Source organism: Toxorhynchites rutilus, chromosome 2, assembly GCF_029784135.1.
Source record: "Toxorhynchites rutilus septentrionalis strain SRP chromosome 2, ASM2978413v1, whole genome shotgun sequence".
In the NCBI taxonomy this organism is placed as follows: Eukaryota; Metazoa; Arthropoda; class Insecta; order Diptera; family Culicidae; genus Toxorhynchites; species Toxorhynchites rutilus.
In genome coordinates, this window is record NC_073745.1 from 223201486 (window position 1) to 223272708 (window position 71223).

The following is a 71223-nucleotide window of genomic DNA, read 5'->3' on the forward strand; positions in this document are numbered from 1 at the left end:
TGTACGGCACTTACGTCCATTTTCCGGATACAATTCCGGATTCTTGTAGTCAGTTGCTTCGTGTCCTTGGCCCTCCAATTGTTTTTATACACTAGGGCACTGAGTGAGCCAAAGAAATCCTCTATTGGGCTGCACTGGGGCAAGTTTGTTGGGTTACGATCTTTCGGCACGAACGGTATCTTTTTCTCCTCAAGATACGCCAGCGTCTTCTTGGCGTAATGGGAAGACGCCTTGTCCGGCCAGAAGACGTACTTCCCATCCGCGTGATGCTCGTTCAGGAACGGCAGCAGGATTTTATGGAGGCACTCTTCTCGATAGATTTGTTGGTTGATTGCCAGACCGCACGGCTTAAACCAAGGCTTTGAAATGCCCCGGTCGGAAATGGCGATGTACAACATAACCTTTTTTTCAAACTTGTGCTTGAACTTGTATTTCACTTCAGGCGGTGTGGATGACTTGTCGCTGGAGTAGTAATTATCATTTCCTGGAATATGCGTTTTGGACAGCGGAAAATAGCTTTCGTCGTCCAGAACGAAAGACGTCCCGCGGTATTTTTTGGTCATCCACCGACACTGTGATTTAACCGTCTCAATCTGCTCCTCCGTGTACTCCGGCGACCTCGTCTTCTTCCTGCAGACGATTCCTTCCATCTTGAGGGTCCGATGGATCAATACGTGGGAGCAGCCATATTTCTGACCGGCGTCACGCAGGATGGTTGCGCCCTTGTTGTCAAACAGCTTCTTTAACGATGTCTTCCTCTGCTTCGTCATTATCGTCACCAGACGACCACTTCCGACCTTCTGCTCTACGTTCAGGGAACTCAGGATACGATATACCGTACTGACAGGTACATTTTCTTCCTTAAAATGTGCCACCGTGAACTTTTTTCCTTGCTGGAAATGCGTTTTGTAGCACGTGCTATTTCGACGCCATCTTTGCTTTGACTAAATTCAAACTAGCAAAACCAAACACGCCTACTGTTTCTAGGGAGCCCAAAGAGCAATTTTCTTGGAGAAAGAAAATTTTACGCTCTTTATTTGAGTTACTGAAAGGTATTGAAAAAATTCTCATTTTTTATTTAACACCCGTTAAAAACAACGATTTCATAAACCACTTGATGCATGAATGCCATAAAAAGCAAGTTTTTAAACAGTTCAAGAAAATTTTTCCATGATATCTTTCATGGAGTCGCAAGAAACCTTATTACAATCAAAGGGGATTGAAAAGGTAAAATGGTTAGAAATCGAAGTTTTTTAGTAATGAAACATAGTGTATATGCAGGCTGTAATCTATATCTATAAAAATGGATTTCTGTCTGTCTGTCTGACTGATTCTTATGGACTCGGAAATTGCTGAACGTATCTGGGTTTTTGAGGCCGGGGAATGGTCTTATGATGGTTCAAGACCCATCCCTCCTCTCTAAGGGGGGCTGCCGTACAAATGAAACACAAATTTCTACATTACTCGAGAATTAATCAAGCAAATGAAACGAAATTTGGCATGTGGAGGTTTTAGGGATCGATAAAGCGATCGACACTCTTCCCCTCTGTCTAAGAGGAGGCTGCCATACAAATGAAACACAAATTTCTGCATAACTCGAGAACTAATAAAGCAAATGGAGCCAAATTTGGGATTTGAGGGTTTTTGGTTGCGAGAAATGTTTCTATGATGGTATGACACTCCTCTCTTCTCTGGAATAAAGAGAAAATAATACACATATTCCAACCAAACATTACAATTGAAAATTTTAGGAAAACTCTGAAAGAGAATGGCAAAATTCGAAAAATTCAATTCGCATGTGTTCTACAATTACATATTGACAAGCGTTGTTAGTCCATTTGATGTTTGCGGTAACGAAATTGATCTTCGTTCGAAAGTGGAAATGGATTTTAATGTGATAAAACGCACTCCTATATCGTTTTCTATCTATATAAATAAAAATGGATCGCCGAATATGTTGATAAGAGCAAAACCCGAGAAAGGAATTGTCCGATTTAGGGCTGTCTTCATTCTATCATTTTTTCTGTATCAAACATTTAATCCATGTAACAGAGAAACATGTTATTTGCAAGTGGATGAAAAATCTTGGGCGAGAATTGTGTCTGTAAATAATCTGATATAATAATGTCGAGTTTTGGTAGAAGTACTGAAATTCTATAGTAAAAGTAGAAGGATCTGGGGCACGGACGGAAGTTTGACGCAGGACTGTAATTGTTCAGAACAGTTGTTTTTAAATGTAATTCTTTTCATTGTTCAGAAGTCTGTTAGTTTAACTCTTTTGAAACCCCAAATAGTAGCCCTGAAATGGCCCGTTTGTTACATGTACTCATAGCCGTCTTACGATTTGTAACGAACAAAAAAAGAAAATAGGCTTCTGGTACTAAGTACAATGTCTAACTGAATATGATTAATGAATATCAGTGTTACACATAACAGGGTGGATTGGTAGATGAAGTATATTTGGATTATTAAACAAAAAAATATCGTCATTGATTACTTACATTGAATATGAAGTTTATGGGGATGAAACAAAAAACAAGTTGTTCCAAACAGTTCAAAAAAAAATATTTTTTTTGCATTTCAAATATGACTTATTTCAAAGAAAAAATTAACTTTTCAACGTTAAGGTGACATTTAGGTGACTATTATACGTACAGTGAGATAAAAATCGTGATTTTTGAAGATGTTGTTTCAATTTTCACCAGGAATTGTTTATATCGATATTGCAGCGAAATTAAGATAGATAGAAGTTGGGTGTCGAATTGTAAAGCGGTAAGAGAGCTTTAACTTAATTGATAGAAACAACTCTGTCTAATATGAATTTTTAGGATCAAATTAATAATAACAAATCTAAAATCATTAACTTTGAAGTTTTTCATTTCCAAAATGTTATTGAAATCCACTAATTTAGATGTTTCACAACTATATCCTGTACTAAATTTTCTCATCTCTCTAATGGAAGCTACAAAATCGTCATATGCGTAGAAAGATTTTTTTTCATCCCATATTATCCTCTATCACCTCCCGAATGAATTCGCTTTTTTCATATGAGAAAGGTATGTTATGACTTTAAGGCGATGAAACAAAAAATAAATTATTCTTTTATTTTCAAAATACGAAAAATATATGCATAAAAACGATTAAAAGAAAAGAAATTGTTTGACTCGATTATACAGCGCGGACTCGATTATATATAGTTTTTGATTTCTTTTAACTGTATATAATCGAATCCTGTATATAATCGAGTCAAAAAAAATATTTTTATTCGTTTTTTTTTGCATGTATGTTTCGTTTTTTATAAATATATATAAAAGAGGAATTTGATTTTTGATTCATCCCCTTAAAGTCAGAAAACACCTTTCTCACATGAAAAAAATTAATTTATCAAAATTCTCTCAGGAAGTGATAGACGATAAAATTTGATGAAAAAAATTCTTCTGCGCATATGTTCGAATTTCAACAATGACAGAGTTATTGAACTTTTTTTTTGTTTCAGACTTTGTTTCCTCAAACTGGCCCTACATTGCAATGTACGCTACGGAATGCAATTCTGTTGCTTTCATTTGAAAGACGGTAAAACTTAGTACAGGATATAGTAGTGGAACATCTTAATTAACTCATTTTAATAACATTTTGGAAGTGAAGAACTTAAAAGTTAATAATTTTTAATGTGTTTTTATTAATTTCATCGTAAAAATTTAACCAAAGCTTCAACTTTTGGGTAAACCGATAACTCATGCTATGTCATTCAAGTATCTTGGGGTCTGGTTCGACTCCAAATGTATGGGGGCCCATATTAGGTATCTGAGTAAAAAATGCCAACAAAGAATAAACTTTCTCCGTAAAATTACCGGCATCTGGTGGGGAGCCCATCCCGAAGATCTTATAATGTTGTATCGAACAACTATTCTCTCAGTGATGGAGTATGGCAGTTTCTGTTTTCAATCAGCTGCCAAAACACACCTCATTAAACTCGAGCGAATTCAGTATCTTTGTCTCCGTATCGCGTTGGGATGTATGCCCTCAACGCATACCATGAGTCTCGAGGTTTTGGCAGGCCTACTCCCACTAAAAGATCGCTTCAATTTATTATCTCTTCGGTTCTTCATCCGGTGTAAGGTCATGAACCAATTGGTGATCGGAAATTTTGAGCAGCTGATCGAGCTAAATTTTCACTCCGGATTCATGAGTTCATATCATGAATTCATCTCCATGCAGGTTGATCCTTCTTCGTATATTCCCAACCGTGTTTGTTTCCCTGACTACATCAATTCCTCTGTGCATTTTGATCTGTCCATGAAGCAAGATATCCATGGATATTCAGATTACCAACGATCGAGGATCGCTCTAACGATCTTCGATGAAAAGTATGGGGGTATCAATTGTGATAATATGTACTTTACTGATGGGTCCACTATAAATGAGTCCACAGGATTTGGAGTGTTCAACGAATTTTTTAGCAGCTCACACAGTCTTCAGAATCCTTGCTCAGTGTTTATTGCTGAATTGGCAGCAATACACTGGGCGCTGGACAGCGTCGCCTCACGACCTGTTGAACACTATTACATTGTAACGGATAGTCTTAGCTCTGTCGAAGCTATCCGTTCAGTGAGGCCGGAAAAGCACTCGCCGTACTTCCTTGAGAGAATACGAAAAATTTTGAGTGCTTTATCCAGACGCTGTTATGTCATTACCTTTGTCTGGGTCCCTTCTCATTGCTCAATTCCGGGTAATGAGAGGGCTGACTCATTAGCAAAGGTAGGTGCAATTGAAGGCGATATTTATCAGCGTCAAATCGCCTTCAATGAATTTTATTCTTTAGTCCGCAAACATACCATCGCTAACTGGCAACGCAAGTGGAATGAAGATGAATTGGACCGTTGGTTTCACTCGATTATCCCTAAGGTTAGCCTCAATCCGTGGTTCAAAAGTCTGGAATTGAGTCGGGACTTTATTCGCACCTTCTCCCGACTCATGTCCAATCACTGTTCGTTAGATGCACTACTCTTTCGTTTCAATCTTGCCAGCAGCAATCTCTGTGTTTGTTGCCAAGGTTATCGCGACATCGAGCACGTTGTTTGGTCGTGCGAGGTGTATCTGGTCGTCAGATCGAATTTAGAAAACTCCCTTCGGGCCCGAGGAAGACAGCCCAATGTACCGGTGAGAGATGTGTTGGCTCGGTTAGACCTTGATTACATGTCCCATATATATGTTTTCCTTAAAGCTATCGATCTTCGTGTGTGATTGTCCCTATGTCCTCATACCCTCCTTTCCTTCCTTTGCGGGTAATTCGTCCCCTCGCTATAAATAGTAGAATAAGTTGAAATGTAAAAAAACACTATAGATATACGAACAGATTTAAGAATTGAGTGTTCATCAACATTGTTACAGTTTCCTTATACCCCATCCTTCTCCTAAAAATATGTCACCCTTCTAAACTCGAGTACACCGCGAGTAATCGGTTTTCCACCTTACTAACCATAGATGTAAGAAAATTGTTTATATATATATATATATAGTTTTAAAATTATATTTAAGAATTCGGCTCCTTTAAACTTAAGTTACTGAGCCTGCAAAAATAAACGAATTGATAAAAAAAAATCGTAAAAATTTAAATTGAACTAGATTATTTCTATAAATTAAGTTGAAGCTCTCTAACCGTCCTACAATTTTTTCTTTGACACCCAGCTTCTATCTTCCTTAATTTGGCTGCAATATCGATATGAACAATTCTTGGTGAAAATTCAAGCAAAATCTTCAAAAATCACGATTTTTACCCCACTGTACATGTAACAGCCACTTAAATTACATTTTAACGTTAAAAGGTTACATTTCTTCTTGAAATAAGTCATATTTGAAATAAAAAAAAAAATCCAAACTGTATATAATCGAGTCCAAAATTGTATATAATCGAGTCTGTATATGCCGGACCTGTATACAGAATTCGAGTATAAACAGTGAAAATAAACCCGAGACTATATGATCGAGTCCGCCCTGTATTACTATTTCTAATGCTCGCCCATCACAAACGTCCAAATAGTCAAAATTATAATGACTGGGTAGCTCTGGTAATCGAATAAAGTAAAACAATTCCCCGTATCAGGGGGCATCCACTGCATTAAATTCCCAAAAACATTCGGAACGTGATCCATTTCGAATACAATTCTGAGGAACCAAAATTTATCACCTTTCTCGGATTCCAACTCGAAATACCGACACGCGACACTCAACTCATTCACTCCTCTTCGCTGGAAGCTGTTCCTAGCGGCCGACGCTAGGAATAAGAAAACTTCACGCAGAATCGTGTGTGCGGTATCTTATTGCTCACGTAGCGTTCACAGATCGTAATTCAATACACATTTCACTACTCTTTATATCGTTTTACGATTCGCGACAACAGAACAGCTTGAGTTGAATGGAAAGAAAAAGTTTAACCAGATCCAAACCGAACCGAACTCTGATCCCGCAGTTGATTTGCTGGTTCTAGTATTTCGAAAACATGGCACTTCTGCGACGGTTCCCCACCGGACAACAGTTTGTGTTCACAGCCTTCACAGTACCATTTTCAAATCATGTGCACGAATAACGCACAAAAGGTCAACAACCACCGATTGCCAAAGGTGCGACATCGGGATTCGATATAACCTTGGCCCCCAGAGATTTTAATGGCTTTTTGGAACAATGGAAGCTGTATGGGTTAGCAAACTTGGAATTCCACCAAAAACGGTTTGTGTCTGGGAAACATGATGGGAGGCTGCTTTGTTTTTGGTTATTGATAGACAGATACTCATTCTATGATGCAGGACTCCTTGCACGGGAAGACAAAACACAGTCCAACATTACCTGGAACCAGAGTTTGGAAAAAAAAGAACTATAGAGAAGGGAAACACAAACAAAATCGACCCAAAAAACAACAAATTTTGAGGAGCAAAAACTTGTTTTTGACATTCTTTTTCTCGTCCCTCTTCTTTGGAACAGCATTTTGCTTCTTTCTGTTTTCCTTCATTCCACACAAAACTCCACACTCTGTTTGCTCTTGTGTCGATCATGGCAAGCATCGATGTATGTATATATGTTAAAAGAGTAATAATCATGACACTTACACATTCAGGGCAGTTCCATCGACTTTAATGCTATTTCTCTCCTTGCTGTACGTTCCGCATACCGTGGCTCCTTCGGCTGGATGAGTATTTATCGAGTTCGCCTATAATCACCACTTTTCATCTCGTTTCTCTCCGCGTCTCCACACAATTGCGGCTAATCATTGCTGCCGATGAATGAAGCAGCTCCCAGCGCACATCACCTTACACTTTATACACACACTTGGCTGCTGCTGCTAGTATTGCATGCATACAAAATTACTAATTTTTGCGCACAATTTCATTCATTTACTATTGAAGCTATTTCCATTGCTGCTTGGGCATATCACTTGACACAACCAAACTTTGGTCTGCTGTTGCTGCTGCACCTTATCTATTCCCCCGTCACTCATTCACTCCGAAAATATTTATCCCCCTTTTTCCTTCCTGCTCAGACGCTGTGTTCCAAAGCACTCGTTCTTGCTGCAGCCACCCCTTCTTCTTCGGCCTCAAGCACACTTTTGCTCGCTGGAAGAAGGCTCTTTTCTCTGCTGAATGCTTCTTCTCCGCCGGATCCAGCTCCAACACTTTGCATACTATCAGACTTCACGCCACTCCCTCCACTGCTTCATTCTTCCTTTCTGGATGCAAACTGAAGAAACATTGCCACACACATTTCCAATTTCTACTGCAGCATCATCACACAATTGCTGCTGCTGATGTATACAAACATTGGGCCATTTATACACTATTCTCTGTGGCCCTTGGTGCCTACACTACACTAGCCTTCGCCTCTGAGACACGTTCAATCACACACGAAACAGCAAGTAACGAAAAAAACCATCACACACGGCACAAAAACACTGCAATCTGGTAGGCATTGGCAATTAAACAAAAAATATGGAAATTGCAGTCGGGGATAAAGAAAAGCTGTGGAGCTTTTTTCTGCGATGGCCACACAGCCACACACCACTCGATACCCCTCCCACCACTGCCGATGGTACGACTGTTGTTGCCACTGCTGCTGCTGCTGCTGCTACTGCTTCTACTACTGCTGGTACAGAGGATCCGTCCGACAGAATGTGAGTTGAAATTTATCAAAAAAAAAAATACTGTTCAATACGCTAACAGCAATCACTAACCACACTTCTCCCGCAAATGTACGACGTTCGAGCGACGGCTGACGACTGGCACCACTACAGAGCTAGCAAAGTTTCGTTCCTCTACTCGCTTTTGACAGCTGACTGGCCCACTGCGAAGCAAACGGCGCCCTTTGCATTTGAAGTTTTCCTACTAATAAATATCAAATTGAAGGGGCATTTCGTGTAAAATCATGTATTTTCCGTGTGTTAGGTTGTATATTTTTATAGCATTTTAAACACAAAATGCGCTTTCATATGCTTTACAAATGGTATCAATTTGGTTCGCAATGAAACCGACAACCGTTCAAGCGTGAGGTTCCCATTTTCCCATTATACCCACTGGCGCTTGTATCGCTTGAGGGACAACACATTTAATATGACGGATAATCAAAGTGATGTAACATTCACGAAAGGTATGTTCGATTTTTGGTATCGTACAAAAATATCTCTTCTCGTATTATTAAATACGTCACCCAATTAAGTGATTTCACTACTCTGCTGAGCGTTCTAGCGCCCTATGTTATACAAGTACACCACGAGTGAGGCTCGATGTTGTATGGGAAAGGGTTAATCACTCAGATAAGATAGTATGCCGATTCACAAGGTTTCGTTTTGCATGTCCAATGATCCTGTGGATTTTTTATAAATTTCAATCAGTTTCGAAGTCTTTTTTCCACAATGTTGAACTTATTGAAGAAACAAAATAAATAACTTTTACCGGGTTCGAATTCAGAAAATGGATTTCTCTTTTGAAACGACGAAACGAAATTTTTTTATTTGATTTTTAAGCGAAAATTTTGTGAATCGAATCATGTTCGTGCAAAATACACTCCGGCTACTTTCTAAAACCGAACCCCACTTTTATCTCCAATTTTTAAACTATGTGAGAATGTGCGTCTGTCAAGATTAGAAAAAAACTTGTTTTTGCCAGGCATGTGCCAAAAACATGTTTCCAACTTTTTGAGCCGCATTTCCTGTAGCTGCACAGGATATTCGTTGATTTTGTTGTTTTTTTTGCCGATTTACTCAAGGAAACAACTTCGAAATTCCGAATGGAAGCATTCTTAATGAGAAAAGAAAAAGTTCTGAGAATGTCTATAAGGTTCTAGATGTTTTATTAGAAGAATGCACAAGATCGAACAAGGTGATAACTAATTATTTGAAGGAGTCACAAAAGTATTCAACTGTGAAGCGGGGGCCAGAATAATGAAAGCTGTCTGTGAGGGACAAACGAAGTATCGTGGTACTATCCTCGAATCCCACCATATTTTTGAATGGTACTAACTTTCCAGAGGAAATTTTGCATTCTCAACGTGGGTATTAGTTGCGACATGTACCGATACCGGATACCGGATATCCGGCAAGCAATGCTAACGAAATTGACTGTTATGTGAAATGGTACGATCGCAATCACGATCCTTACATTTGTTGGACATTCTAAAGGTAGCCGTACACTGTATGTCCGGGTGTGAAATTTTTTACACTTTTTAACAGCTAAAGTTTCGTTTGGAATTTGTACAAACACTATTTTGTTTGATACTCTTCAATCATCAACAAATAAGATAGCCTAACCATGTACCGATACTTTAGGCATCTTATAATTTAATATTTGCTTGTCGTGGTTTGTGTCGAATTTATTTGATCAGTACATGTTGAGCAAATTTTATCTGTCAAAAAGAACCAAATATTTGGCTCCGGTCAAACAGTGTATGAGCACCCTAAGGAGTACCGCCTATTAACAAGGTTTGCTAGAATTATTACTAGTTTAATTTTGAAAAAAAAATTCTGGAATTAAAAAATAATGAAACATTATTTTTAATTATGCATTTTGGTATGGTTTATCATGTCTTAATGAGAAATAATTTTTGTAATATTCGGTATCCGGCCGGAAAGTAGGTCTTGGCCGGATAGGCCGGATACCAGATAGTTACCGGATATCCGTCTGATCTTCAGTTAGCACCGACGAATAAGAGCACATATAATTCACAAATAAACCACAATGTATGATATACGCTTACAAAACAGCCTTGTGAACATGTTTCAATGAGCAAATTCACGCCTCGTCTGAATTAAAACCCAAGAATATTTTCCCTATTTAGTTCGTTTCTCCACAGAGTTAAATAATTCGTTAAAAAAAAACAATGGAAAATTGGATTTAATATAACAAAATCGTTACAAATTCTGAACAAAATTACATTATATACATTATCTAATCTGTGTGACTAATTTGGAGTACGATGCAAAAAAAAATCTAGCACAACTCTACTCCCTGAATTCTCCTGAACTCTCTGAAATGTTTTCTGCAGCATTGATAGCTGTATGCGTACTCACCACCCTCACCTTCGCTGCGGGAAGCCGCTGGAGAGCTGCTATCCACAGTTCCACAGAAAGGCTTACTGACGTTGCTGCTCTCACGGTGTGGCGACGAGTATCCTTGATGCTGCAGCTGTAGATGATTTGAAACTTCCGAGTTCGAACCGTTGATGGTGAGTGTAAATAAATCTGATTTTGGCAATAGAGATGCGTCATTTAGATCTGTAAGCAGGATAATTGTTCATTAAATTAATAACTACTCGAACTCAGAAAACACAGGAAAATTTGAGCAAAGAAAATTCTGCGTCACAGCCCCTGTTTACAAAAAAAAAAACTGACAAAGAGTTACGAGTAGCGCAGTGAATCAGGTGAATAAATGATAAAAGACTAGGCCATCCACAGAGTGAATCATCCCCAGAAAACAAGAAATGCACGATTTAATCGAAAATAATAACGGATTTCTCGATATTTGCCCATGCCTCCCAAATTGCGGCCTTGAGTTGATCAATCGTGGTGTACTGCTTTTCCTCATCGTAGATTCTTCGTACTAGGATTCCCCAAAGATTTTCAACAGGATTCAAGTCTGGAAAACGAACCAGCCGGTCCAACAAGTCAAGTTTTTGGTCCTCAATAACATTGTTTAGTTTCCTTGCCGGTATGAATAATGTATGTCTTGCTGGAATATGACTTTTTTGCGACGATATCTACGCAAAAACGGTAGGAGAGAGGATTCCCGAACATATATTTTGAAGGATATAAAAACTATTTTGAGTTTTCCGGTTGCACAGAAATGGCATTTGAATTGTCCGAAAAAACAGGAAGTGGGTTATATCTATGGTATAACCGCAAGGGTGACGTAGGACTATCGTTGATTTAGAGATCATTTGTTTGAAGTTGGATCTAAATCCATCCTGAATGAATGAATAAATAAATATTTGGGTGACTTCAAAAACGAGAGCGTTACGTTGGAGGTTCAAGGTATAATCTTCAGAAGCTTTCCTGCTAACTGCACTTGATTGACAAATCACAAAACCAAATGTATGTGGTCGCAGTATTATATGGATAGAAAACATTAAAATAAACTCGCTTGAATGTAATTTTCAATTCCAAGGGGAACTGGCAGATTATTTTTCAGCAACGATCATTTCTTTCCAGGTTTCTTCTCGATAACCAGCAAACGAAAAGACTTGCGCGTGTATGTGTGTGTGTGTGTGTGTGTGGCGGCTGCTTCGATGTTTTCCCGAGGAACCGTATTTCGATCCTGATACTCTCTTGGTCACCTTCTCTTCTCCTTCTGATCGATCGGCTTTTCTGCGCTCCCTCACAGTTAAATCAAACTGATTGCATTTCAGGTCAGGTCAGGCCAGGTAATGAATCCCTCGATACCTTGCCGTTCAGCTCGTTCAGTAACGATGTTGTCTTGTTGATGTCCTCAGGCGTCGTGCACAAATTACGTAACGCTAAAAATCTGGATTTTGAATCCCTTCCCCCCCTTTCGTAACGCAATTTCCTATCTCTAATAAACAGAAAGTAACGCAACATCTATCCCCCCCCCCTCTTATCGCGTTACGTAATTTGTGCACGACGCCTCACGAAAAATGAATGGGTTTCACCGCCAGAATATCATTTAAGTATGCTTTCGTGCGTGATTGAATCGAGAGAAGGTGTGGTTTACGATGGCAATTTGGAAGGCAAACTAGAGGAGAATGAACTCTCTGAGTATGAAAATTTCGGCGACTGAGCAATAATGGATTGAAAATTATATAATTTTCGCGATACGAAACATTTTCCGTTGCGCGCGCATACAATATTGGATACGAAAATATCCTTCTGATGGGAAAGAATAATCTTCAGAAGCTTTCCAGCTAATTACACTTGATTGAAAAATTACGAAATCAAATGTATTTGGTCGCTGTGTTATATGGTTAGAAAACACTAAAATAAACTCTTTCGCATGCATGTATTTTTCAATTCCCAGGGAACTGGGATTATTTTTCAGCAACGATTAGATCTTTCCGGAATTTTCTCGATGCTGTATGGCATCCAAACGAAAATTCTCGTTTCAGTTTGGCCTGCAAAAAACTTTTCTGAACTCTAATCCATCAAATTTGGAGCCCTGGAAAGGGCCGTTGATTATATGCTAAGCTAATGTAGCACCCTCTCCTTGGATTCGACGGGCCAGTTGAATGTCCTTGGGCATGATGTGACGCGTTTTGCGTGGATAGCACACAAATTTGTATCTTTGAATAAGCCTCCTTCGGCGTCATAACCGCGGAACTTTGGAAGCGCAAGTCGGTTTTGAAGTCATGAGCAATTTCACAAACCAAATGCTGCAAAGGTAGCTTGCGGATCAGCAATTCGGTCGACTTCCAATAGCGATGAATTTCACGCAAAGTTCCCGGTCGATAGCGATGGTGCGCTTATCCGAGCTGCTTTCGTGTGCCTTACCACCGAAAGACTAACTAGCTATCTGCTTGGTCCCAAACAAACGAGTCGTCACGGTGCGAGAGTAGAGTAAGCAATGAACGAAAGCAAAGGAAGGGTCTTTCATAAACCATAAAGGTATAGAATCTAAACCCCACCCTCATTATATTCGTTACTTACCCTGAGAGAGAAACGAATAACATCGAAGTAAGTATACAGTAATGTATTTGAATCCGGACACTTTGCGTTACATTCAATACCATACCGCAGCCACAACATTTTTCACATTCTTTGTGTGGACACCGACTGGACAACATCGTTGCTGGACGAGCTGGACGGCGAGGGATCGAGTGCAATGAGGGCGGAGGTGTAATGGAAGAGTTAGAGTAGAGTTCCAAGGACCTTTCTCAAGGCTAGAGACGAATGAACTGAAAAGTTTAAAGTCTCTATAATACAAAACCACCACCACCACAACATTTTCTGCATGTTGAATTAATGCGATTGATTAGTAATTATCAAGAAACTATCAGTAACTACATTAGTAACTATTAATCGCATAAATTCAACATGAAAAAAATGTTATGGCTGTGGTATGATATTGAATGTAATGCAAAGTGTCCGGATTCAAAAGCATTACTGTAAAAAAAAGTTAACTCGACTGAAAAATTTTCGGTTCGGCCTGCAAAACGAAATTAAGAGCCCTTGCAGACTGCAGACTGACTTGTCGACCGATAGTTCGGTCGGCTTCTTAATCAGTACAGAGAGGTATGCATGTGCGCACATTACACCGATTCAGTTGGGTCGGTTTTTGCACCAGTAGGCCGATCCGACCAAACTGTCAACTGAAAAAAAGTCTACAGACTGTGCGGGGGCTCTAATTGAAGTGTACAGCATAATGCATAGACGTAAGTATGAGCTTCCCCATCTCACATTCCAATAAGATTAATGGGTTTCCAAGTGGGCGCGCTACATACGGATACGAATGATTTCAATAACCTGTTTTCGAATCTATCATTAAGCTATTGAAACAATTTTTCGACTCAATAAATAGCAATCATATAACTCTTGGACATTTTATCTTTTGTATGTAATGATTATCATACTGTTCCGTTGATCTGAAGCAGAATGAATCACGCTTAAAGAAGGAATGGATTTTTTCTTGGAATTTACTCAGGAAAAATAATGCCCTTTCCCAACAATTGAAAACGACAAACGGTAAACAGTTTCATCGAAGTGATTTCTTCGATATGGGGATATATTCACTACATCATGTCATATATATCATATTCTTCATTATGAAATCCATATCCATGGCACCTATCGATATCGAATTATCATCGACACCACGATTTTCGCTAAATGCTCCTTTCAGTTTGGCCTGTAAAAAACTTTTCTGAACTCTAATCCATCAAATTTGGAGCCCTGAAAAGGGCCGTTGATTATATGCTAAGCTAATATAGCACGCTCTCCTCGGATACGATGGGCCAGCTGGATGTTCTCGGGCATGATGTGACGCGTTTTGCATGGATAGCACACAAATTGGTATCTTCGAATAAGCCTCCTGCAGCGTCATAACCGCGGAACTTTGGAAGCGCAAGTCGGTTTTGAAGTCCTGAGCAATTCCACGAACCAAATGCTGCAAAGGTAGCTTGCGGATCGGCAATTCGGTCGACTTCTGATAGCGACGAATTTCATGCGAAGTTCCCGGTCGATAGCGATGTGGCTTCTTCACGCTTCCTGCGGCTGATTTGCTTATCCGAGCTGCTTTCGTGGTGCCTTACCACCGAAAGACTAACGAGCTGTCTGCTTAGTCCCGATGAAACGAGTCCTCACGGTGCGAGAGTAGAGTAAGAAATGAACGAAAGCACTTTTTTTCACTTAAATTCTTTTTATTTCTCAATTTGGTTTACATTATAATATAATACTACATTTCAAGTGATCAACCTAGGGTTCTACATCTTTAAATTAATGAACGAAAGCAAGGGAAGTGTCATTTTATAAAACATAAAAGTATCGAATGTAAACCCCACCCTCTTTATTATATAAGCTTACTGTATACTTACTTCGATGTAATTCGTTTCTTTCTCAGGGTAAGCTACGAATATAATAAGGGTGGGGTTTAGATTCCATACTTTTATGGTTTATAAAATGACGCTTCCTTTCCAGTATATCGATGTTGATCCAGCCATCTGACGCAATCTGGCTACCGAGATATTGGAAACTCTCTAACCTCTCCATTGCTTGCCCAGCTACTGTGGATCTGGTAGGCGTGACCGTGTTGACATCCAAAGCTTTCGTCTTACTGATATTAATTTTCAAGTCAGCCGCGGAAGAGCATGCTGCCAGGTCGTCAAGTTACTCTACATATCAGAGCGCCGCGTCGATACTAATGCAATGTCATCAACAAAAGCAAAGTCGTTGAGGTGCTCCATCCTAATAGGCTCCCAAGGGAGTCCACGGTTTGGTTCACGGTCGATAGTGCCTACCATGATCTCGTCGATGACGATGACAGTGACAGTAAACAGCTTGACCAACACCAGCCGCGACTCAGATTGGGTCAGACAGGACCCCGTTGTCAAGATTCTGCACGTAAAGGCTTCGTACTGCGCTGATACTAGGTTGACTAGTTCATCCGGAACTCCCTTCCGTCTCAGGCCGCTTCAGAAGTCATCGCGATTGCGGCGGTCGAAAGCAGTCTCATAATCTATGAACGCCAGGTAGAGGGATTCCTGAAATTCATTGATCTGCTCGATAATGATGCGCAGCGTAGCAATGTGGTCGTTACAGGCTCTACCAGCTCTAAGTACCACCTGCTCTGCCGTAATATCGCAAAGTGACGCAAGCGCCAGAGGGAAGAATTTTCAGTACGAGACTTTTTGTAAAATCTCATGTATAATCAGCATACGCGTACATTACGAAAATCTGATCTGTACAAAATGTGTATTGTTCATAGAAAAACATTGCCATCGGCTTGGTTTTAGAAGAAATTGAGTTTTATTAAAGCTATGCCACCAACGCCGGTTTGTTGTGGAAACAGCAAATATAAATCACTGTTTCCACAACCGATTGGCGTTCATCCATCAAAGTATGCGAGAGTCTGTTTCCAAATATTTTCTCCAACATGCTGCCGTTGAGCAACGCATCAGAAAGTATCAGGGAGAAGAATTCACACAGTTGAGAACCGGATTGTAATAATTATGGACAGCACCGATTTTTTCGAATTCAAGATGCAATTGAAACCATCCGTGTTGAATAACATAATTCCGTCCGAAATTATCCGAAGTAAAACAGATACAGTTTACGCAAAGATGTTATGAGTTTTGTTACAAGATGCGCTTCGGTGGAGCATTTAGAAGAGTACATCTGTTCACCAAATCAGACATTTACCCTTCAATCAACACTCAGCTTCAATTTATCCGAAAGAGGAATTGAACAGGCGAGGAAAGTAAACATCGTCAAGAATGCCTGAAGAAAAAAGGCACTAAGGTAAATGATTTTGGTTTGTCCAGTCGAAAATATGTTCATGGTTTGCCCACTTTTTTGAATGCTCTAATTCAGCGCTCCTGTATCAAATAAGGTATTCGAATGTTTCAAAACATATAAATAAAATTGTCTTTTTCATGATTTACAGTAGGTTTATAGCATATTTTTACGGGATCACATGTTTTAAAGGATTATAAAATACACCTTCTATTTGTGTCAATGCACCCCTCATTCGAGCTAACTTTTAATCGATCACCAGATAATTATTTGGCACGTATTCAGACCTTTTCTGGATTATAACACTTACAAATATTGTAAACATTATGCTTGCACACCATTTGTATCAGATTTACATAGCTAAACCAATTAACGCATTTTGATGAACTCAATTCTGATCATGAGTTGTCCAATTCAATAATGTTATTTTGTCCACATGATGTCTAGGGCAACCACTTGGCACGCTGCAGTTTTTTTATTGTGTCCTTCGCACATAGCAGAAATAAAGTTTCTCTGTGTTGAGTGTGTTGAGGGTAACACTTTAAAAATGCCCAAGTAAAGGAAATATTCTGAACAAAGCAAAAACATTGAATGGATCAATATGATGACAGTAAACTCAAGCAATGAAAAATGCAACATCTACTTGAGAATTCAAATGTTTTCATTCAAAAATGGTGATTTCTAAAATCACATCGTATCACTATCAAATTGCGTCTCAGCATAGGAAAAATGGCGCTTGCGCCACATCACAGTGGAAATGGCGCTTACGCCACTCCGTTTTCAAGCTTTTACGGGGTCATTTTTTCACATTTCTGTAAATTTTCACAGTTGTTTGGAAGGATTTGGTATTCTTGATCGATCTATAAGAAAAAACGTGAAATGTCAGTGTTGGCGCTTGCGTCACTTTGCGAGATTACGGAAGTGCTGTCGTCGTGCCCTGCATCCAGTCGGCCGGAAATGTTGCAGTTTTCCAGACATTTACGAATAAATGATGCAAGATAGTGCGGTTTCAGCTTTGAGCATTTCGGCTGATATGCGATCAATCTTCGGAGCTTTGTTGAGTTTGGTACTTTTTATTGCTGCATCTATCGATGGGGAAAAAGCGTGCGCTCTGCTTGCCAAGATGCCACAAAACTCGGCAACAGTTCGCCGTTTTCGCTCATCTGTCCTAGACCGTGGCGTTCCATGACGCGCTCGTAGTCCATGTTGTCGGAACCTATCTTCGCGTTGAAGTCGCCCATGAGGATTTTGATGTCACCTTTCGGAATCTTGTCCACGACGGCATTTAGCTGGCTGTAGTAGCTCTCCTTCTCCTGTGGCTCGGCAGCGTTGGTTGGCGCGTAACTCTGTATTATTGTGAAGTTTCGCACCCGCGTTCTGAGTCTGGATACGATCACCCTGCTTATAGCTCCCACTTCAAGAGTGCCCCGTATGCCCGCACGCTGAGCAGAAGACCAATTCTATGATGGTGTGGAGCGTTGTTACCACGAATGCCAGAGTACAGTAGTACCTGTCCCGAAGGTAGCCGGTTGCCCAATGTGTAGATGGCCTTAACATTTTAACAAAAAGTCGCCCGTAACGCCCAAAGGTTCCGCCACCCCTGGTCTAGAATCGGAAAAGATTGTGTCCAGGAATCGACCGTATTGTTTATATAGGACTATGATATCATTACATTCAATCCACCAGGCTTGACACGCAAATTGGCCCTCAGCCTTTGAAAAATGATAGATTTTTTTCCATTCGAGTGGCGAACGAATATAATTAAAAATTTCTTCAGAAAATTGAGTAAAAATAACTTTGTGAGTATTTCTTGTTAACCGTATGTATCCAAGCTGATCTTTGTCTGTTTTCTTTCCCATTTTGTCTATGCTAATTCAATTTTGATCAAACAGTTGTTTTTTTTAGTAATCAAGTAACTTTTCCACGCTTTTGGTGCTGTTCTGCTCACACACACACATTAATGCATGCGGGCAACTGCAGTAACTGCTCCAATATTGGTAATTACGTATTAACGGCTCTGGTGGCATTTTTTATTATGTATTAATTTTTTTGACGTAGGACTACGTCTATCATTTCTATACCGGGGTGTAAAATCAAAGTTTCGAAAACGAAAGCGTTACGCCGGAGACCGAGATTTTGAGCGTTAATAGCTCCTAAACAACTGAACGAAATGGTATGATAAACACTTCATTCGAAAGATAAAATGTCTACGCGTTATATACTTGTTACTTTTTGATCCAAAAACTTGTTTCAATAGTCTTAAAATTGCTTTCAAAACAGGCTATTGAAATCACCAATCGGTATATAAGCGAGCGGCGCTCGGAAATCCACTCACTTCTAATTGAACAGCGATTGGAGCATGTTGTCGCTGTTGCGGTGAAGCTCTTTATTTATCATGAAAGCGCGGATGAACGGTGTCACCAAGAGCCTGTTTGTGCACCCTAGGCCAGAAGGGAATCTATCAGGAGGAGAGTGATGCCACAAACGATTCCCTGGGAAGACATCGCTACACACACATACACGCGCGGCTATTAACAGGTGTTTATCGAGTTGGCATTAACCACTGGTGGGCTTCCAGTATCGAGGAAAATGTGGAAATATCTAATCGTTACTGAAAATAATCTGCCAATTCCTTTGGGAATTTTCAAAATATATTCATGTGAAAGAGTTTAATTGAATGTTTTCTATCCATGTTACACTGTGACCAAATATGTTTCAATCAAGTGCTATTAACAGGTGGTTATCGAGTTGGCATTAACCACTGGTGGGCTTCCAGTATCGAGGAAAATGTGGAAATAACTAATCGTTACTGAAAATAATCTGCCAGTTCCTCTGGGAATTTTCAAAATATATTCATGTGAAAGAGTTTAATTGAATGTTTTCTATCCATGTAACACTGTGACCAAATATGTTTCAATCAAGTGCTATTAACAGGTGGTTATCGAGTTGGCATTAACCACTGGTGGGCTTCCAGTATCGAGGAAAATGTGGAAATATCTAATCGTTACTGAAAATAATCTGCCAGTTCCTTTGGGAATTTTCAAAATATATTCATGTTAAAGAGTTTATTTGAATGTTTTCTTTCCATGTAACACTGTGATCAAATACATTTGGTTTTGTGGTTTTTCAATCAATCGCAATTAACAGGATAGCTTCAGAAGATTATTCTTCCCCATCAGTAGGATATTTCCGTATCCAATATTGTATGCGCCCGCAATCGATTATTGTTCAGTCGCCGAAAGTTCCGAGCTCAGAGAGTTCATTCCCCTCTAGTTTGCCTTCCAAATTGCCATCGTAAACCACACCTTCTCTCGATTCAATCACACACAAAAAGCATACTTAAGCGATATTCTGGTGGTGAGACACATTCATTTTTCGTGAGGACATCGACAAGACAACATCGTTGCCTAACGTGCTGGAGGAGGTGGACGGCGAAGGATCGACACATACACGCGCAGAACTCTTTCCGTTAGGATGCCATTCAGCATCGAGAAAGTTCCGGAAAGATCTAATCATTGCTGGAAAATAATCTGCCAGTTCCTTTGGGAATTTTCAAAATATATTCATGTGAAAGAGTTTATTTGAATGTTTTCTATCCATGTAACACTGTGACCAAATATTTTTCAATCAAGTACTATTAAAATGTGGTTATCGAGTTAGTATTAACCACTGGTGGGCTTCCAGTATCGAGGAAAATGTGGAAATATCTAATCGTTACTGAAAATAGTCTGCCAGTTCCTTTGGGAATTTTCAAAATATATTCATGTGAAAGAGTTTAATTGAATGTTTTCTATCCATGTAACACTGTGACCAAATATATTTCAATCAAGTGCTATTAACAGGTGGTTATCGAGTTGGCATTAACCACTGGTGGGCTTCCAGTATCAAGGAAAATGTGGAAATAACTAATCGTTACTGAAAATAATCTGCCAGTTCCTTTGGGAATTTTCAAAATATATTCACGTGAAAGAATTTAATTGAATGTTTTCTATCCATGTAACACTGTGACCAAATATGTTTCAATCAAGTGCTATTAACAGGTGGTTATCGAGTTGGCATTAACCACTGGTGGGCTTCCAGTATCGAGGAAAATGTGGAAATATCTAATCGTTACTGAAAATAATCTGCCAGTTCCTTTGGGAATTTTCAAAATATATTCATGTGAAAGAGTTTATTTGAATGTTTTCTATCCATGTAACACTGTGACCAAATATTTTTCAATCAAGTACTATTAAAAGGTGGTTATCGAGTTAGTATTAACCACTGGTGGGCTTCCAGTATCGAGGAAAATGTGGAAATATCTAATCGTTGCTGGAAAATAATCTGCCAGTTCCCCTTGGAATTGAAAATTACATTCAAGCGAAAGGGTTTATTTTAATGTTTTCTATCCATAAAATATCCATATATAACATTTGGGTTTGTGATTTGTCAATCAAGTACAGTTAGCAGGTTAGCTTCTGAAGATTATTCTTCAGAACAAGGTTTTTCGTATCCTATATTGGATGCATAAAACCTTGTGCCTCCAACGTAACGCTCTCGATTTCGAAGTCCCCCAAATATTCATTTATTCATTCATTCAGAATGGATTTAGATTCAACTTCGAACAAATGATCTCTAAATCAACGATAGTCCTACGTCACCCTTGCGGTTATACCATAGATATAACCCACTTCCTGTTTTTTAATTAAAATTTAGTCTGAGGCCTATCTGATGGGGGCGAATTCCTCGTCTAACGGGGATAAAGACCCGAGGCGGTCCCAAACCGCGGAGGTGACGCAATAAGAGTCGGCCGCCGATCTGCCGCCTGAAGCAGCGGCTTCTCACAAGCAAACCTGTGTCTCACTTATTGCCCGGTTAGTTTGCTAAAGACGGAGAAAATACATTATCTAGGTTCGCCCGTGCATTAGAAAGCGTCGGAGGGCATACGTTTGCTATGTGCATAACGTTTGCCCGGTGACTTTTTGCTTTGTAATATATCATTCATATATTTTGCCCAGGCTGGCGACCGACTCGGATTGAGTCACCTGGGGACCGCTTCAGTTCCTCACCCTCGTTAGATGAGGACTTCACCCCCCTTACATTGACCTCACAATAATTTATTTACAGAAAAAATCATAATAAAAATTGTCCTCTGATGACGTTAATGCATATATACCCAAATGTTTACAAGTTTTTTGGAAGAGTGAACAGGAAGCACGAAATTATAATTCCATAAAAGAGAGAAAGTTTTGAAGAGAGTATTTTGAAGCGATATGGAAACAAAAGCTTAATGACAAAGTACGAAATTTACTTTTTCACTGACGAGGGTCCGTTTTGCCCATTTTCTGACACTGAAAATTTCAAAGGATTGTCAGCGAGGGAATACGTTGCAGCAGATTTGGGAACTTTAAAGGACATGAAAGAATTTTTCAAACTTTTTCTGACTCAAAAAGATGTCTGGGTAAAATCGAAATGGGGTTGCGGTGTGTTTGTATTTCAGCATTTTCTATATTGAAATAAAATAATAAATACTGTAATAAGTTTTTTAATGGCTGATAAAACATCCAATTTAACCGCGATACCGTCTTCATATTATAAAACAGAATAGTTTCTAATTTAAATGCTGTCGTGAGCCGTAGAGAATTTTACATTTTATCATAAACAGCAGTGGGAAAAAGATCATTGCGGCCCGCGGTTATGATGAAAACTCTGATTCGGCCCGTGTAGTGCGTATACATGACCACCACTGGTGTAAGTAGTCAGAACGTTTCACGAATATGCATACTTTGGATGCAGCTGGTTGCAGTTGACGGGAAAACAGTTATATTAATCTGTTTCAGAGCTAGCGGACACCGGAGGCATTCCAGAATTCGGAAGAGTATATTGGAAGCTGTTTTTTCCATCGCAAAGTACAAATAAAATAAAAGTGTAGAGACTATAATCATTGTCAGTAAGGATTTTATTTGAAGATTTATTTAATCCATATTTTCGGGTTGTAAGTTTCTCAACTATATATAAAATCAAGCAACAGTGCAGCCACCATAATATACAGAATATTTAGTTTTTCGCAAGCGCTACAATCTAGATTACCTTCACCGTCCATCGTTAAGCAAACAAATATATCTAACAAGAAGAGTTTCTTTTCGTTCTGTGCTAAAAAAATTAACTATGAAATCCTTGAAATAACATTTATTTTTTATATCATGGTACCACTCCTTAATTACCACTAACGACAGATATCTGTAAGCATTTTAAGTCTAGAACAGCTAGCCCCAAGACGCATAATTGACCTTCTATCGAGATATTTTACCAGTAATATAACTAAAACTTCGTCCGGCAGTTCAATGAGAGAGGGATACAGCGATGGGCTCGAGGCTTGGCAAAGAGCATCGCGTATTGGGATGAAGATATTGTTTTTCACTCTGCATGAGAGATCTTTGAGATTTTGGCAGGAGATATTCAGTTTTTGGAAGTTAATTATTGGTATATATCGAGACACCGGTAAAAGTATGCTTTGACTGAGCATATCCGACCGTTGCAAGATCGTAAACGTGAGGCATAGGAAGTCCCCACTCTTGATTCCAACGAGCGCACAGTTATCTTCTATTCCCGGTAAATACACATCCAATCTATAGCTTCGATTGACACGGTCATATAAATTAGAAGGAACTATTGCTGAGAATATGTGCATCAAACGGCGATCGAAGCCAGGTCGTAAAACGCCTTGCGCATCCTCCAGCACGTGTCCTTCTGGGATGAAACCGGTTTCGAGTGCCAAGCAATAAATTACCATAAACAGTAAGTCAAATGAGCTGATCTCGACTTCATGTTGATAGCGTTGTGTGAAGTGTTGTAGTAATCTGGCCAAATACTTCGATAGTTGAGATTTTGTACTGTCTTCCACGAGAACTCCCAGTTTCAAATCGTTGTTTGCTTTTTTGTCATCTGCAAAAGAAAGCAACAAAACATAGGAAAATTTGAGCGGAACATGTTCTCGTTGAGAAGATCAGTGACAGAATCTCGATGACAAAAGACAACACAATCGTATCTACACAAACCCGCTAAACCCGAACCAAGCGTACTAAAATGCTAGCTTCCATAGAAAACAAAAAAGGAGCAAACCTTCACACTCTTCCGCTACGGTCTCAAGGTTGTGAGTCACGTACAAAGCAGCCGACGTGTTACCAACTTCGGACGAATCCCGCCCAGATAAAGTCGGTTCCATTCTACCGGTTATATTCGAAGTATAATAATAGGTCGATAGTCTAGACGCAGGGCGGCTTCAAATAGTCACTTTCCGAACTTAAAAAACAGAAAAATAATCGTCACATATCCAATCCGAAGCAATGGACTTATGTTCATTCGAATTTCGAAACCATTTCACGACTAATAATAAACACAACAAACGAAAACAAAGCTATCCAGCGACAAATGCATCACGATCCCGTTCGACCGAGGCGGATACCCAGAGAACGGGCATGATTTCCTATTACGACATACGTGTTCATGAACTAACTTCTATTTTCGCTAGGACCTTCGGTGAACGATTTGATAAGATAAAACAATTTTACACGAGCAGAGAAAAACGATGATGCATAAAAGCCGCAGTCACGAACATTTGACATCCAAAACACCTTACCCAGTGGTAAAAAGATAGCGCAATGTGAGAGCAACAAAGAATCGACCCTTTGGAAACGTCTCAGTTGATTTCGTATAGACACTGAGAAATTCTTTTACTTATTTGAAATAATCTGATTGTAACCCCTATTCTTCTTCTTCTTCAATGGCACTAACGTTCCTAGAGGAACTTCGCCGTCCAACGTAGTATTACTTGCGTCATTTTTATTTGTACTTAGTTGAGATTTCTATGCCAAATAACACGCCTTGAATGCATTCTGAGTGGCAAGCTCTAGAATACGCGTGATCACAGTGCAAGTCGGAGGAAATTTCTTTGACGAAAAATTCCAAAATCCGATTCTATTTTGATAGAGAGAAAATTGTTTCACAAGCAAATTCATTCGTATATTGACGTTTGTTTCGCATCAAGGAAGGGTTGCCACATTTGCATAGTTCGGACAGCTATTCCGCAAATCATTGTACTGTTGGGTGTACCAGTAGGTTTTGAAGGATTTGGTGTTAATGAGACTACGTATCGTATCGGGCTTTTTTAAATTTTTTTTTCTTGTTCCAGCACCAGTGTCGTTGATACGTTTTCATTATGTATTAGTTTTTGAAGTGTGAACAACGCTCCTTTGTTTGATCCGTACATTTTATCTTTTGTGCCAACAAAAAAGCATATGGGACAGTACTCCTTTAATCTAAACCTGTCAACACTGCTTTACCGTCTAAAGAGAAAATCCCCCATATTCCGGAACACGAACGAGTTGAAAAATTTCACAATCCGATCGAGATCGGCTTTTGCACCAGTATAAGCGATTCCGTGAAAATGCTCCGGAGTGTCGCTCCGATGTCGCTTTGGAATAAACGGCCGGGGACGTCCATGATATGTGTCACAAAAAACACGCAAAGGACATTGTGGTGTTGTTCTTTTTTCGAATTTTAGCGTGGCCGTTGAAGATTCCATCATCTCTTTTAAGTCTATGTCATCTTGCTGATCTTTTACTATGGTGCCTATTCTGTATTCCGACGGATTTCTATTTCGTTCGAAAGTGATATTTCGATCGTTTTCGAATTTACCATTCCCTATTCCAATCGTTTTGCTCGTTTCGAACGAAAGTGTTAGAAAATTTCGAATATGCATCGATCTGTCAAAAACCGATAAACAAAAAGAAACACCGTATTAAATAGCGGCGAGTGCGAGTTGAATTTCAGTTAATTTTTGATCCTAAGAGAAATTTGTGAGAAAATTTTCTCGTTCAATGGATTCCGTTTTGTTACCGATTTTGGCGGAGCAAGAAGAAATTGGAATGCCTTGCTACCATCGGCGAAACCACCGAAAATCAACCGACTTCATGAAACTTTCTGATGAAGCGTAAGTATCCGTCTCAAAAATCCCATGTTTGTTTCTCTTATTGATTAATTTTGCCCTTATTCAGATTCATCAAAAGTTTTCGTCTAAGTAAGGAAGCTTTTCGGTACGTTTTAGAGGAAATTGAGAACTGCCTTACCACAAGGAAAGGTGGTCTATCCACGGAGGTGAAACTCGCAGCATGTTTGCGATTCTTTGCTGAAGGAAATTATCAACATGGAGCAGGGCAAGATTATCACATTGCCATAGCACAGCCCACATTTTCCAAGGTGCTGACTGAAATGCTTAACATTCTGGAGCGGACACTGTGTAAGAAATGGATTTCCCTAAATATGACGGAAGACGAACAGCGGCGTGCTAAACTACACTTCTATCAGAAAACATCAATTCCGGGTGTTATTATGTGTTTGGATGGAACCCACGTAAAAATTATTCCACCTAAGCTGAATCGAAATTTGTTTTTTAATCGGAAGGGATTTTATAGTCTCAACGTTCTGATTGTAAGTATTATTAGTATTTGAATTAACAAATCAATGAACAAATACTCTTTTTTATCAACATAGGTTTGTGACGATCAGCAAAGGATTCGTTTCGTTGATCCTACCTTCCAGGGATCTAATCATGACTCTCATATATGGCGTGTAAGCCCTGCAAGAACTCACTTTGAGCAGCTTCACCAAAATGGTGAAGTTAATACTAAGATTCTAGGTAATGTTCAACTACAATATTTTAGTATACTTGTATGTACTGTGTGATAAAATATTTTCAGGTGATGCTGGTTATCCATCGGAACCTTGGTTAGTAACGCCATTCAGAGCAGCGGAGGAAGGGAGTTTGGAGAGCGATTTTAATCGCAGGCATGCCTTGGGTCGTGCTATCGTCGAGCGGACAATCGGTTTACTAAAAAATCGGTTTAGATGCATCCTTGGCGCGAGACAACTTCACTACAATCCTACTAAATGCGCTCAAATTATAAATGTATGCTGTGCACTTCACAATATATGCTTAGAATTTGGTCGTTCTCAGTAGTTATAATATGTTATGCAGCTGTTTACATAATAAACTTTTGTTTAAATTAATATTTATGACTGTTAAATTTCATCTAACTGCTGCAAATGCTCAAATAAATAACAACCACCGGAAAAGGAAGTGTCTTCCTTACTTAACTATGGTTTCGGCAGAATTATTTACTCTTATTCCTGCCAACACTTTGAGAACATGTCATTATCGATTTCTCGTAAGCAGGCCAAGTATTCAAATAACCATTATTAATACTTTTTGCGTTGTTTTAACCCCTTGCTGTACGATTTAATTTCCAACAGCACGGCCCAAAACGAGCACTTCGAGTCGTTCCGCTACTCTGCTGAGTGTGGGTATCTAACATGGGTGCCCTATGATGAGCAAATACATGTTGTGTTTAAAATAAAAACGAAGGAGTTATTACTACGTACTAACTCGTTCGTTTTTATTTTAATTATAATATTCAAATTATATTTTATATTTTTAGCTCATTCAATTTTTTTTTAAATAACGGAAATTTTATAATCTTCAGTTGTCGGTATCCTCATCATATGCCTGAAGCTATGTAATTATTTCACATCGAGAAACAACGAGTGAAGTTCAATGTTGTACGTGAAGGGGTTAAGGAAGTTCCATAAACTATAGGCGAAATTCGTGAATTTTAAAAAAGTTTATATAATTTTGATGCTATTCCAAACAAACTTCAAAGAAAAAATTAAGTAAGATTTTTCTTCCATGGAAAGATATAAAAATACGATTAGAACTTTTTTTCATTTTTTTATACTTGAGTTACAATATAAAGATAAAAAATCAGATCACTGATATTTTGAAACATTATTCTAATGTTCTGAAATATACGCAATCTGCGTTTCAAGGATTTGTCGCTATTGATTTCTCCAGCGCGATCTTCTCCATCTCGTGGTTATGTCGTTTTTGTTCACTCAGATGTTCTTTGAGTGTGGCATCCACGGAAAGAATCGCTCGAGCTGATTGGCGCTGATAATGAACCAGATCACTCAAATTCTTGTTTGTGTTTTTTAACAGGGATTTCACATTGGTGTGAAATTTGTTTTGTTGCTCGACTTGCAGCTCTAATAGCCTCGTGGTAGAAGGTCTGGATTTTTTCGGCTGAGAGGGCTGGAAGTGAATGGTATTATTGATACCGTCACACTCGTCGGAAGTACCATAATATATAAAATTTTCCTGGTCTGCAGCTTGAGGTTCACCCGAAGGCGAACCCAACTGTGTTCCATGAGATGAGGTACCCGGGATTCCTTCCACGGTCGCAAGTAACCCAGTTAGTAGAACTGCCTGCTCCTCCAGCTCGGACAAATTGATAATTTTATTGGGTCCTCCACCTGTCGCCCTCTGCTCCCGTTTGTTGTGAGCGAGTTTTCGCTTTAATCCGGACTTATAGTCCGCCCAAACCTACACAGAAAACCAGGGCAAAAATAAGACTATAAACATATGTTTCGGATTCGTTTTAGTATATACCTTTTTCCATCCACTTCCATCGCGAATAGGCGGTCCCAAACTATTGACTTCTGCCGCCAGATCATCCCAGTAGGGTCCGGAATTTCCTCGGGAGAAACCCTTTGCTATGTCCGGCTCTTGCTCCAGAAGCAGCACAATCCGCTCGAACTGATTTTTAGTGGTTGTTTTGTTTTTGTTTTTTTCCCTGTTGAACGTTAAAATTAATTTAAAGAAAAAAATGATTAAAAATTAGCTTACATTTTTGCAGTTCACCGCTCATCCGCTGCGGAAATTATTCACTCCTTCATAAACAAAGTGGGTTTGACGTTTGGTTTGATTCGAATGAAAGATGTTCGAAAACAAAACAGTCCGAACGAAAGGTATTCGAATTTGAAAACACCTCGAACGAAACAGGGAATGGAATTTACCAAGTCGTTCGAAATATTTCGAATCGATTGAAATACAGAATAGACACCCATAGCACAGCCCACATTTTCCAAGGTGCTGACTGAAATGCTTAACATTCTGGAGCGGACACTGTGTAAGAAATGGATTTCCCTAAATATGACGGAAGACGAACAGCGGCGTGCTAAACTACACTTCTATCAGAAAACATCAATTCCGGGTGTTATTATGTGTTTGGATGGAACCCACGTAAAAATTATTCCACCTAAGCTGAATCGAAATTTGTTTTTTAATCGGAAGGGATTTTATAGTCTCAACGTTCTGATTGTAAGTATTATTAGTATTTGAATTAACAAATCAATGAACAAATACTCTTTTTTATCAACATAGGTTTGTGACGATCAGCAAAGGATTCGTTTCGTTGATCCTACCTTCCAGGGATCTAATCATGACTCTCATATATGGCGTGTAAGCCCTGCAAGAACTCACTTTGAGCAGCTTCACCAAAATGGTGAAGTTAATACTAAGATTCTAGGTAATGTTCAACTACAATATTTTAGTATACTTGTATGTACTGTGTGATAAAATATTTTCAGGTGATGCTGGTTATCCATCGGAACCTTGGTTAGTAACGCCATTCAGAGCAGCGGAGGAAGGGAGTTTGGAGAGCGATTTTAATCGCAGGCATGCCTTGGGTCGTGCTATCGTCGAGCGGACAATCGGTTTACTAAAAAATCGGTTTAGATGCATCCTTGGCGCGAGACAACTTCACTACAATCCTACTAAATGCGCTCAAATTATAAATGTATGCTGTGCACTTCACAATATATGCTTAGAATTTGGTCGTTCTCAGTAGTTATAATATGTTATGCAGCTGTTTACATAATAAACTTTTGTTTAAATTAATATTTATGACTGTTAAATTTCATCTAACTGCTGCAAATGCTCAAATAAATAACAACCACCGGAAAAGGAAGTGTCTTCCTTACTTAACTATGGTTTCGGCAGAATTATTTACTCTTATTCCTGCCAACACTTTGAGAACATGTCATTATCGATTTCTCGTAAGCAGGCCAAGTATTCAAATAACCATTATTAATACTTTTTGCGTTGTTTTAACCCCTTGCTGTACGATTTAATTTCCAACAGCACGGCCCAAAACGAGCACTTCGAGTCGTTCCGCTACTCTGCTGAGTGTGGGTATCTAACATGGGTGCCCTATGATGAGCAAATACATGTTGTGTTTAAAATAAAAACGAAGGAGTTATTACTACGTACTAACTCGTTCGTTTTTATTTTAATTATAATATTCAAATTATATTTTATATTTTTAGCTCATTCAATTTTTTTTTAAATAACGGAAATTTTATAATCTTCAGTTGTCGGTATCCTCATCATATGCCTGAAGCTATGTAATTATTTCACATCGAGAAACAACGAGTGAAGTTCAATGTTGTACGTGAAGGGGTTAAGGAAGTTCCATAAACTATAGGCGAAATTCGTGAATTTTAAAAAAGTTTATATAATTTTGATGCTATTCCAAACAAACTTCAAAGAAAAAATTAAGTAAGATTTTTCTTCCATGGAAAGATATAAAAATACGATTAGAACTTTTTTTCATTTTTTTATACTTGAGTTACAATATAAAGATAAAAAATCAGATCACTGATATTTTGAAACATTATTCTAATGTTCTGAAATATACGCAATCTGCGTTTCAAGGATTTGTCGCTATTGATTTCTCCAGCGCGATCTTCTCCATCTCGTGGTTATGTCGTTTTTGTTCACTCAGATGTTCTTTGAGTGTGGCATCCACGGAAAGAATCGCTCGAGCTGATTGGCGCTGATAATGAACCAGATCACTCAAATTCTTGTTTGTGTTTTTTAACAGGGATTTCACATTGGTGTGAAATTTGTTTTGTTGCTCGACTTGCAGCTCTAATAGCCTCGTGGTAGAAGGTCTGGATTTTTTCGGCTGAGAGGGCTGGAAGTGAATGGTATTATTGATACCGTCACACTCGTCGGAAGTACCATAATATATAAAATTTTCCTGGTCTGCAGCTTGAGGTTCACCCGAAGGCGAACCCAACTGTGTTCCATGAGATGAGGTACCCGGGATTCCTTCCACGGTCGCAAGTAACCCAGTTAGTAGAACTGCCTGCTCCTCCAGCTCGGACAAATTGATAATTTTATTGGGTCCTCCACCTGTCGCCCTCTGCTCCCGTTTGTTGTGAGCGAGTTTTCGCTTTAATCCGGACTTATAGTCCGCCCAAACCTACACAGAAAACCAGGGCAAAAATAAGACTATAAACATATGTTTCGGATTCGTTTTAGTATATACCTTTTTCCATCCACTTCCATCGCGAATAGGCGGTCCCAAACTATTGACTTCTGCCGCCAGATCATCCCAGTAGGGTCCGGAATTTCCTCGGGAGAAACCCTTTGCTATGTCCGGCTCTTGCTCCAGAAGCAGCACAATCCGCTCGAACTGATTTTTAGTGGTTGTTTTGTTTTTGTTTTTTTCCCTGTTGAACGTTAAAATTAATTTAAAGAAAAAAATGATTAAAAATTAGCTTACATTTTTGCAGTTCACCGCTCATCCGCTGCGGAAATTATTCACTCCTTCATAAACAAAGTGGGTTTGACGTTTGGTTTGATTCGAATGAAAGATGTTCGAAAACAAAACAGTCCGAACGAAAGGTATTCGAATTTGAAAACACCTCGAACGAAACAGGGAATGGAATTTACCAAGTCGTTCGAAATATTTCGAATCGATTGAAATACAGAATAGACACCTATATCTCCGTAATTTATGAACGTTGAAGTGCGAACACTCTCCACTCGCGATAATGCATCAACAACATCACCCTTATTCTTGTTTACGGCCGTATCTCACTTTCGTTCGAAAGACTAGATTCGAACAATTTTGAAAAATACTTTCTTGTTTTCGTACGAATCCGTTCGAACAAGACCTTTTTCGAACATAAACATCAGATGCAAGATTTCATGCATCAATAAAATTTCTTACAAGATTTCATCAAAGCGACGGTGAAAGTGTCGCCCATACAGTGATCGTTCGTTGATTTTGCCGGAAAATCAACCCAATTATTGAATTTTACTAACTGGACTGCAAAACAGCAAAAACAATAATAAAAAGTATACAAAGAAATGAAATATTAAAAATGTTCATGAATCATATTCATAATCCTCAATGACTCAATTCCTTCTATAATAGATTGAACAGCAGAATCAGTACGACTTAAGCTCAAATTATCCGAAAACCATGAATATGTACTGATTTAACAATCGAACGGAATTCGCAAGAAAAAAGTGACGTTTAGAAACCTCGTGAAAAAACACATTCGTACGAAAACTAGAATGGCCGATTCGTTCGAATTGTTCAATTTTCGAAAGTTCGAATGAATGGATTTGATTCGTACGAAAACAAGAATACAAATGATACATTCTTTCGAACGATTTCTTTTCGTTCAAAAACAAGAATGAGGGTGCATAATTTGCTTTTCCGTTCATATGCTGAATATCTTTCGCGAACTCAAAAAATATAACGAAGATACCATTCCTCGTGAGGCAAACGTGCGTTAGAATTGACTCCCAAGGCGTAGGTTAATGGACGGTGATCTGTAAAGATAGTGAAGCTTCTTCCTTCGAGAAAATATTTGAAATATTTAACTGACATATCCATGGATGTCAGCTCTCGTCCGAATGTAGAATAGTTTTTCTGTGCCTCGGAAAACTTTTCTGAATAGAAACCAAGCTGTTCTCAAATTTTGTCGTTCATTGTTGCAAAACAGACCGCAAAAATCGCTTGTAGCAATATAGTGTGGCTAAAAATCGTCGCAGCTTCTTTACAGTCGATGGAAGTGCATACTGCAGAATTGACTGCACCCGTGACAGAAGCGGCCGAACTCCAGAATTGTTGATCAGATATTCCAAGAATTGTTTGCCTCAGGTTACGCGAAGCAGCTTTTAGCAACGTTGATCACTAAACCGTGCTGACGAAGCCTGTCGAAAACTGTGCCCATATGTGCACGACGTTCAGCCATAGAAGAAGATGCGATGCAAATATCATCTATAAAGAAAACCACGAAATCTAAATCACCAAAAATTCGATGCATATAGCGTTAGAACGTTTGACTGGCATTGCATGAGCCAAATTGCATGCGGGTGAATTCGTGCAATCCGAAAGGCGCTATAACCGCTGTCTTAGGAATGTCCGCTTCTTCTACTGCGATCTGGTGATAAGCCTTTCCCAGATTAAGCGTGGTAAATACTGATTTACCATGAACCAAGTCTTGGATATGCAGTACAGGATACAGATGGAACTGTGACTTGGTTTAAACGTCGATAATTCGGTACGCAGTAGCCCAACTGCTACTGGATTGGCGACATATTCCGAACTCCGCACATCATTCGGAACTCTTCTTTCGCTGCCTCAATTTTATCTGGATGCATGCGACGTGCCTTTGAAGCCACTGGCGGGCCTTCCGTAACTATATGATGTGTCACGTCTTGATGGATATGTGATCGTCATGTTGGTGGTAAAGTGATTTCACGCTACTCCTGCAGCATGTCGAGGAATGGATGGTTGAGGTTGATTCACTTCAATGCCGAAATGAGCTAACAGAAGAGCGCCGATAATCGCTGTCGAAACATCTGCCACTAAAAACTCCCAGGTATAATTTCGTCTGAGGCCAAGATTGATTGTGAGGAATCTGGTTCCATATGTTTTGATGTGCGTTCCATTTGCTGCGTGAAGCTGCTGCGATAACCTCATTCCATCGCGATCTTGCAGGCTCGCTGGCAGTAAGGAAACGTCTGAGCCGGTATCAATTAAAAATCTTGTGTTATTTGAACAATCATATATTATACGTAGGCGACTTATTGATCCGTTCCCCACTTCCGCCGTTGTCAGTGCGGAAGAATATAGTTTTTTGATTCGAAACTACATGGGTTTGTGACACCGGTTGGCGTTTTGCATGATACCAACAGACTTCTTTCTGCGGCTCGGCAGTAGATGAGTAGCGAGGCCGTGAAACTGAGCGGTCTCGTCTTCACTGCAAAAATGCTAATGCTAACAAGGTAGCAACATTTAATGTTATGTATCCGTGTATAGGTGCGTATGCTTATACCCACAATTCTTCTTGCAACTAATGCTCGTAGATTTCTTTTGGCAAAAGATGCAACACGTTATTATTTGCTCCCTTCACCGTTTGAGTCGCAAAAAGAAGTCTGTTGGTATCATGCAAAACGCCAACCGGTGTCGCAAACCATGTAGTTTCGAAACAAAAAACTAGATTCTTCCGCACCACAATTCGAACGATTAACCGACGTCTCGGTTTTTGTGAAGCCATTTACACTCGATCACATTAACATGCCCCAATGCAGTTTTAAATTGTTAAAATATGAATGAAAATTATCACTTGGTGTTATTGAAACATTTTAAACACGTATTTCTCACTATTTTTTTATAATTTTGGTCGTGGTCTTTGTCGTGTTCCCGTTTAGGCATCGTTGATTTTCAGCGACCGTTTCTGTTAACTTTACTCAAGAGACTGACGTTCTATTGAACTAGTGAGATGCATCAGCCGAAGAGATATTCTGTCATCGCTCATTTTTCTCATTCTTATTAGTTGATACTCTTTCGGACCATTGGTGCCAATTTTTCCGAATTTTCTAATTTTTACTTCTAATACATCCGGTTAGTTGTAAAAGTCATTTGGCAACGTTGATCCGAACAGAGACAGATTAGAGCTTTTTCTCATTTCGCTCTTATGTTATTTTCCTGTCCTTGTTTGTGGAGGAATGTTCTCACGTCTTGCTTACGTGTATGGGTAATCCAAGAACTTATTTGCATACAGAGCCAAAGCTTTACAATAGATCATGAGCAGCTGAAACGCAAGGATTTTATAATCGATTTATATTTCTACCTATACATAAATTATTTCGAATATCTTCTCTTGCCATCATCTCATCTCCTACTAGAGATGGGCAAAACAGTTCACTTTGATGAACGGTTCAGTCACTAACCGTTCATCTAAATGAACCAGTTCTTTCGAACCGTTCTTTTGCTCTTTCATTCAGCGGTATTAAGAACAACATAGAATGTTAGCTGGAACCCACCACCAGTAGACAGCTATTAATTGATATCATTGGATTGGATAGTGTACGTATGGGATTCATATTTTTAAAATTTAGTGGGGAAAGATAAGCTGCTTCTTCTTTAAAAGTAGCAAACTGTATGTGAAAATATATTAATCGGCCGACAAAAGTATATGTAATAATTTGATGCGCACAAAGTATGCGCAATTTTTCATATTTTCTGTTTGGACAACACACAGGTTCCAAGTAAGATCATATTTCATAATGCTCATTCAGAGAAAAAAAATTAGCGGCGATTTTTACTAACAATCAATCATACAAACAATCACGATAACACATACACGCAATAGGCCAAACAATGGATTGAAAGCAACGAAAAAACTGTTTATCTCAACTTGTCCTCACTATTAGATTTTATGTTTACCCAATTTATGAATCGCCCCAGCTTCCCCCAGGTTTTTTTTTTTGATAATCAGGAAGTATATGCATGTTACGCGGAATTGAAAGAATACATGAAATTGAAAATATATAGTTTTCCCTTTAAAACTACGAAAATTTAATTTAATTTTTAACCTGAAATTGAGTATACCTGACCAAACCCTGCGTTACATGCATTTGGCTCATAAATGACAATATCGTTTTATGTTTCTTAGGGTGTCCATACACTGTTTGACCGAAGCCAAATATTTGACTCTTTTTGACAAATAAAATTTGGTCAACGTGTACTGATCAAATATATTCTACACAAAACACGACAAGCAAATATTCAATTATTGGATGCCTAAAATATTTTTTCAGTCTGTTCTTCGAACCTGAATTTTTTTTCCATGTTCGGTGTTTGATATTGTTTACTACTGTTTAAAATTGAAGAGTGGCAAACAAAATAGTGTTTGTACAAATATCAAATCAAACCTTATCTGTCAAAAAATATCAAATATTTGACCTCCGGGCAAACAGTGTACGGCCACCTTTAGAAGCGTTTTCGTTATATTTATCCATTTCGTCCTGCGCAAATCAGTTCAGCTGCACTAGTTCGTTCTCAAACAGTTCACTCTCAAACAGTTCTTTCCCATACGGTTCACTCACAAACAGTTCACTCTCTATCAGTTCGCTCTCCAACAGTTCACTCGCAAACCGTTCATTCGGAATCAGTTCGTTCACAAACCGTTCGCTCGCAATCAGTTCGTGGGGAGAACTACCGTTCTTTGAAAAAGAACGACCGTTCGTTCACTCTTCTCGGCGAACTAGTTCTTTCGTATCGTTCGTGAACGGTTTGCTGAGCGGTCGTTTCTGTTGCAGTTGTTGGGGCGATTTATTCCGGTGACGGTTCTGATGGAATTAATGATTGTGGGATAGAATAGCAAGGTGTTCTTTTTTATGTCGTTCACCTCCGGGCGTAGTATTGTTATTTTCTTCATGTATTCTTTACTTATGTGCTGTGTGAGAATTCAGCTTCGTTTGGAATACTATTCGTTCGTAAGCTCCAACCTATTCCTCTGCGAATGTATCCTTCCCAAGATCCTGAAGGAATGTCGATCTAATCTGTGTTTTGTACGACATCAAAGTGTTTTAATTATTGTCAGTAGTTATCTGCACATACAAATTCATTGACTACGGTCCGTTTTGATCACGTTTGGCGTACGCATCAACCGCGGTTTCCGTTGCTTACGACCATTCTGTAGAGAATTTTTGATGCGATAACGACATCCTACCTTAAAAATCTTCTCTTAACACGTTCGTCGCCCAACGCGACGTTTCTGAGTTTCTTGCGGGGTCCTACAAAGTCATATTATATTGGCGATCTAACGCAAAACGTAAACGATCGGTGAGACATCTGGATTTTATTTTTGAACTAAGAAAATGATGCTAATGTAACCTAAAACTCAAAAAACAAATCACGTATATTTTACTTCCGGGCTTTCCAAGGTAGTTCTCACATGCAGGAATCGTACATTTTTCTACTTGTGTTTGATTGTGCTCTCGAATTTCCTTCTTTAATTCAACCATTGTCAACATTTTTATAGTTTTCACTACTGAAAGAGGTAAATAAATAACATGTTATATATAAAATTGCGCAGAATTAAATTTCTTACAAACTCATCGCAATCAAATAATCTTTTATGATTATAACATTGTAATTTATGGAAAGAACTACAAACCTTCCATAAGCTCACATGGCAAAATTTAAAACCATCATCACTTTCACCGCAGCGCCGCCTAGGTGTAGATTTGCACGTTAGATCGCCAATGGGTTTCATACAAAACTGCAGTACACACCATCCGTACTATAAATTAATAAAAGGTATAGTATAAACATTATAATAATATGGTTATAATTTATTATTTTTTTACATATCCTATAGTTTCACTTAAGGTCTTATTCTATCAAATTCCTTTTAAAAATCCTATTCATTTTGAACGAGGAAAGTGTCACCCATAAATGGGTGACGGGGCGACGAACGTGTTAAGTAAGCATCTTCTGGACGAGCAGTAAATTCGTAATCATTTCTTTGGCGAACATTTACGCAAATTTGCAATGAAACAATTCCGATGTTCTGACGCAGTACTTGAAAGTAAACGTAAGCAAATACATTGTCAATAAAAGTAATTCATTAATTACATAAATTAATCCAATATTATAGTTTAAACATTTTCGTATTTTTCCCTGCTGCACCCTGTACAACAGTTTTTCGGAGAACCACCCATCCTACACGCCGCAAAAATAGGAAGGTCGTGGTGGGCAGGACATGGCATCAGGATACCAGGTGCTTTCTCCGTTAAAACGGCTCTCCTCAACAACCTAGATGTTACCCGACGGAGAGGAACACAGGGCGTTAGATGGCTAGATTAGGTCAACAAGATCTGCGGATACTACGCCGCCTTGGATCATAGTCCAGGCGAAAATTCGATTGTACGATAACTTACGCCCAATATAACCGCTGCCTATGCATTTGGCGGTATAGAGCCCACGGTCGAGTTGAATGGAGTCGAGTAGTAAACAAAACAATTAAACACAAATCAGGTTGTTTAAAAGTTCTCACCCTCAAATGCCAATCGCTTCCTAAGTGTCTGGCACCATGATGAATATGATATTCATCGCCACCTTAATGCTTTACACACAGAAAAGATGCAACTTTTGCAACGCCTTGATATCAAAACATTTTTGAAACATGAATTAATAAAAAAAAACGCTGGTTCTCCACTTGCTGCTTACTTGCCACTTGCGCGTATCTTTGAGCTTGTCACTATTAAATACATTCTAGGCGTGGCAAGGACCAAATAGCAATATAAATAGCAAATAGCATTCCCATTCTTTTTCTTTTCTTTCTGTATTATAGTGACTTTCAACACTTCTGGCTGGTTCGTCACTTTACTTCACTTCGGAAGAATGTCGGGAGTGAGAATTGAACCAGTGACATTTAGCGTGATAGGTACGAATGTTTCCACTACGCCAAATCGCCTTTATCTTGGAGAGGAAGGAACAAGGATCTTCGTGGCTGATCCATTGTCCATATGTTAGATTCTGAAGAATAATTCGGCATTTTTTAAGTAGCAGAGAAGCGCTGTTACTCTCTCTGAATCGTCGCTCAAGATGCCTCGTACATTTTCGCTGATTCCATAGAGATTTCGCAGATCATCATATTTCGGACAACCACGCAGGAAATGTTCGACGGATTTGTGAATCTGACAGTAGTCGCAGAGTAGACGTGCGGTGTTTTGTGTAAGCTACACTGTTCCTTGAAATTAATTATAACCTATTTGAATTATTGTTCTTTAGGGACTAAGTAATATTTTTATTGAAATACACGTTCGATAATTTCTGCGTAATACTACCGACATTTATTTCCATGGTCATTTCGATTCTCATTCTCTCTTCTTGTGCCGATCTTTCCGGTTCAAGCATACACGTATCGGATCTTTTGGACAATTTCATTGAATATGTTTAATGGCAAAATTGAACTCCATTAATGATAACAAGCCGATATAAATGGTTCGACAAGTATTCCAAAGATATTAGCGATTGTACCAGCAGTTGTGTCCGATTTTATCGCTTCTAGTGAGTAATATTTTAAGTAATCCTACAGTGTTAAAAAATAATCTAGGATGTAATAATGTGTTCAAAAGCCCTCCAATGGAAACAAAAGCGTAAAATAACAGTTCTTACAGAAATAGATTTTGTGTTAAAGCACCTGCAGGAATCTCTTCGAAACGGGCTCCCAAACTATCCACAACGAGAATACGATGATGCTCTGCGCGAAGACACGACAAGCAGGATGCCTTCTCTACTTCCTGGATTTTTTGCTGCTGTGATGAGAGCTTTCTCTGCTATCATCTCGAGAGCGTTTGTGACTGCTGCTGCTACTGCTCTTATGTTTGTCGCTGCTGTTATTGTGGTGCTTACTGCTGCCGCTGCTGCTCCGGTGCTTATCCTTGTGCTTGTCACTGTGTTTGTCCTTATGGTGTTTGTCGCGACTGCTGCTTTTCGATGAGCTTTGGGGAAAGATTGAGAAAATAAATAAATGAGTGTTGGATCATTCCGAAAATAGCACAATGTAAGCTGGCTCACGCAAAAGAAGAGAAAAAGCAAACCTGTGCACATCTGGCCGCTTCTTTTTGATAGAGGATGATGTCGTTCCTCGATCTCGTCTGAAGACGGCATGCAGAGGAGGAACGAATGAGGCCCAATTGTTAGCAATAAATGGATTGGCTATGATTACATTGGAGTGAAACTCACCTATGATGCGAACGCTTTTTGGAGGGCGCTTGGCGATCATCGACGAAATCATCCTTGTCCCGGTTGCGGTCCTCTTCGGCTGCTTCGCGTTCCAGATCGGACCAATCCTTGCCAGATTCTTCGTCCGAGCCAAGATCTAGAATAGATCGGGTATAGGAATGTTAAGCCTGTTAATAATGATAGATACATGAGCTATTGATTCACCTTCTTCACTTGCACTGTCATCTTCGGACGCTTCTGAGTAGTCCTCCGAATCGGACTCTTCCTCGTCGTCATCGTCGGTTGGCTCATAGGCATCGTCCTCCTCGTCCTCCGTTTCACTGTTCGCTTCGCCTTCACCGTCCGATTCCGGATCGAGGAACGTCCAGCCTCCGTTATCGAAGAAGCCCTCCGGATCGTCCGTGATGGTTTTCATGATCTTTGCCCAGTTCAACGATTGAATACCCTCCGAATAGCGGATGTCACAAGAGCTGCGAAAATAGAGCCGAGCATGAATGAGTGAATCATTGGATGCAGTATGGGTGATCAATAATAGCTTCGTATCAATCCCTGACTGCATGTAGGATGTTAGGTTACTGAATGCAAATAATTTAAGGTGTGATAGTGTCACATTTGATGAAAAAATCTCACCTATGATTGAGTTATTGAACTTTTCATGAGCTCAAACTGTTTTAAATTGACTCTAATTAAAAAAGTACGCTACTTAGAACGATTCTGTTGCTTTCATTTGAAAGATGACAAAATTAATGGAATTGAATTCCACTTAAGAAACAAAAACCCTCAAAAATTAATGTTTCTGAAGGTTTTTATTTTTTTTCTTAAAATCTATGATAAACTTAATTATTTCTATCAATCAAATTAAACGTCTCAAACCGCACTACAAATCGTTCATTGACACCAAACTGTTATCTTTTTTCATTCTGCCTGTTAAGCACCATGAAAATATGTCAACTACCAGTGGAGTGGAATTCGTAATTTAGCCCGAAATGCGAGTTTTCGTGGTTGATCGGAGGCAAGGATTGCCGACTAGGATTTTAAGCTGGAGTATCGTCTTTATACCTTTTCTCACGAAGTAGTAGAAAACTGAAGGATTGACAATCGAAGCGGGCGACGTGCGAAACCATTAAGAGTGTCAGTTTTCTTTGAAGGGGAACAATCAAAGTTAGCGCCGTTAGGCACGAATCGTGTAACTCTTTTACTTACGACCTCCCTGACCTTTTCATGTTAGACAGATTGTGAATATCTCTTCAACTCTTCGTGCCCAACTCCTGTATTTATTTATTTTGGCTTAACGACTTTACAGCATTACTCGGTTCGTGATTATCTTTCGTCAATTCCGCGATCGCTTCGTGCTTGGCCTAACCGCCTTGCTCGCTGTGCTCCTCGTCGTGTCGTACCCGCCGGATTCTCGATGAATATCATTTCTGCAAAATAGTTGTCCAGCATTCTAGCAACATGTCCAACCCAGTGTGGTCACTTTATGGATAGAGGGTTCACCAGTGAGCTAGGTGATCTCGTAGTTCATTCTTCCATACAATGCCCTCCTGTAATCCACCTGAGGTTGTTCCTTAACACACATCGTCCAAAAACTCCGAATGCTGACAGGTCCTCTTCGAACATTGTTAACGTCTCATGCTCGTAAAGGACAACTGGCGTTTTGTACAGGGAACATTTCGCACGATGGCTAAGCCTGTTTAACCTCAAGTATTAGTGGAGACCATAGTATTACCAATCCAACTGCATCTCCCGATCTCGCGGCTGGTATCAATGCCAGACGCTACCATTGAGACAAATTAGACAATTCGGTCCACTACCTCGAACTTATCACCGTCAATCTTTACACTACTGCCCTAATCGAACCCTGTCGTGCACGGGCTTCATGAATTTGGTTTGGGACGCATTATTTCTCAGTCCAAGCCTCTCAGTTTCGCACTTAAGCCTAGCGTGATGTTTTGTTCATCAGTGAAGTAGATGAATTGACTGGGCCTGTTGAAAATCGTGCCACGCAAGTTACACACCACTCGTCTCATAACCCCTCCAGTGCATAAATTTGGTTTGGGACGCATTATTTCTCAGTCCAAGCCTCTCAGTTTCGTACTTAAGTCTAGCGTGATGTTTTGTTCATCAGTGAAGCAGATTAATTGACTGGGCCTGTTGAAAATCGTGCCACGCAAGTCAAACCCCACTCGTCTCATAACCCCTCCAGTGCAGTGTTGAATAGCAGGCAAGAGAGACCATCACCTTGGCGAAACCCCTGCGGGATTCGGACGATCCATCCGATATTCGTTCCCAGCACTGTATTCTATCCATCGTAGCCTTAAGCAATCTGAAGCTGCGGAAGCCGTTTCCGTGCATGGTTCTTAATAGGTCTTTACGTGTTATTGAATCATGTGTGAAAGCTTGATCAGTAATAGACCGACCTTCGATGAAACCGGCCTGATAAATCGCCTCGAATCTGTTCATAGTGACGATAGACGACGGAAGACAACATAATCGCTTCCATTGTTATCTTGATCCTCACGCTCGTTCGTCAAGAGACTCTTCTCGTGTAACAATGACACTCATCATCGAACCACTTGTCCCGTCGTCTTCGTTCCACGTGACCTCCGCGACGCTGTTAATGGCTGTTTTAATCATGCTCCAACAGTCCTCAAGAGGAGCTTCGTTAAGTTCGCATTTTTCCGGAAGCGCAGTTACGACATTTGCTTGCATCAATCTTGTGACCGTCGCGGGCATTGATACCAAATGTAGTTTTCAACAGAGAGCCCTAAGCTCTTAACATGCGTAAAAAGCAATTCAGTGTGGCAATACGACGGCCTATTGTGCTAACAAGGTACGCTATTTCATTTGCGGAAAGCAAGATGTGAGCGTATCCTACAAGTACAGTAGATCCTACAAGTATAGTAGGCTTGTAGGATGCGCTCAGTGTCCGTATTGCGGGGAACCCTTGACGAGTGACACTGTATGTGAAACTTTCACGCTCCCCAACGAAACATTCGTGGAAATCCTCACGATATCTAATTTGAGTAGAGATCTGAGATATCTCTGATTTACTGTGGAATCCCCCCGACTATTGCAGTAATATTGCCACCCAAGATGAATGCCCTCAGTCCCGAATCGACTCTGCAGCACAAAGCCTAACATCGCTTCCCTGAAGGTCACCAAAAAAGATCAGGCTGACGACATGGTGAGTTTCTACGATAGCCCTTTCGTACCGGAACAGAACTTAAACGACGATATTGGGATTTTAGTCTATCTTCACTCAAATGGATTTTTCTATCCGGAATGCTCAAACATCCTTGGCGGCTGCTCTGCAAGTAAGTCTCTGGCAACCACTCTTCAGAATGCGCGCGCGATGCTGATGTGTAACAAGTTTTTTTGTACTCAGTTAAGCTCTCACTCCTTGTATACACATGCGCTCAGGCATGACGGAATGACGGAATGAGGAATGACGCTCCGAAACACAGATCAATTTTTTTTTTATTTTATCTGTATTATAGTGATTTTCAACTCATTTGGCTGGTTCGTCACTTTTTACTTCCATTTTTGGAAGAATTTCGGGAGTGAGAATTGAACTCGTGACCTTTAGCGTGAGAGGCATGGATGTTACCACTTCGCCAGATCGCCTCCATCAAATGTTTTGTTGTCCGCACAGTTTTCGCACCGAGTTTTGCGCAGTGTTTCTATACTTGTTCTACACCGCGCTTGAATCTGGTTTGCTTTCTCTGTCCAGTTATTTTTCTTTACACAAGCGCATATGGTTGATATGAAGGCGCGCTATTGTTTTTATGCTTTGCTTAGAACGAGTGAAGACAAGGCGGGCGCTATAATTTGATGTGTGTATAAAATGAGGCGCACATCACACAAGTGAAAAGCGATGTTTAGTATCTGAATTCTGCGCTGTGTTCATTCGGCGCTTTCTTGTTTATGGATTTGGTACACTCCAATGTACTCCCGTGGCCAAGCGGTTAGCGTCCCACATTATAATGCCGGGAGTTCGGTTTCAATTCCCGTTCTGACCGGGAGATTTACCGTCAAAGAAATTTCTTCCGACTTGCACTGTGCTTACGCGTATTCTTGAGCTTGCCACTCCAGAATACATTTTTATTTGTCATTTATTTTTACAGGCTCAGTTACATAGGTTTAAAGGAGCCTAACTCTTAGCTATACTTTTATTAGTATATATCAACATGTTTCCTTAAATCTAGGGTTAATAAAGTAGGAAACCGATCACTCGTGGTCGACTCGAGATTAGAAGGGTGACATAAGTCCAGAATACATTCAAGGCATGTTATTCGACATAGAAATCTCAACTAAGTACTACTAATAAAACTGACGCAAGTCATTCTTTTGTTGTTGTTACGTGCTGCAAATCACGACACAAAATAGAACGAAACAACCCTGTATCCGTTCGCACTTCATGATACACCGACACGCAAGCAGAACCATCATATACGCTTTCGGTGCAGAAAGTTTATTTTCTTCTTTGCCTCTAACATATGCATATCGACCTCTCCATGCATCATAAAACAGCAGTATCGTACGGACTACGCAAAGCGAATGATTCATATTCAGCTAATGTAGCAGATCCTGATTTTTAAGTCTCAGAGAGTGCAAACTATATGATTATTTAGCTCGATAGAAGCTAAGGGAAGGGTAGACAGATCATATTTTCCATTTTAAACACCGCTATCCCTTGAAACATGTATATTCATATAGACCGCATAGTTTTACTAGCAACACCGCTCTCTTTTACCATTCGTTGCTCTCCGCAAATGGTGTCCGAATGATGACTTAATTTTTCTTGTATCATTTATTGCTTTACACTTGTCTGTGCAGTGGGTTTCGCTATAGTAGAGCGGGACGATACATGCGGTTCAAATTTGTATGCAGGCTTCGAAAATGGTTTGCGATGTTTGATACAGCTCGAATATGCAAACAACAGTCTTCGTTCCTCTCTTGGTTTAATCATTTAGTGTAACACAAGTGATTACTGTCATTCATACAAGTATCTGAATGATCCTCTCATATTTGGTTATATGTTCGTGAGAGGTTACTTGCATGACACATTGTGTATCATTCGATTTTGATCGAAATCCCAACACTGCTATGTTGAGAAGGCAAAAGTTCCATTGGGAACGTTAGTGCCATCCAAGAGGAAGACACTCCGTACCAAGAGAGAATACGTGTTTGTTACGCGCAGCGTGTTGTTTTCTGAAGACTGCTGGCAACTATCTAGACTGTTCAACCTGTTTTCTCAGTCAAGAGATATCTTGCAAATACTCTATTTATGAGGCACCAAAGCCACTAGTGAAGCGTTGCGTTCAAGAGTATTTTATACGACTTCTCCGTTAGAATGATTGCTTTTTCCGAGTACAATGGGATAATAAAATGTGGAATTGTGGTTTGAATGCTTCGTCGAATTACGAATTACGAGCTAGGAATTTTGTTGGCCAACATGTTTTTATTTCCCTTCATCGTGGAGGGGAAGGTACAAGGATCTTCTTGGCTCATCAATTGCTTTGACGTTAGATCCTGAAGAAAAGTTCTACATTTTTTAAGAAGCAGAAAATCGCTGCTACTCTCGCTGAATCGTCGCTCAAGATATCTCGTCTTGAACCCGTGTTAGACAAAAAGGTGCGACAAGAGTTGGTGATCCACAACTTCACGTCGTCAAGCGGCATCTCCCGAATGAAAAACGATCCGGTGTGATCGATTCTGGCAGATCGGTCGGCCGCTTCATTCCCTGCGATGCCGCTGTGTCTGGGAACCCACTTGAGTACAATGTCGGGCAATACGTACTTCCTGATGGCCTGTACCCATAGATGTTTGGACCTGGCACTCGCTGAATTGGTGACGACCAACAACGGCTTGGAAGATGAAAAATTGGTTCCCTCGGCCACCCACCCACTTCATTGGTAGCTGATTGTAACCTGATGAAACGGGTAGATGCTATCTACGTGGACTTCTCGGCTGCGTTTGACAAAATCAACCATAAGATTGCAAATTGCTACTTGGCGTTCGTGGTACACTTCTCTACTCACTTCGATCTCACGATCTCGATCTGATAGTTGATCTTATTTCTCAACTTCTTTTTGTTTCTACTGGTGTACCCCAAGGTATTCATCTCGGTCCATTCGTATTTTTGCTATATTTGAATGACGTTTACTTTTCAGTCAAATGTAAGAAGCTGTCTTATGCGGTCGTACTGAAGCAGTTTCCTATTAACAACAGTTGGACATATTTGCTGCATATTGCCCTGGATTTCGCACTGAGCTCGAATTTTTTATCGTTAGGCTGAAAGTGGAATATAATTCAAGATCTTAACAGTGATCACTTGCCTATCAAAGTTTCTATTACCAATGGATTGAAACCTTTCAATTCAAGAAACATGGCATACAACGTTATAAAACACATTGCCGGGAAAGAATGTACGGATGCGATTACTCTAGCTCAATTCCAAAGATGGTTTAGCTTGGTATAACATTCTTTCTTATTTGCTCTATGAAAGCGCTATTCACAGCTTTTTACGCCTAAACGAAACTCAGGTGTCACCATTCTTCGAGGGCTCCTAATGATGTGGTTCTGAATATGGAGCAATTTTTTTAATTACAATCCTTCGATAACATTTCAGAAACACCCAGCAAATGAGTTGCCATTGGCATTATCGAATCAACCTGACAATTTGTTGCGTTCTACTTACTTCAACCATTCCTTCACGTGGTCCAACATGTTCATCGGAATCGCATTCACCATCGCGATCTTCTGGGCGTAGTTCTTGAACACAAACACCATATCGAAATTCCGCAGATGAAACTGGACACGCTCGAAGTGCACCAACTCGACGTCCTCCAGCGTGATCACGAACGGTGGCCATTCGGTAAGATTGACCAGCGAGCCGGACGTTGGCTGCAGTAATACTGTACTACGGAAGGGTGCCCCCGGGAAGCCCAGATCTCGGAAAGGCGTGTCGAACTCGATCTGCTGCTTGGTCATCGCTTCCACCTTCTCGCAGAAGCTCTTGAAGGCCGTCTTCAGCTTGTGCCGCAGTTCCCGTTCGGCTTGTTCCGCGGCCAGATCATCACGATCGTGCATGTGCTGGTGTTTACCCAAATCGGTCGTGATCTCACCGACTTCGGTGTAGAACTGTACATCGACGTGCTTTTTCTTGCCGAACAATATCGCATGCCTCAGATGGAAGTGCAGCAGAATAATCATCTCACCATCGCACGGTTGAAAGAACGAGCTCTTGATGTTGTTGTACAGAATGTCAACCTTGTCGCCTCGAACTGAGGTGTAACGATATCCGTTGACATGGGCTTCCAGCGATCCAGTCATACGTTTACTAACGATGTTCGGTCGAATATACAAATCCTTCAGTTTGGGATTACCTTTGTTTTGTGACAGCAGAAGGGTGTCTTGCTTAACCAGATCCTCCTTTTCGCGTTCCTCCGCTTCGCGAGTCTTGAAGCGTTTCTGCACTTCCTTGATCAACCGGAATGCGGTGTTCAAATTCGATGATGGAGCGGCTAACTCGCCCGGCTCTTTGGTATTCGTCGAACGATAGGTTCTAAAACAAAAAAAAAGTGTGATTCAGTGGAAATATAACCTTTGTCCAATGTCATTGTAACTTACACTTCTTTAACGAAAGTTGCATCAGGGTTCGGATACATTCCTCCCTCATTGCGACCCATTGTTGCACCCGGATGGAAGAAGTTAATACGAAGGTAGGTGTAGTCGCCCTCCACCGATTGGGATATGTTCTTGATGGTGGAGATGTGGAACGGAACCGTTACTCCGAAAATGGGCATTATCACGGTTTCATATTTACGATCTACAAAACAGTAGCACAAAATCATTCAGTTCAAATACGATGCGCGATAATAACTTACCGACGAACAGTTTTAACTCCTTTATTTCTGGCTCTCTCGGCATTTGATTAACACTCTTATAGGATACAGTGGACTTCCGCACCTTCTCGGATTCCTTGCCACCCCCTTGTTTCGCTAATCGTTCTTTTGCCTTTTCGTTGAGGGCAATCGCTAGTTCCTTCTGATGCTGCTTTCTCTTCTCCTCGGAATTTTGTTCATTACGTAACTTGCTCTCCAAAACGGTCGACCGTTTGCCGCTGCGACCCAATATCTCTGGACCCTTTTTTGTCTTTTCCTCTTCCTCTTCGTCATCTTCTTCGTCGTCTTTCAGGAAAATACCAATATTTTTAATCTTCTTCTTCGACTGCGTCAAAACACTCGCCGGAGGTTCATCGTTAACCAGTACCGTATCTCCGACGAAGAGCGCGTAAACTTTCGATTCCTTATCAGAAGCTTCCTTGTTCTCCAATCCAGACAAACCAACGTTAACGCTGAAAACCATTCCCTTCTTTAATACAGCGGCACCCTTCGGTCCTATAATCATCGAGTTCTCTCGGAACTCCAACCCCACAGCGAACCCAAATGTTTTGGTTATTTTATCCACCAATTTGGGCTCCTCTTTCTTGGCGTACGCCAAGCCAGTATCGTACACCTCGGAGAGCTTCTTTCCCGGAATCATCACTTTTAGTAGCTCTTCTTCCAAATTAAGTAGAAAGTTGTAGTGCTTCTGAATGGTATCCGTTGGGTTGACCAGCAACGTACGAACAACGTTCGAGCAGTAGGACTTATAGCGTGCTCCCAGTGCGCAAATAATTGACCCAAAGTGAAGATAATTTTTATCGCTGAATGCGCTGAACTTCAAACTGTAGTTTCCACCCGACTGTATGATTGCTGGGTAGCACATGTCCAACTGGTTGACATCCACTCCAGTTACGTACTTTTTATCCGTCAATGCCTGCTCGACCCCTTCCGACAGCTTGGAGTGTTTCACTTTCTGGAAGCATAACAAAAATGCAAATTCCCCCGCACCCCTCTTGACTATTTGTATAACAAACCTTATCTGCGTCGATTATTTCCATGATGTGATCCTTAAGGTACTTGCTGAATACATCCACCGTTACTAGGCAAGCCTTCTTAATGGTTATAATTTCGGAATCTTCCTTGGTGCACATGATGTAACCGATTGGAACGCTGATGTCTAGACTTTCGAATGATTTATCCTTAAGAAAGGCCCGCCACGATTCACAGAACTCGCCCGGAAAGTTATCTTTGGTGAACACTCCGAGTGTTTTGCCATTTTTAGACGCTTTGATTGCCTCCAACAGTTTTTCAAAGTTCGCCTTATCTTTGTCACTCTGCGAAGAAATAAATTGGATGAGAATTACATGAAAATACACGTTTTCTACCATTAAACTTTGTTTCAAAACTGTATTTTTTTAAAAAAAATAATGAGTTTGGATTGGCAGCACTGACAACTCTAGCACTGATAGAAAAGACAAACAGTTGCTAGAATGCTCATGCTGATCCCGACTTTCACACTAACCTTATCGCGAACCAGCAGCTTCACGCTGGGCATACCCTCCTCCGGTTCTTTCTCAATCTGTTTGAGGAAATCGATCTTCTTCTTGCTGGTAAGAAAATATATCGCCTTCTCGCACAGTAGAGTGATCGTGTCGGTCAACTCGTAACCCAACATCCAGGTTTGCAACGAGGTTGATTTGCTGTATATCGTTTCCTCGTCTACCCCGACCGCCGTCAGGATACAATCCACCTTCGATAACGAATCATCATGCGAGAAATCCGGTTCCTGCAAGTTTGCAAAATCCACATTAGAATCCGCCGCGAGCGAGCATAGCACATAGGAAAAACTCAGTCCCACCTTCCAGTTTACATACAAGCGTTTTATCCGACGATAGAAGCAATCCTTATCAAGCACGATATTCGACATATTGGCAACAGTTTAACGGCGCATCCAGCGGAGTCCGATTCCAGCCAACCTTCTACGGATGCTGCTTCCGGTTTCAAATTCCAACACTCACCAGCGGGGACAATGAAAATTCGCCAGCAAACTGCGCTATAGCGGCGGCTTTTGCCAAACAAATAACAATATGGCGGCGACGAGCAACGCGAACCGACTGAATGAATTGGCCTACAGACGAACAACGCTTCAAATTTGCGTGAAAGAAAAAGTACACAAATGTGATGAGTATTCCTCAAGGTGTGTGCATGAAAGAGATTGCCAATTCGTTTGACAGCAGACCCAGCAGACAGTTTCGAATGAAAGAGCGGGAAAACGAAGATAGCAGCCGGCGTTTTGGATGCAACAGGGTGGCAAACGAGTGGAAGCGAAAGCACACTGAGATGAAGAATTAGTAAATATGACGAATTTTTTGGTACATGTTAACAATTCTCTAGTCATTTTCTACCCTACTAATCATTAGTACATGCTACACACAAAAAATGATAGGCACAAATGTTAAACAAACTACGATTTGTTGGTCCAATAACGATGCAATATCAGTGAAAATTGTGCTTCTTATTTGTGAGAAATAATCATCAGGGATAATGAAAATATTTTTTTAATAATTAATATTTAATTTAAAACTTGCATTTGATTGCATTTATTTCTACATGCTAGAATACAGTATAATAATAACATATACCATAACCTATATACAATATCAATCATTCTACAACAATCAATGTGAATAATAATAATTTCATACATAATAATATAGACATAATTGGCAATTATTCTACAAGTCGGGTACAAGGGGAAAATTATAATCGCAGCTGCAACCACATTAATTTTGTACGCTTTATCAAAGCCTCGAGTACTCGAACAAGTTCTCGTTCCTCTTCCTGTTGCATCGCTCTGGTTTGCATTTTTCAGGGACGATGTTAGCTGATTAGTAGAGTGTCGGTAGCACCAGCACGTTTCGTCCATATTTTGTTCTCCCATGTCCCTATGAAGAAAGGAAATACGTTAATGATATAAATATGCAATAAAATATGTATGTCTACATTAGATTTTTTCATAGTACAAGCGTTGTTCAGTCCAGCATGCTAAACTCTGATAGTTGTGCGATTTAAAACCAGTCGCTAGCTCCATCCATTTAGTCTGAAGTTGAAGAAGAGAAATACAAAAATTTTAATGATCAACAACAAATATTTTTTTTTTCAATTTTTACCTCACAGCGCTGCTGGAAATAAACTCTAAATAAATTGATGTCCGATAGAATTATAGACACATGCAGATCAAGGACGATGAAGTGTTGAAGAAAAAATCCATTTTTAGCGACAAACTTACCGTTACCTTAAATCCTACAGCTTTGATGGTTTTTGATAAGCAAGGCTTACGACTAACGGTGCAATGTGAAGAGCCTTGGATAATGCAAGCTGTAAAAGACAAGAAAAAGAGTCAATTTTGTTTTTATGTATAGAATAAAACTGATGTTTCCCCCCGGCGGGGTGTGGAAATAGTTTCAGGACCGAGGAGACTGATGCCATGATGTAGTAAAAGCGAATACTTGCCTCCGACTTGTTTATGTTGAATAATAATACTGCATATAACTTTCGAGGCCAGCTGAAAAACAAAAAAAGGTAATAGGTTAATTATGATGATATGCATCGATTGAAAACCGATATTTCTCTCCAACGAAAATATGCAAATAAATTCTCGACCGGGTGACATGAATACATATTTAAATTCAATAAAAACAAAATACTCACCTCCGAATAGCAAATTGATTATGTGTACTGATGATGGACTGAACTGTTTTCTAAGGATAGAGGCTGAAAAGAAACAAAAAGGGACATTATTATTTAATCACCTTTTTTTCTCCCCGGAGGAAACAAATTCCGACCAAAGAGATCTTTACATGATTTACAACAAAAATAAAATGCTTACCTCCGAATCGCTTCATTTCCAAAAGAGAAATGGCGATTGCAAAGTACGTACATCACAGATGTAAGGTATGACAAAACAAACAAATTCACTAATGATATGAAGTAAAATATACGAATCATTGGTAGGGACGGTCATTGCATTTAACATCGCTTTTAATGGATTTTGGTGATATTTACAAAAAATCTGTATATTTCACCAATGTTTGGTTACTAAAAATTTGGTAGCTGCTTTTACTAAACTATTTCTCCAGTGTATTATTTTTTGGAGTGTATCTGAATGTGTGATACATAGCACGTGAAAAACGCCGTACATATGATTCAAATGCAGGGGTTAGACATCAATTGAATATAGGCTACCCAAAATCAAAATCAATATGGCGTCATTTGTTTATCAACATATCATTTACGAGGATTGAAATCGAAAAATGCGCTGCTTTATTCTAACTGCATGAGCGATTTTCATATTTCGGTTTCACATGGAGGTGTTCACATTTAACATGGAGTTTAAAGTTAGCCACTATTCGACTATATAACCGGACCGAGTTGTAAACAACAGTAATTGATTGAACCAAAATGTCAGTAAACCGCAGCAATATTGGGTACACTGGCAATATGACAGGGTTACGACTAAAACGTCAAATCCCTCATATTGCCAGTGTACCCAATATTGCTGCGGTTTACTGACATTTTGGTTCAATCAATTACTGTTGTTTACAACTCGGTCCGGTTATATAGTCGAATAGTGACTAACTTTAAACTCCATGTTAAATGTGAACACCTCCATGTGAAACCGAAATATGAAAATCGCTCATGCAGTTAGAATAAAGCAGCGCATTTTTCGATTTCAATCCTCGTAAATGATATGTTGATAAACAAATGACGCCATATTGATTTTGATTTTGGGTAGCCTATATTCAATTGATGTCTAACCCCTGCAATATGAGGGATTTGACGTTTTAGTCGTACCCCTGTTCAAATGTGGCATTCAAATGTTTGTAAACATATATTCATACAGTGGCTTAATGATCACACGTTTTGTTTAAAACTGCTTAAGATGTTTGATGACTTAAATAGTTTTTCCGATGCAGATGATCATGGAGACTTTGATCTGCATCAAGAGATTGCACGGAGTGCTTTTGCTGACATGTGTCACGATTGGGAGCGAAACCAGAAGTATGATCTTGCTTTGAAACGTACCATCGAACGACTGCACGCCGAAGGCGAGGAGGCACATGTTCTGGATATCGGAACCGGAAGTGGGCTTCTTTCAATGATGGCAGTACGTGCCGGTGCGGACAGTGTTACTGCCTGTGAAGCTTTCCGGCCGATGGCAAATTGCGCCGAACTTGTAATCGCGGCTAACAAAGGCATGCCGGGCAGGATCAAGCTGATCAAAAAGAAATCAACCGAAATCAGTGTTGGTGAAGGGAAGGACATGGAACGGACGGCGAACGTTCTGGTTACGGAACTGTTCGATACGGAACTAATCGGTGAAGGTGCTATTGCAACATTCAAGCATGCTTTAGAACATTTGCTGGAGCCCAGTTGTAGAGTTATTCCACATTCAGCAACAGTTTACGCCCAAATCGTTGAATGTCCATTGGCTTTGAGCTGGATAATGCCTAAAAATTTGAGTAATTCAGACGGAGACGTATTGCTGAGAACACCGAAAGAAATAGTCGAATGTCGGGGATCGCCAGCTGTTTTCGATATTCAACTAAGCCAACTTACAAGCTTCAATGCTTTGTCAGAACCGACTGCTGTGTTTGAGTTCGAGTGGTCCAGTAACGATGAACTCAAGTATGAGCGCCATACAAGAAAGCTTGTGAAAATTATCAACTCTGGAATGCCACATGTAGTCTTCATGTGGTGGGATCTAAAGATGGACAAAGAAGAAACTGTTTTGCTGAGCTGTGCGCCGTTTTGGGCGCATCCGGATTATGAAAAGCTAAAACTGCGTAATAAGAACCCGATGATTCCAACGCAAAATGTAATACCTTGGCGGGACCACTGGATGCAAGCGATGTATTACTTACCACAAAGTAAAAAAGCTTTGAACAAGGGTCAGGAAACTCATCTAGATGCGTTTCATGATGAATTTTCACTCTGGTTTAGTCTGGAGCAATCAGTATTGGAGCCTGCCCACTGCTCTTGTGGGTTCCACAACGCGTACTCTCGTTCAAGAATCGGACAAGTAAACGAGGGTCCTCGGAATAAGAAGATTTTGAATTATCTCGAACAAGTTTTAAAGAAAGATTCCGTTGTATTGGTTTTAGGAGAAGGTTCTCTTTTGGGTTTGGCTCTGTGTGCAATGGGAACCAAAAAAGTAATACTGTTGGAAGCAAATCGTATTTCGAGGCAGTGTATGGAAAGCTATGCACGCTTCAACAAATTAGATACCGCTGAGATTATATCTGATGTGGATCAGCTAACAGCAGAATTATCTTCCGAGATAACACATATTTTTGGAGAACCATTTTTCGGATCCGCTATTCTGCCGTGGCATAACGCTTTTCAGTTCGGTGCTCTTTTGCGAGAGATTAGGCCGCGTGTTAAAGCAAATGTCATGATTATTCCAAAATCGGTTAGCATTTATGGTCTTCCGGTTGAATTTCTAGACCTCCAAAAAATAATGGCACCACTTGGAAAATGTGAAGGTTTCGATCTTTGTTTAATGGACGAAATGATTGAGGTAATTTGCACTGTGTCTGAGAGTATGATGTTTGAATAATTTTGATTTTGTTATTCCAGCAACATTCTTCTTTGACTGATTCCTCCGTCGAGGCTCAACCACTATGGGAATACCCTTGCTTTGCACTGGGCTCTCAAGCAAAAATGTTGACTATCAATTTTGAAGATGGATTTGCGGAACCGAAAATATCGCACGGAATGTTCAACATCACGATGCAAGCTCTCAGCAGTGAATGCAATGGGATCGCACTATGGGCTGACTGGCATTTGGACGGCTCTTTGGGACCCAAAACCACAATATCATCTGGACCGCTCATGCGAATAGACGATGGTCCTACGGAACATCCAGTCCCCATCAGTTGGAATTCTAATTGGCGACAAGGAGTTCATCTTACGACAAAGATGAACAAAAGACAATCGATTTCCTGGAGCGTTCAATTCAACGCCCAACTAGACGATTGTTATTTCCAATTCAATTAACTGTGACTGTGAAAATAAAAGGACTTCTATTGCACAATTTATTTTTCCATCGAACCCAATACATTCACTGAACTGTTTTCTCAAAATTATTTCAACCATTTTATTCGAAATGCTTCGCTTTGGTCGCCACAATCGTTGTCAATCTTACTTCAGAAACCAGAACATAGATCAATAGCAAAACACCACAGAAGAACTGAATGGCAGCATTTTCTTCGTATAGTTTATCACCCAGATCAACTTGACCAAATAGAACCGACAGAACCTCTGCTGCCCATCGACAATGACCATGCGCCTATTGTGTTGCTTTTGGACGAGAGCAGCGATGATTTTACTACCCAAACCGAGTCAGACGATAATTTTTCCTACGATTTTTATTCCTGTGATGTCGGACAAATTAAAGTGGCATTGGCAGCCGTTGATTGGGATTCATTACTGCTATCTGGACCTGTGGATGGAATAGTAGTAATATTTTATGACAAACGTTATTCGGTGCTTAATGACTATGTACCACGGAAAAGACGAACATTCCGCACTTCCAGTAAACCATGGTGGACCTCAGACCACCATGTAATGTCCTCAAGAAGTATCGGCGCCGTTTCTTTATTTCAAAATCTGAGAACGACCGTGAAAATCTCCGTGAAATTGAAATGTCGCACAAATCAATGTTGTCGTTCGCCTACGAAGACTACTTATCAAGGATCCAAGCCAGCATGAGGCAAAACCCATCGCATTTTTGGAACTTCGCGAAGCAACGGCAAACTTCTACTCGCATCCTACGTAATGGCGGGTTTACATTAGGGAGATCTATAGCTATAGATGGATTTATTCACGTGAAATAGGTGTAAACGGGTGAGAATAAATATGATACACTTATTCGAGGTATATATAACTTGAATAAATTCAGCATATGTAAACGCTTGTGAATTTCTCACTGGTGAGAAATCACTAAAGTTGGATGCAGTTCTACTACAGGTGAATAAATTCACCGAAGATATGAATATATTCATTATAGAAGTTCACGCTAGTGTAAACGGTTGATGCGATTTCTATAAATCTTATCATATTTCTTCATATGAATATATCACTAGTCTAAACCCACCCTAACGTCACCTTCAAAGATGCCCAGGTTCACACGAATACGGACGCGGCCAATCTGTTGTTTTCTTTGTTTTCTATGTTTTTCGAGAGCGTGTTTAGCGAAACGTCACCTGTACCAAGGAGGGACTGTTTTGCTCACATTTCTCCGTCCAACATAAATCTGTCCATCCTTCAATTTTCTATGAGTGAAGTACTGGAAGCCCTAGATGATCTGGATATCAAAAAGGGATATGGCATAGATGGTGTACCACCCTTGCTGTTGAAGAAAATGCTTCAAAGAACTTGCGAATCCAATTGCTCGTCTACTCAATCAATCACTTCAGGAACGAACTATCCCAGCGTCCTGGAAATCTGCCGTTATCGTTCCTACCCATAAATCTGGGAATTTTAGCCAGGTAACGAACTATCGTGGAGTGTCTATACTTTGCTGTCTAGTGTTTGAAACACTGGTGCATAATGTCCTTTACAACGCTGCATCATCCGTTATCTACGAAGGGCAACATGGATTTATGAAACATTGCTCGACCACAACGAATCTCATGTCCTACGTCACCGCACTGTCCCGAGAAATTGAAGAGAGGCGGCAAGTTGACGCGGTTCATATTGAATTCGTGAAAGCCTTCGATACTGTCCCGTACATTCTAATTGTTGAGAAACTGAAGTGCATAGGCTCTCCAGATTCGATAACAGAGTGAATTTTTTCGTACCTTAGTGATCGCAGTGCATTTGTTGTGGTCAACTCAGCTAGATCCCGTAGTTTCGAGATCACATCTGGTGTACCGCAGGAAGCGTTTTGGACCGCTATTATTTGAGGTGCTTAGAATGCAAGGGGTGTAAGTGACTTGATCGATTTCTCTTCATCAACTTTTTCTTAAGTTAATAACTCAATTGCAAAAACGTTCCAATTTAAGTTTGCTATAGAATCTGATAGGTGAGGCTCTGACCTATCTTTCACATTGTCAAACACAGCTGGGAAGGTATTTGAGGCTAAGCTATGACCAAAAGAGAGAGTCGATGTAAAGAAATCGATCAAATCACTTACACCCCTTTCATTCTAAGCCCCTCATTTATCATATACATCAACGACTTGTGTCTCCGGCTTTCATCGTCCAAACTAGCATTCGCTGATGACGTGAAAAGCTACCGTTTTTGTCGCTCCAATAACCCCGTACTCCATCAATATTTGTTGGAATCGTCAGAACTGGAACGTACATCGACTATCAGCGATCTCGGAGTTACGATTGATTCGAAGCTACGATTCAACGTACACGTGGGCATTATGACTGCCAAAGCTTTCATCGTGTTGGGATTCGTCCGCCGTCACGCATATGAGTTCACAAACACTCGTGCCCTTAAGATGTTATACTGCTCATTGGTCCGCAGCATTCTGGAATACACTGTTCCTGTTTGGTCCCCTTTTTATATAGCTCATGCTTTGACGATAGAACGGGTTCAGAAAAAAATTTTACAGCCATCTCAGGTCCCATCTGATCTTCCTCATTATTCCGACCGGTGTAAGCTGATAGGATTGAAAACGCTATCAACCAGGCCCATTACATTGCAGAGGATGTTTATCTTCGACATAATGCAAGGTTTCATTGACTTCCCTGAACTTCTTGCACAGATTCCTTTGAACATTCCTCCCCGTCGTTTTCGGAATTTATCACTACTAAAGGGTGTGTCACATCAAATTGCATCACGGAAAAACGCTGTAGAAATTCGCCCAGTAGACCGATCCTTTTGAAAATTTTAGACAGTAAAATAAAAACTATTAAACAACTTTTGGCATTTTCTTTTTATTCATACTTCGAGCCCAAGCTCGTATGCTCGCACCTTCCTCTTTACCCCGTCCATAAGGTTCTGTACAACGTCAGGTTGTAGTTTTTTTTTAACAGAAATCCATTTTCTCTTGAAGTCCGCCTCCGATTTGACAACTTTTGGGTTCTTCCGGAGGGCCTGCTTCATAATCGCCCAATATTTCTCTATTGGGCGAAGCTCCGGCGCGTTGGGCGGGTTCATTTCCTTTGGCACGAAGGTGACCCCGTTGGCTTCGTACCACTCCAACACGTCCTTTGAATAGTGGCACGAAGCGAGATCCGGCCAGAAGATGGTCGGGCCCTCGTGCTGCTTAAATAGTGGTAGTAAGCGCTTCTGTAGGCACTTCTTAAGGTAAACCTGCCCGTTTACCGTGCCGGTCATCACGAAGGGGGCGCTCCGCTTTCCGCAAGAGCAGATCTCTTGCCACACCATGTATTTTTTGGCAAACTTGGATAATTTCTGCTTGCGAATCTCCTCCGGAACGCTGAATTTGTCCTCTGCGGAGAAGAACAACAGGCCCGACAGCTGACGAAAGTCCGCTTTGACGTAGGTTTCGTCGTCCATTATCAGGCAATGCGGCTTCGTCAGCATTTCGGTGTACAGCTTCCGGGCTCGCGTCTTCCCAACCATGTTTTGCCTTTCGTCGCGGTTAGGAGCCTTCTGAACCTTGTATGTACGCAGGCCCTCTCGCTGCTTGGTCCGCTGGACGAATGAACTTGACAAATTCAGCTTATTGGCAACATCCCGGACCGAACTTCTCGGATCACGTCTAAACTGCTTAACTACGCGCTTGTGATCTTTTTCACTGACGGAGCATCCATTTTTGCCGTTCTTCACCTTCCGGTCGATGGTTAGGTTCTCGAAGTATCGTTTTAGTACTCTGCTGACCGTGGATTGGACGATTCCCAGCATCTTACCGATGTCCCGATGTGACAACTCCGGATTCTCGAAATGAGTGCACAGGATTAATTCACGACGCTCTTTTTCGTTCGACGACATTTTTCCAAATTTACGAAAAATTGACAGTGAAGCATGGCCAACGTGATCTATACACTCTTATCTGATTATAAGCGAAAGCTGAAGATATAATTCCTGAAAATTAGATTTCTACAGCGTTTTTTCCGTGATGCAATTTGATGTGACACACCCTTTAGTCGTCCCATATCATAGAACAAACTACGGCTACAACAATCTATTTGATTCATGTCTTCGCTTGTTTAACTGTGTATGAATTTGAATTCAATTTAGGCGAAAACGTTTTTAGAAATAGAATAATTAATTATACATAGATTGTAAGTAAATAGTTCAGTCTGTGCGAATAAACGAAGACGGTGGTAATAAATGAATTCTCATGGCAAATTTGTTCAACAGAAGCTTTTACTAAAGTGTATCAATAATCATTTTAGTTTGCTGGATTCAGGCAACTTTCGATTCCAATTTTCAAAGTTGAACAAACTGAAGTTGTTCTAATGGAACAAAATTTCTCTTATATTGGTCTATTGATTTCCTCCAGACTGTCCAATTGTTGACGAAACAGATCCGAATTAAAAGTTTGCCCTTAGGACAGCAGCTCCCAGTAACAACTCCCAGTTCGGCTGAAAAGTTTATAAGGTAACACAGTAAAACAATTGTTTTTTTTTGCAAAATTCAATTTTATTATTGAACATAATTGCAGCTTCAAACACTGCTCCGAATCATCGACACGTTGTTGTTTTTGATCGACTGTGAGCTCGCGCGGCACCCACTTCCCTTATTCCGTTCTAAGATAAGATCAGACAATAGGGGGTCTTTTACGGACCAAATTTATGTCAGATACGGACCGAATTTCTGTCAGTCGTTCTCAGTCTTCAGAATTCAACTCGGTGCTGATGCGCAACAAGATTTTTGTACCAAGTTGAGCTCCCACTCCGAGTGCGCAGTAGCGCTCTGGCAAATGAGCACACACCGAAACACAGGTGAAATGTTTGGCTGTCAGCACCGTTTTTGCGCTGTACTCGCGCCGTACTTATTTTGAGCTGTAGTGTGCACCGGTTTTCGCGCCGAGATTAGCACCGTGTTTCTGCCCTTGCTGCTCTACACCACGCTTGAATTTGGTTTGCTTTCTCTGTTGATTCATATTTCTGTACCCAAGCGCATACGGTTGGTAATGGCATGGATGCTGCATCCGACTGAAACCTCATTACATTAGCACGCAACCCATTTAACCATTCCAGTTCTTCTCAGGACTTTCGATGTTGCTTTGAAACGAAAGAGTTTAATTTATTGTTTTCCATAACATACTTTCCATCAACCAACCTGACTGGATGCGGTAAGGGAGGCGAATGACATATGTATGCATATATATATATATATATATATATATATATATATATATATATATATATATATATATATATATATATATATATATATATATATATATATATATATATATATATATATATATATATATATATATATATATATATATATATATATATATATATATATATATATGCATATATATATATATATATATATATATATATATATATATATATATATATATATATATATATATATATATATATATATATATATATATATATATATATATATATATATATATATTCATCGGCTCCGGTCATACACAGCACGTTTGCCTTTGCGCGAACTACACAGGCGAGTAGCACCATAATAGCAAATCAAATGTCGAACTTCGTGATATGGGTGCGTTCATCGCTATTCGGTTCGGCGTCGGTTTAACCCTTTCATTACGACAGTGTGCTCCGCCGAAGTGCTACCCCTGTACGAAGCACTGCGCCGAAAAGTATGCACATCGCGCTGGTGTGATCGAAGAGCAGTATGAATTTCATGTCGTCTAAAGACGACGCTCGTACACACAGCTCGTCGCGTGGATGTCGTCTATAGACGACATTCGTACACACAGGACGTCGCGCGGATGTCGTCTATAGACGACGCTCGTAACGGAAGGGTTAACCATCAATAACTACGCTTGGCAACATTGACATCTGGCAATTTTCATATAAGATTTTTTCCCCGCATGTTAAAAGTGGTTTTTCATGTACATAAAAGTGCAGCGTAATATGTCAACTGCTTCCCGGTTAGAAAATAAATGATCGTTAGAAAATAAATGAGCGACCCGTCCAATTTCAAACGCTTATTGCTCATTCATTTCATGATGGATTGATGAGATGTTTGCATCATACGTTGTCGGCACTCCATAATAATTTTTCACATTGAATAAAATAATATATATCATGTAACTAACAATCGAACAATTAAAAAATCTCAACCACTATCCAAACAGAAGATACCTAGGCCTGATTGATCGAAATTGACGTCATTTCTTTTTCGCGCCCGATTCGTTCGTTCACCGGCAAGCTGCATGACAATCGAGGAGGAGGCGCCTACTTCACACATACCAAATGATATAAACGGATGGAGCGTTCGTGGATTTTATTCATTTTTACAACGGACGTGGAACGGACAACAGTGGAGAGCAGCAGCGGTGGACGCGGCTAATATATAGACGAGCATCGAAGCTGTGTGGTCAATAGGCTAGGTGTGCCTCACATCAAGCTTCTATGGCAGTATAAGCAGCGACAAACTACTACTACTCTACTATTGGCAGCAGCAAGCATCGCGAGCGGAGCATTTCGGGCACGCTCTCTCCATCAGAAGTGCGAGCACACGCTTCTTGGAATCGTGAAAGTGCAGCAGTGAACTTCAAGACGAACATCGAATCTGAGCGGCCAACAATTGAGCTGTGTCTCATATCGAACTTAAGTGGCAGTAGAAGCAGCAGCGGCGGTTAACATCGAGGCCTAACATCAACAATTGAGCTGTGTCCCGCATCGGTCCAGTACTGATGGCAACAGCAAACATCATGAGCAGAAAGTTTCAGGCATGTTCTCTCTTTCTGCTGATGCTGCTGCTCAGTCAGATTTCTCATTTTGTTCGACGCTCAGATCGGTAAACATATATGTTTTTAGTGTTTTAAGTGTGGTCACATCAGATCAACATCAACCAACATGACTTCATGCGGCAAGGAAGGCAAAGGAGGATCGAAGCGTATCGCAAGGATCTACATGACAATATCCAGTGTATCAAATTCCCTATTCGCTGTTTAGCTCGACGTGATGGTGTCAACGAAAACCACCAAAATAAAAACAGAAATAAGCAGCAGCGGCTCCGAAAAAGCTACCGCTGCCAAAAAAACAACAGAAGTGAATTGTTGTTTTTGTTGCTCCATAAAGTTTTATGCGAGTAAATATGTCGGAATATACGCAATATGAGCGCCAATCTCGTAAACGTGCATCGGAGCTGAAACAACTTTCTATCACTGATAGAGAAAGCTCGATTGTAACACTGGTGAAATGAACAAAAAATACCCAACAACCAAATCAAACGGCCCTTTTCAGGGCCATCAGATCATTATCAAAGAGTTTAACAATATATTTTTTCAAACATCCAAAATCAGCATGCGACAGATAGCCTAACGTAATCCTACGTCAACTATGCGGTCGTGTCTCGGACACAACCTTCTGTGACTTTTTTTTGCTTTGCTTAGGACGACGGAAGGCAAAATGGGGCGCTAGAATTTGATGTGTACGGAAATGAGCGCGCGTTTTAGAATGCGCCCACATGATTTATAATGTTCACTATATTAAATTTCAAAGTTCATATATATATATATATATATATATATATATATATATATATATATATATATTCGTATTTTCTATTATTTAATCGTTTAACACGGCTTTTTTAACCAATCATCATTTTGAAGTTAGGAGCTCAAGGCTCTGAGATGCGAAAGAAAATAATGTTTATGTTGTAAGAACGAGACTAGAACTACATTATTTTGATGGATTTTTCCCTTTTATAGCAAGAAACTTAAAATTGTATATATTCTGCCACAGGTGGTTTTTTCGTAGGTACTATTATTAATTTTTATTTTATGCTCGATGGATCTAAATGAGCGGATCATAACTAAGTTTCATATTACAAATTAAACAATGAGCCAAAAGAAAATTTAACGTGTTTGTTAAATTTGCTTACGATAGCTGACAAAAAATCACGATTGAAGTTTATGGTATCGTCATATCGTCGGGCATTTCAGACGATATTCACGACTGATGTTTGTTTTTCAATGTGATAGCTGAGAAGCACCGCTCTACGGACACTGCGTAACAGATGCAAATTTTAAATAAATTTCGACACGTGAGACAAATATTCTATATAGCTATATATTTTTTTTGTCGAGTGTTTTTATTCTATTTCATTTTTTATAAATTTATTGATTTTTATTTAATATTTTAATTTATACAGGAACATATGTTAAAAGTGACAAAATTTTGATAACATTAAAACCAAATCAACCTGAGGCTCAGAGTAACCTAACATCTCAACAACAGCCAAATATTTCAACAGAGGGCGATTTGGAAGCCTTGCTCGAAGAAGAATGCCAGAAAGCTTCATCTTCCAAGCTTTATCCTTCGCAGGTAGATCTGAAGTTGAAACTTTTGGAATTGGCTAACACCGAAACACGACTTCCGGTCAATACAGATGTGGTGAAATACTGGGAATCCCAACAATTCGAAGATCCACAATTGTATGAATTGGCGATGGTTGCTTTATCTGCATCAGCAACGCAAGTGTCAGTTGAGCGATGCTTCCAGCGATTAAACTTTTATTAGAGCAACATCGGTTACGAATGTCCCCTAATATGCTCGACGATTTGATGATCATCCGCTGCAACCGCGACTTATTGTCAACTGCCGTTAGCAATTTTCAACAAAATTCCTAAACGTTTTTGTTTATTTATGTGATGTAATACTTTTTAATAATTGACGCTTTCATAATACAGGACCTTAAACATTTGTTTCTTTTTCATTGCTTGGCAAAATAAAAAAAAACCGTACTAAACCATCGAAACAACTGAAAATGAACATACATTAGGTACATGTACTTTGATATTCAGTGTAGAGGATGGTATAAATCTCGAGATTGCATTATAAAGTGCGTGCATAATTTTCCAAATTCATTCATTACATTTTTCAAATTTTAGCGTCCCGTCTGCCCATCAAATTATGTTTTCAGTCAATCTGAGCAAAGCGTCAGACTGCAAACGTAATGACGAAAAGAAAAAAAACAGGAAGTGGGTTATATCTATGATATAACCGCAAGGGTGACGTAGGACTATCGTTGATTTAGAGATCATTTGTTTGAAGTTGAATCTAAATCCATCCTGAATGAATGAATAAATAAATATTTGGGTGACTTCAAAAATGAGAGTGTTACTTTGAAGACTCAAGGTTTTATGCATCCAATATTGGATACAAAAAACCTTGTTCTGAAGAATAATCTTCAGAAGCTTTCCTGTTAACTGCACTTGATTGACAAATCACAAAACCAAATGTATGTGGTCGCAGTATTATATGGATAGAAAACATTAAAATAAACTCGCTTGAATGTAATTTTCAATTCCAAGGGGAACTGGCAGATTATTTTTCAGCAACGATCATATCTTTCCAGGTTTCCTCTTGATAACCAGCAAACGAAAAGAGTTGCGCGCGTGTATGTGTGTGTGTGTGGCGGCTGCTTCTATGTCTTCCCGAGGAACCGTATTTCGATGCTGATACTCTCTTGGTCACCTTCTCTTCTCCTTCTGATCGATCGGCTTTTCTGCGCTCCCTCACAGTTAAAACAAACTGATTGCATTTCAGGTCAGGTCAAGCCAGGTAATGAATACCTCGATCCCTCGCCGTTCAGCTCGTTCAGTAACGATGTTGTCTTGTCGATGTCCTCAGGCGTTGTGCACAAATTACGTAACGCAAAAATCCGGATTTTGAACCTCCCCCCCTTTCGTAACGCAATTTCCTATCTCTAATAAACAGAAAGTAACGCAACATCTAACCCCTTCCCCCTTATCGCGTTACGTAATTTGTGCACGACGCCTCACGAAAAATGAATGGGTTTCACCACCAGAATATCATTTCAGTATGCTTTTCGTGCGTGATTGAATCGAGAGAAGGTGTGGTTTACGATGGCAATTTGGAAGGCAAACTAGAGGAGAATGAACTCTCTGAGTATGAAAATTTCGGCGACTGAGCAATAATCGATTGAAAATTATATAATTTTGGCGATACGAAACATTTTCCGTTTTTCATGTTATGCATCCATTATTGGATACGAAAATATCCTACTGATGGGAAAGAATAATCTTCAGAAGCTTTCCAGCTAATTACACTTGATTGAAAAATTACGAAATCAAATGTATTTGGTCGCTGTGTTCGCCATATAATTAGATAACATTAAAATAAACTCTTTCGCATGGATGTATTCTTCAATTCCCAGGGAACTGGCAGATTATTTTTCAGCAACGATTAGATCTTTCCGGAATTTTCTCGATGCTGTATGGCATCCAAACGAAAATTCTCGTTTCAGTTTGGCCTGCAAAAAACTTTTCTGAACTCTAATCCATCAAATTTGGAGCCCTGAAAAGGGCCGTTGATTATATGCTAAGCTAATATAGCACCCTCTCCTTGGATTCGACGGGCCAGCTGAATGTCCTTGGGCATGAAGTGACGCGTTTTGCATGGATAGCACACAAATTTGTATCTTCGAATAAGCCTCCTGCAGCGTCATAACCGCGGAACTTTGGAAGCGCAAGTCGGTTTTGAAGTCCTGAGCAATTCCACGAACCATATGCTGCAAAGGTAGCTTGCGGATCAGCAATTCGGTCGACTTCTGATAGCGACGAATTTCATGCGAAGTTCCCGGTCGATAGCGATGTGGCTTCTTCACCTATACTGCGGCTGGTGCGCTTATCCGAGCTGCTTTCGTGTGCCTTACCACTGAAAGACTAACCTGCTATCTGCTTGGTCCCAAACAAACGAGTCGTCACGGTGCGAGAATAGAGTAAGAAATGAACGAAAGCAAAGGAAGCGTCATTTTATAACCTGTTTTCGAAGCTATCATTAAGCTATTGAAACAATTTTCCGACTCAATAAATAGCAATCATATAACTCTTGGACATTTTATCTTTTGTATGAAATGATTATCACTGTTCCGTTGATCCGAAGCAGAATGAATCACGCTTAAAGAAGGAATGGATTTTTTCTTGGAATTTACTCAGCAAAAATAATGCCCTTTCCCAACACTTAAAAAACGACAAACGGTAAACAGTTTCATCAAAGTGATTTCTTCGATATGGGGATATATTCACTACATCATGTCATGTATTTCATATTCTTCATTATGAAATCCATATCCATGGCACCTATCGGTATCGAATTATCATCGACACCACGATTTTCGCTAAATGCTCCTTTCAGTTCGGCCTGTAAAAAACTTTTCTGAACTCTAATCCCTCAAATTTGGAGCCCTGAAAAGGGCTGTTGATTATATGCTAAGCTAATATAGCACGCTCTCCTCGGATACGATGGGCCAGCTGGATGTCCTTGGGCATGATGTGACGCGTTTTGCATGGATAGCACACAAATTGGTATCTTCGAATAAGCCTCCTGCAGCGTCATAACCGCGGAACTTTGGAAGCGCAAGTCGGTTTTGAAGTCCTGAGCAATTCCACGAACCATATGCTGCAAAGGTAGCTTGCGGATCAGCAATTCGGTCGACTTCTGATAGCGACGAATTTCATGCGAAGTTCCCGGTCGATAGCGATGTGGCTTCTTCACGCTTCCTGCGGCTGGTGCGCTTATCCGAGCTGCTTTCGTGGTGCCTTACCACCGAAGGACTAACGAATTGCTGATCCGCAGCTACCTTTGCAGCATTTGGATCGTGGAATTGCTCAGGACTTCAAAACCGACTTGCGCTTCCAAAGTTCCGCGGCTATGACGCTGCAGGAGGCTTATTCGAAGATACCAATTTGTGTGCTATCCATGCAAAACGCTTCACATCATGCCCAAGGACATCCAGCTGGCCCATCGTATCCGAGGAGAGCGTGCTATATTAGCTTAGCATATAATCAACGGCCCTTTTCAGAGCTCCAAATTTGATGGATTAGAGTACAGAAAAGTTTTTTACAGGCCGAACTGAAAGGAGCATTTAGCGAAAATCGTGGTTTCGATAATAATTCGTTACCGATAGGTGCCATGGATATGGATTTCTTAATGAAGAATATGAAATACATGACATGATGTAGTGAATATATTCGAAGAAATCACTTTGGTGAAACTGCATTATGAAATTATTTGTGTACGAATGCCGCAATCGATAGTCGACTCTAATTTGCGCTGGGTAATTTCCTCGGAGGACTCGATTCCTCCTTTGAACATTAATAATCTCTTTCTGGCAAAACGATGTGGTATGAATCACATTATTTGAATGATAGAATGAAAAAGTTTTCTGCCAATTTCCTTCAACCTCCAAACGTATCTTTCTCCCGTTTGTCGTTTTCGCGTTCGCTAATCCTTTCTCACAACACCCATTTCTCGTTTGAGAAATTGTTGAGTAAACATTGTTTGCCAGTGCGCGTAGAGCGGGAATTCCTAAAGATTCATTGCACCTCAAATAAATTGCCGAAAGACGTGGTCTTACGTTGATCGCTCTTGATTGAAAAAATCCAAAACGAAATGTATTTGGTCGCAGCATTATATGAGTAGAAAGCAAATAATCGCTCGAAAATGACTTGATTTTCGCGATGTGAAACATTTTCCGTTTTTCATGTTATGCAACCAATATTGGATACGAAAATTTCCACTGATGGGGAAAAAAAATATTCAGAAGCTTTCCTGTTAATTGCGATTGATTGAAAAATAACAAAACCAAATGTATTTGGTTGCAGTGTTATATGGATAGAAAACATTAAAATAAACTCTTTCGCATGAATGTATTTTTCAATTCCCAGGGGAACTGGCAGATTATTTTTCAGCAACGATGATAGCAACGAGAATTCCGCGCGTGTATGTGTGTGTGTGGCGGCTGCTCCGATGTTTCAAGCGGAACCGTGGCATCACTCTCCTCCTGATGGATTCCCTTTTGGCCTTAGGTGCACAAACAGGCTCTTGGTGACACCGTTCATCAGCGTTTTCATGATAAACGAAATTAGCTTCACCACAACAGCGACAACATGCTCCAATCGCTGTTCAATCATAACTGAGTGGGTTTACGAGCGGCGCTCGCTTATATACCGGTTGGTGATTTCAATAGCCTGTTTTGAAAGCAATTTTAAGACTATGGAAACAAGTTTTTGGATGAAAAAGTAACAAGTATATGACGCGTAGACATTTTATCTTTCAAATGAAGTGTTTATCATACCATTTCGTTCAGTTGTTTAAGAGCTATTAACGCTCAAAATCTCGGTCTCCAGCGTAACGCTTTCGTTCTCGAAACTTTGGTTTTACACCTCGGTATAGAAATGAAAGACGTAGTCCTACGTCAAAAACAAAGCGTCCATGGGAAACGCTTGCGCTGGGGCGAATAAAAAGACAAAACAAAAGAGACACTGACGCTCCCGGATTTACACACGAGTCGCACCGGGCTCAAAATCAATGCCCTCATGTTCAAAGATTTTGGTGCACTTGGTTCAAAGAGAGAACAGATGTTTTTCATGATCGGGCGCTGATGAAAATAAAACTCAAGCGCACCGCTGGGTTTGGTTTTCTGAAGACTGGTCGTTCTGATTTCTGATTGGCTGATTTCGATAAATTTTGTAAACAAAGCCGATTTTTTAGTGTTGCCAATAAAAATAAATAGCGTTGGATTTGTATCGAATTTAAAAATGGTGAATTTAATGAATATTACGATATTTAGTTTAAAGGAAATGTGAAGGAATTATATGCAAGTTAATGTATGTGTTTTTTCACAATGGAGTAAAGTGAACGGCAAAACACTCATTTGTCAATTTAGCTTCGTTAGGTCCCTAATGCGATTTCAAATTTCGGAATATAATTTCCATAGCTAAGAAGAAATGGAAAGTCTCATCATTCACTATGTATATGGCAGAGTTGTTAGCTCTAGCTCGTAAATATGAAAACAGGAAGTGGGTTATATCTATGGTATAAACGTAATGGTGACGTAGGACTATCGTTGATTTAGTGATCATTTGTTTGAAGTTGAATCTGAATTCATTCTGAATGAATGAATAAATGAATATTTGGGGGACTTCGAAAACGAGAGCGTTACGTTGGAGGTACAAGGTTTTATGCATCCAATATTGGATACGAAAATGTCCTACTGATGGGGAAGAATAATCTTCAGAAGCTTTCCTGCTAATTGCACTTGATTGAAAAATCACAAAACTAAATGTATTTGGTTGCAGTATTATATGTATAGAAAACATTAAAATAAATTCGTTCGCTTGCATGTAATTTTCAATTCCAAGGGGAACTGGCTGATGCTCCCTTGGCCGAGTGGTTAGCGTCATAACTAACATGCCGGGTGTTCGGGTTCGATTCCCTTTCTGGTCGGGGGATTTTTTCGTCAAAGAAATTTCCTCCGACTTGCACTGTGATCACGCGTATTCTAGAGCTTGCCACTCAGAATGCATTCAAGGCGTGTTATTTGGCATAGAAATCTCAACTAAGTATGTACTAATAAAAATGACGCAAGTAATACTACGTTGAGACGGCGAAGTTCCTCTAGGAACGTTAGTGCCATTGAAGAAGAAGAAGAAGAAGGGAACTGGCTGATTATTTTGCAGCAACGACATCTTTCCGGATTCTCCTCGATTCTTCTCGAAATCCACCAGTGGTTAATGCTAACTCGATAACCAACTGTTGATTGTACTTGATTGAAAAATCACACAATTAATTGTATTTGGTCGCAGTATTAAATGGATAGAAAACATTACAATAAACTCTTCCGCTTGAATGTAATTTTCAAGTCCAAGTGGGACTGGCAGATTATTTTACAGCAACGATCACTTCATTCCGGATTCTTCTCGATAACCAGCGAACGTAAAGAGTTGCACGCGTGTATGCGTGTGGCAGTTGCTTCGATACCTCAAGTGGAACCAATTTTCGATGCTGGTACTCTCTCGGTCGTCTTCTCTTCTCCTTCTGATCGATCGGCTTTTCTGCCCTCCCTCACAGTTCCAAACAAACTGCATGTCTTTCAGGTCAGGTCAGGCCAGGTAATGAATCCCTCGATCCCTCGCCGTCCAGCTAGCCAGCACGTTCAGCTCGTTCAATTACGATTTTGCCTTATCGATGTTCTCACGAAAAATAAATGCGTTTCACCACCAGAATATCGCTTAAGTATGCTTTTTGTGCGTGATTGAATGGAGAGAAGGTGTGGTTTACGATGGCAATTCGGAAGGCAAACTAGAGGGGAATGAACTCTCTGAGTTTGAAACTTTCGGCGACTGAGCAATAACCGATTGAACATTATATAATTTTCCCGATGTGAAACATTTTCCGTTGCGCGCGCATACAATATTGGATACGAAAATTTTCTACTTATGGGGGAGAATTATTTTCAGAAGCTCTCCTGCTAATTACACTTGATTGAAAAATTACAAAATCAAATGTATTTGGTCGCTGTGTTATATGGTTAGAAAACATTAAAATGAACTCATTCGCATGAATGTATTTTTAAATTCCCAAGGAACCTGCAGATTAATGTTCAGCAACGATTAGATTTATCCAGATTTTCCTCGATACTCGAAGCCCACCAGTGATTAATGCTAACTCGATAACCACCTGTTAATAGCACTTGTTTAAAAATATTTGGTATTTGGTTATATGGTTAGGAAACATTAAAATAAACTCTTTCGCATGAATGTATTTTCTCAATTCCCAGGGGAACTGGCAGATTATTTTTCAGCAACGATTGGATCTTTCCGGAATTTTCTCGATGCTGAATAGCATCCAAACGAAAATAATTCCGCGCGTGTATGTGTGTGTGTGGCGGCTGCTTCGATGTCTTCCCGGGGAACAGTTTCTCGACGCTGATACTCTCTTGGTCACCTTCTCTTCTCCTTCTGATCGATCGGCTTTTCTGCCCTCCCTCACAGTTCCAAACAAACTGCATGTCTTTCAGGTCAGGTCAGGCCAGGTAATGAATCCCTCGATCCCTCGATCCCTCGCTCATCCAGCACGTTCAGCTCGTTAAATTACGATGTTGCCTTATCGATGTCCTCACGAAAAATAAATTCGTTTCACCACCAGAATATCGCTTAAGTATGCTTTTTGTGCGTGATTGAATGGAGAGAAGGTGTGGTTTACGATGGCAATTCAGAAGGCAAACTAGAAGGAATGAACTCTCTGAGTTTGAAATTTTCGGCAACTGAGTATTAATCAATTGAAAATTATATAATTTTCACGATGCGAAACATTTTCCGTTGCGTGCGCATATAATATTGGATACGAAAATTTTCTACTTATGGGGAAGAATAATTTTCAGAAGCTTTCCTGTTAATTGCGATTGATTGAAAAACCACAAAACCAAATGTAGTTGGTTGCAGTGTTATATGAATAGAAAACATTAGAATAAACTCTTTCGCATCAATGTTTTTCTCAATTCCCAGGGGAACTGTCCATCAATTTCTGGGCTGAACATTCTTCTCGCCGCTTTGATAGCAAGTTCATCCATCCAACAAGATGTTCTAGTGTATCGGCTGTATGCGAAGCATACGGTACTACGGTCATGTATTGCGAAAGAGTCACTGTGACACCCTGTATGCAATATATGTGTTTGACAGTTTGTCATTCAGGATCCGTTGCTAGAAAACGGAAAAACAGAAAAATTTATGCTTGTTATTCTTTCCAAGTTATTGTAATAAATGCTGTGTTGAAGTACAACTAACAATTGTATTTAGTTCATCGTACCGATAAGATCACAACAGTGGCGACGAGAATAGGATACGAAATTCACGATTCGAAATCCATTTATTCAGTTGAATTTCAGTTCCACGAAAAGTGAGGTAGGTTAAGTGTTTTTTTTTTATGATAATCGAGTCCTATTGGGAAAGGCTTCAATGCCGGAAAACAGTGGCTTAAATGCCGTTGTCTTCAATGCCGGAAAACAGTGGCTTAGATGCCGTTGGCTTGAATGCCGGAAGAAGGATTGCAGAGTTTCATTTTTTCAATCGGTGATGGAGATGAGTTCATTTGGTAGAAAGTTGGTGGAATAATGGTGCAGGGGAGGCGATCTGGCGTAGTGGTAACATCCATACCTCTCACGCAGAGATCACGAGTTCAATTCTCACTCCCGACATTCTTCCAAA

The 71223-nt window shown here is 40.0% G+C and overlaps 7 protein-coding genes and 1 long non-coding RNA gene across 10 annotated transcripts in view; 3 read left to right on the forward strand and 5 right to left on the reverse strand.

Moving 5' to 3' along the window:
* Positions 1-8262, reverse strand: part of LOC129768173 (phosphatase and actin regulator 4-like) — a 424364-nt gene extending 416102 nt beyond the window's left edge. The window contains exon 1 of one of the 2 annotated variants that reach the window (XM_055769640.1): positions 7104-8262. The gene's annotated coding sequence lies outside the window, so the exon portion shown is untranslated. The remainder of the gene's footprint in view (positions 1-7103) is intronic. The other variant, XM_055769641.1, reaches the window with a different exon arrangement.
* A 14294-nt stretch (positions 8263-22556) lies between these two features.
* Positions 22557-24034, reverse strand: LOC129768175 (uncharacterized). Its single transcript, XM_055769642.1, has 2 exons — positions 23540-24034; positions 22557-23362 (listed from the first exon to the last, which is right to left on the reverse strand). Exons 1-2 carry the CDS (start codon positions 23640-23642, stop codon positions 22644-22646), a joined length of 822 nt encoding a protein of 273 aa, XP_055625617.1. The 5' UTR covers positions 23643-24034; the 3' UTR covers positions 22557-22643.
* Positions 24035-25053: 1019 nt separating this feature from the next.
* LOC129768242 (putative nuclease HARBI1) lies at positions 25054-26485 on the forward strand. Its single transcript, XM_055769743.1, has 4 exons — positions 25054-25409; positions 25474-25906; positions 25970-26114; positions 26176-26485. Exons 1-4 carry the CDS (start codon positions 25297-25299, stop codon positions 26433-26435), a joined length of 951 nt encoding a protein of 316 aa, XP_055625718.1. The 5' UTR covers positions 25054-25296; the 3' UTR covers positions 26436-26485.
* LOC129768243 (uncharacterized) lies at positions 26274-28313 on the reverse strand. Its single transcript, XM_055769744.1, has 3 exons — positions 28158-28313; positions 27921-28104; positions 26274-27854 (listed from the first exon to the last, which is right to left on the reverse strand). Coding segments are annotated over exons 1-3 (744 nt in total). The 5' UTR covers positions 28160-28313; the 3' UTR covers positions 26274-27296.
* A 426-nt stretch (positions 28314-28739) lies between these two features.
* Positions 28740-29210, forward strand: LOC129768963 (uncharacterized). Its single transcript, XR_008741771.1, has 2 exons — positions 28740-28839; positions 28901-29210. It is a non-coding gene; the product is annotated as an uncharacterized LOC129768963 (long non-coding RNA).
* On the reverse strand, positions 28999-31023 carry LOC129768962 (uncharacterized). Its single transcript, XM_055770918.1, has 3 exons — positions 30883-31023; positions 30646-30829; positions 28999-30579 (listed from the first exon to the last, which is right to left on the reverse strand). Coding segments are annotated over exons 1-3 (744 nt in total). The 5' UTR covers positions 30885-31023; the 3' UTR covers positions 28999-30021.
* A 7215-nt stretch (positions 31024-38238) lies between these two features.
* LOC129768959 (FACT complex subunit spt16) lies at positions 38239-49255 on the reverse strand. 2 transcript variants are annotated; one of them, XM_055770913.1, is made up of 10 exons: positions 48910-49255; positions 48574-48837; positions 48086-48385; positions 47052-48024; positions 46795-46993; positions 45863-46729; positions 39364-39629; positions 39160-39295; positions 39015-39071; positions 38239-38915 (listed from the first exon to the last, which is right to left on the reverse strand). In XM_055770913.1, exons 1-10 carry the CDS (start codon positions 48976-48978, stop codon positions 38708-38710), a joined length of 3339 nt encoding a protein of 1112 aa, XP_055626888.1. In that variant the 5' UTR covers positions 48979-49255; the 3' UTR covers positions 38239-38707. The 2 variants fall into 2 exon arrangements, with proteins under 2 accessions (XP_055626888.1, XP_055626889.1); XM_055770914.1 differs by lacking the exon at positions 39015-39071 and having other exon boundaries at positions 48910-49252.
* Positions 49256-51719: 2464 nt separating this feature from the next.
* On the forward strand, positions 51720-54147 carry LOC129767786 (protein arginine N-methyltransferase 7). Its single transcript, XM_055768971.1, has 2 exons — positions 51720-53631; positions 53691-54147. The coding sequence occupies exons 1-2, from the start codon at positions 51916-51918 to the stop codon at positions 54108-54110; spliced, it is 2136 nt and encodes a 711-aa protein (XP_055624946.1). The 5' UTR covers positions 51720-51915; the 3' UTR covers positions 54111-54147.
* The last annotated feature ends 17076 nt before the right edge of the window (positions 54148-71223 follow it).

What these genes read in the sequence shown, in the direction of transcription:
- LOC129768962 (XM_055770918.1), bottom strand. An exon ending in ATGGAAGTGGATGGAAAAAG is followed by an intron (nt 30,580 to 30,645) that starts GTATATACTAAA and finishes TTTTCTGTGTAG; the next exon opens with GTTTGGGCGGACTATAAGTC.
- LOC129768242 (XM_055769743.1), top strand. Translation starts at nt 25,297, where the DNA reads ATGGATTCCGTTTTGTTACCGATTTTGGCGGAGCAAGAAGAAATTGGA. An exon ending in ATGAAACTTTCTGATGAAGC is followed by an intron (nt 25,410 to 25,473) that starts GTAAGTATCCGT and finishes GCCCTTATTCAG; the next exon opens with ATTCATCAAAAGTTTTCGTC. An exon ending in AGTTAATACTAAGATTCTAG is followed by an intron (nt 26,115 to 26,175) that starts GTAATGTTCAAC and finishes AAATATTTTCAG; the next exon opens with GTGATGCTGGTTATCCATCG.
- LOC129767786 (XM_055768971.1), top strand. Translation starts at nt 51,916, where the DNA reads ATGTGGCATTCAAATGTTTGTAAACATATATTCATACAGTGGCTTAAT. An exon ending in TAATGGACGAAATGATTGAG is followed by an intron (nt 53,632 to 53,690) that starts GTAATTTGCACT and finishes TTGTTATTCCAG; the next exon opens with CAACATTCTTCTTTGACTGA.
- LOC129768243 (XM_055769744.1), bottom strand. An exon ending in ATGGAAGTGGATGGAAAAAG is followed by an intron (nt 27,855 to 27,920) that starts GTATATACTAAA and finishes TTTTCTGTGTAG; the next exon opens with GTTTGGGCGGACTATAAGTC.
- LOC129768959 (XM_055770913.1), bottom strand. Translation starts at nt 48,978, where the DNA reads ATGTCGAATATCGTGCTTGATAAGGATTGCTTCTATCGTCGGATAAAA. An exon ending in GCTTGTATGTAAACTGGAAG is followed by an intron (nt 48,838 to 48,909) that starts GTGGGACTGAGT and finishes GCAAACTTGCAG; the next exon opens with GAACCGGATTTCTCGCATGA. An exon ending in GGAGTTAAAACTGTTCGTCG is followed by an intron (nt 46,994 to 47,051) that starts GTAAGTTATTAT and finishes ACTGTTTTGTAG; the next exon opens with ATCGTAAATATGAAACCGTG.
- LOC129768175 (XM_055769642.1), bottom strand. Translation starts at nt 23,642, where the DNA reads ATGGAACCGACTTTATCTGGGCGGGATTCGTCCGAAGTTGGTAACACG. An exon ending in CGTAGCGGAAGAGTGTGAAG is followed by an intron (nt 23,363 to 23,539) that starts GTTTGCTCCTTT and finishes TTTCTTTTGCAG; the next exon opens with ATGACAAAAAAGCAAACAAC.